This window comes from Lygodium microphyllum, chromosome 10, assembly GCF_053477565.2.
Source record: "Lygodium microphyllum isolate KBCC chromosome 10, Lygodium_microphyllum_v1.1.10, whole genome shotgun sequence".
NCBI classification, from domain to species: domain Eukaryota; kingdom Viridiplantae; phylum Streptophyta; class Polypodiopsida; order Schizaeales; family Lygodiaceae; genus Lygodium; species Lygodium microphyllum.
In genome coordinates this window covers 112473291-112545379 of record NC_141144.1, presented here as the reverse complement: position 1 = coordinate 112545379, position 72089 = coordinate 112473291, and the positions used below count along the sequence as shown (strand labels likewise).

At 40.6% G+C, this 72089-nt stretch overlaps 1 protein-coding gene across 1 annotated transcript; it reads right to left on the bottom strand.

Annotated features, from left to right (window-relative positions):
- Positions 1–26105: 26105 nt before the first annotated feature.
- LOC148030447 (photosynthetic NDH subunit of subcomplex B 3, chloroplastic-like) lies at positions 26106–61634 on the bottom strand. The gene is made up of 6 exons (XM_087686758.1): positions 61254–61634; positions 60064–60186; positions 59909–59962; positions 59709–59771; positions 26767–26829; positions 26106–26595 (listed from the first exon to the last, which is right to left on the bottom strand). The coding sequence occupies exons 1-6, from the start codon at positions 61548–61550 to the stop codon at positions 26551–26553; spliced, it is 645 nt and encodes a 214-aa protein (XP_087542884.1). The 5' UTR covers positions 61551–61634; the 3' UTR covers positions 26106–26550.
- Between the last annotated feature and the right edge of the window lie 10455 nt (positions 61635–72089).

Below are 72089 nucleotides of genomic sequence, written 5' to 3'. Positions count from 1 at the left end.
TTATATGATGATGATGATAATCATGATCATGAATTATTTTATTGTGATTAAGATATAAGATTTAGAATTTAGTTTTAGATAATTTAATTATATTTAATTTAATTAATACTTAATAATTATAGTTTAAGTTTATTTATTAGTAATTTTAGTAATTATGATTATGATTACTTTATTATTATTGTTTTTTATTTAGATATTATTTTTTAGTTTATTATTGTTTAGAGAGATATTATTAGTTTATATATATCTAAATCTAAATAATAATAATAATAATAATAATAATAATAATGTCTAATTAGTTTATATGATGAATGATGATGATGATGATGATGTTTAGATTAAGATAAGATTTAGAAATTGTGGTATTAGTTTATTATTATTAGTTAGTTTATTATTATTTAGATAGATATTATTATTTTATATATATCTGAATCTAAATAATAATATCTAAATCTAAATAATAATAATAATAATGTCTAATTAGTTTATATGATGAATGAAGAAGATGATGATGATGATGATGTTTAGATTAAGATAAGATTTAGATATTGTTTTATTAGTTTATTTTTAGTTCATAGTTTATCTATTGTCTATCGTGGTATTATTTTAGTTTATTGTTGTTGTTTTTGTTTATTGTTAATTGTTAATGTTAATGATAATGATAATGATGAAATTGTTTTATTAGTTTATTGTTTTATTATTGTTATTATCTAATTAGTTTATTAGTTTATTATTATCTAACTAGCTAATTAGTTTTATTAGTTTGTTTATTGTTATCTAATCTAACTAACTAATTAGTTTTATTAGTTTATTATTATCTATCTAATTAGTTTATTAGTTTATTGTTATCTTATTAGTTTATTAGTTTTTTTAAATCTAAAATGAATATGATGATGATGATTGTTGTTGTATTGTTAATTAATAGTTAATAGTTATCGTTTAAGTTTTTTTATTAGTAATTATGATTATGATTATTTTATTATTATTGTTATTTTTTCTAACTAACTAATTAGTTTTATTAGTTTGTTTATTGTTATCTATCTAATGAGTTTATTAGTTTATTGTTATCGTATTAGTTTATTAGTTTTTTGTTATCTAAAATGATGATGATGATGATTGTTGTTGTATTGTTAATTAATAGTTAATAGTTATAGTTTAAGTTTTTTTGTTAGTAATTATGATTATGATTATTTTATTATTATTATTGTTGTTTTTTATTTAGATATTATAAGTTTATATATCAAAATAATAATATCTAATCTAAATAATAATAATAACAATATAATATAATATAATATCTAATTAGTTTATATGATGATGATGATGATGATGAATTATTTTATTGTGATTAAGATATAAGATTTAGAATTTAGATTTAGATAATTTAATTAATTAATAATTAATAGTTATAGTTTAAGTTTAGTTATTATTATTTATGATTATGAATAGTTTATTATTGTTGTTTTTTATTGTTATTATTGTTGTTTTTTATTAAGATATTATTAGTTTATTATATATATCTAAATCTAATTAATAATATCTAAATAATAATAATAATATCTAATTAGTTTATATGATGATGATGATGATGACTAATTAGTTTATTTATATGATGATGATGATGATGTTTAGATTAAGATAAGATTTAGATATTGTTTTATTAGTTTATTGTTAGTTTCTTGTGGTATCTAATTAGATATTATTGTTGTTGTTGTTGTTATTGTTGTTGTTATCTAATTAGTTTATTAGTTTACTAATTAGTTTATGATTTTATCGTTATCTTATTAGTTTATTAGTTTATTGCTATCTAAAATGATGATGATGATGATGATTGCTGCTGTATTGTCTATTAGTTTATTGTTAATTTATAATTGATTGTTGTGGTATTTTTTTATTTTATTTAGATTAGATAGGTCAATATATTAATATAAGATTTAGATAGAGAAGATTTAGATTTAGATTTAGATATTGTTTTATTTGTTTGCTGTTAGTTTATAGTTTATTGTGGTATTATTTTATTGTGATTAAGATATAATATAATATATATAATAATAATAATAGTGATAATGATAATGATGATCGTGATCATGATCATGATCATGATGATTAATGTTGTATTATTTATTAGTTTAATATTATGGTTAATTAATTAATTAATAGTTAATAGTTGTAGTTTAATTATGATGATTATTTTATTATTATTGTTGTTGTTTTTTATTTAGATATTATTAGTTTATTTTTGTTTAGATAGATATTATTAGTTTATATATATCTATCTAATTAATAATATCTAAATAATAATATCTAACTAATTGTCTTTGAGACAAGTAGGTTGATGAATTTGTTGTTGAATGATATGTGGGCATCGTTTTGGGGGCTTGGAGATGACCGCGAGCCTATGATTTGCCAGAGGGGTTGTCGACTACCGTTTTTGCAGTTCCAAATCAATGTTAATAGGTTCAATGCCTTGCTACAACAATTGAGCCATCAAATGAACGATCCCAATTGAGGAGGATTTGCTTGGCTGAGGCTTATGATCTATTATCATCTCGCTTATATCTTACTTGGAAGTGCTTGGACCAATGTTTCTTTCGTGATGATGTGTGCTTCCTTTTTGTGAAGCTTCTATTGGTTTTAATGTAACGATGTGATACCTCTTTCTTGAGGTTTGATCTGCATAAAGAATTATCATGTCTTGCAATGTGGATACAACTTTTTTTATTTTTGTAGTGTAGCGCACGCGAGAGTAATATTCTCGAATTGTAATATTCACCTCTCTCTCTCTCATTCACTCACTCTCACTCTCTCTCTCTCTCTCTCTTCAACATTTGGATGAAGGTTATGATCTATTGTTGTCTCGCTTATGAAGATATTGAAATGCTTGGGCCACTACTTTTTTTGTAATAATTTGTGCTATATTTTTTTGTAACGAGACTGGATTGAGTAAACTGTATTGGGTATCTACAGTGTGGCGTGTTGTCTCTTTCTTGACGCTTGATATTCATTTTTATGGTGTAATGCATGTGAGTAATATTTTCTAATTCTATGGTCTAATTGTAATATTCTCTCTCTCTCTCTCTCTCTCTCTCTCTCTCTCTCTCTCTCCAGTGTTTGGTTCAATTTAATGGGGGTGATGCATTCTTCTCTCTTTTAAAGAGTTTGTAAACATTGATCTATAGTTTATTTATAGATATAATTATTATGTCTTGCAATCTAGAGAGAAAAATTCATTGATTTTTGCAATGTAGTACGTATCAAAGAGTAATATTTTCTGTAAAATACGTTTCAATGTCTAGGAACTTGCTATGGATTGGAATAAGATTGTGTATTCTTTCTCTTTTCAAGAGTTTGTAAATATTAAATACATTTTTATTTTTAAGTATATTGCCTCTTTCTTGAGGTTTGATCTATAGAAATACTTATTATGTCTTGCAATCTATAGAGAATAGTTCATTGATTTAAGAATCCTAACATTTTATAGTTTATTGCGCATTCATGTTGAAGAGTGATGTTTGGGTTTGAGTTATAGGTTGGGGGATCGTGCACCGGTTGGATATAGCTTTTTTTTTGTCTTTGGGTTAGATATATCTAATTGTATAGAATATATAAAAATATATGATGATTCTAATTTTGACTACTATTGTTCCTTGCATGTAGGAGGATTGTGCTGATTTAGATTGTCGTAATATTTTGGATTATGTGATTCTAGATTGATTCTACTTTTAAGTCTTTTTGAAAATACTAATCCCAATCAAGTCTCTCCTTGCAAGATTGCATGTTTTCAATTGATATGCAGGCTTTGTGAGAATCCAAACAATATGGGATTAAATAATCAGAGAACTAGCATGGATTATGTGTTGCGTATTCATAAGGATAGACTCAACTCTACACGATATAGACGACAACAGATTGCTAGGCTTAGGGCTCAAATGGCAAGACATGACCGGAGGGGGTATAATGAGATGTGTTCTACTATAGTTGAGTGCCGGAACGTTTTGCAAGGAGGGGCTCTAAATCATGATAGCTTGATTCGTGAGGGACTACACAGCTTGATTGAGCAGCAATTTGCTAATTATTATAATTGTGATGCTGAAAATCACCAAAACTTAGGAAATGTTGTGATTAATGAGTCACGTGTCAATAATGCACCAACCTTTGGTGCTCGAAATGGAGGTTTTTGCTCCATTTTACATGCTTTGCCTGCAATGGATATTCATCCTGCAACTACAATATTGCTATTTCAAGACCCGATTGTGCATTCCATGGGGAGTCTTTCTGAGATGTGTGAGCGATGTTCGGCTAAATTATGGAGATGTGAGGCTCAAGTGCAGGGCTCAGTTTTGTTTGGTAAACATTGTTGTCAAAATGGAAAAGTAATTGTGCCACGGTAAACATTGTTTGGTAAACATTGTTGTCGTAATGGAAAAGTAATATCCACCACAACTATTGCATGATTTGTTGCATGGTATGCATCCTTAAAGTAGAGTATTTAAAAATAATATACGAGCATATAATAGTGCTCTTGCATTTGTGTCGCTTGGTGCCAATGTTGATGAGCTTTTGCCTGAAATTCTTATACCTTTAGAGTGCATGGCTCCATTTATCATCGTATAGGCTCTTTGATTCCTAGTGTGCAATGACAGGAAAGGCCAAGATTTGAACAATTTTATGTTTATGATACTGAGCATGAATTATCTAATCGGTTGGATGTTATGCCTAATTTATTGCCAAACTTGCTTGGGGAGCTTCAGTCTATGATGCATCAACACAATGCATATGCACAAGCTTTTAGATCCGTGGGTATGCAATTGCAAAACAATCCCTTGCATGATTTGAGAATGACTATTTTTGGGGTTCAACATGCTAATAGACAATACTCAGCTCCAGTGGCAAAACTGAGGTTGCGGCTATCATGCCAAGACAAGGCGATGAGAATACTCTTGATCGTCGAGACATACATGTTTATAGTCGGGATGGACGATGTATTGCTATTTCACTACATGATCATTCGATGTTACAATCAGAAATAACATTGCTACGTTGAAATGAACCACAAAGTGTAAGCATATCCAAGCATCAAATACAGATAGGTGAAGCAAAGCCCAAAACCAAATCTTGCTCCGGAGCGGAAAACTTTGTACCATAAATCCAAGTATCAACAAACCACGAAGTACCACTTCTTGATTATGCCTATGATAAATAGATATGGATACATCTACATCCAAACGCTACAAAGATGTTGAAACTTTCCATCGGGCCTAACCAAAATGAAGCTTTCTTTTCTTTGAGGAATCACTGGGAAAAATTCCATTCTCCAACACAGCATGCTCAAGAGAAGCAAGTCCCATTGCCACTCTTCGTCCCGGTGATGGTACAAGGGACGTGATAGTCTTTCCTCTCTTTCTTGTGCCTAAAATTTTAAAAGCTCACAACGTAAATATGAACACATCCAACAATTGACAAAGATCACTTAACATTGGAATAACAATACCTCGCTTAACACTTGCAAACCACTTGGCAGGCATTGTCACAGCTTGATGTAGTGTCACAAAACAACTGAGGTCCTTAAATTCATACGTCGGCCACCCCTCGATATTCTATCAGTGTGAGATCGCTGAAACCTCTTATCCTGCTCAGCTTCATCCATATGCACTCGAAAGCACTAAGTATACTCACAATGCACCACCTCAATAAAGACTAGAAGTAAAATCTCTATGTTGACATCATCATACAAACACTCAATGACCCTTGCAAGCGTTTTTCTTATAATATCATACGTTGTCACTGCGCGCAAGTTACACTGCAGTTCCTTCTGATACTCAGAAGTTGGATAATAACCCCAGCTTGGAGTAGGCATCTTCAAAAGTCAAGCAAACACTTATATACAATGTAGGGAATATATACTCAATTACCATTGAGTATATGCCAACCTAATACAACTTCGAGGCTATCTAACATACACACCAAGCAAGGACTACAAAGCCATCAAAATTCAATAGATACATCTCTAAAAAAATGCAAGCATATCTTCCACAATATAAAAAATTCATGTCTATATGCATCTTTGCAAAAAAGCAATGCATCTCATTGGAGTTCCTTGTACACAATCTTCATCATGACATTCACAGTGCTTCCATTCTCATCCAATAACACCCTCACACCGCATGAGGATTTCACCCTTGAAAATGCAACATACAACTGTCCATGTGTAAATACCGGTGTCTTTAAGTAAAGACCAACAACAGACAATGTCTGGTCTTGCGTCTTATTCATCGTCATAGCAAAGGCCAATCGAATAGGAAATTGCCTTTGCCTCATAGCAAACGGAAATTGCAAGGTGCTAGGAATAAAAGTGATCCTAGGAATAAAAACTTGTTCCCCTACATTTGTCCCTGTTATTATTTCAATATCTATCACATTTTTATTGAATGCCTTACACATCAATTGTGTACACAAACCTTTTGCTGGATTTAAGTTCCTAAGCATAATAATATGTGCATTCATCTTTAGCAACAATAGATGGGGAGGAAATCCACCTCCATGATCCAGTGTATTTAAATACTCTACAGAGTATAAAAATGAGCTATCACCCATCTCTGCAATTGAATCCGCAGTATAGTACTGTATAACTTCTCCTGGCATCGATTGCAATGCACAATGATTCAAAGAAGCCACCTCTGTATTCAGTGCTGCAAGTATAGCACTGTTAACCCCAAGTTGAGATGGCGAAAAAATGAAGGAAAAAGTAAAAGGAAGATGGAAAAAGAGCAAAGACACGCAGGCGGTCTCCAAAGATGAACCGGGGCAAAAATCGCGACTTTAAATGAAAAGGCGCCTCAAAAAACTCGAAAAACTCTTGTAAATGAGCGCCAGGCTTCCTCCTATGCCAATTGTAAAATATTAGATGGGTGTAGGCTAGAGGCACAAGGCTAGAAGAGGGAAATGGAAAAAGGACCTTGCCACAATGGCCGGTTATGTAAAAAAGAGATGGGTGCCCAGGGGATTTTAGGGCTTGTATATAAAGTTCAAAAAGTGAATGAAAGCTCATTCTTTGGTGTGTGGCTAACAAGAGCTCTCTTCTTCTTCTCTTTTTCTCCTCTTTTTGCTTGTGTGTACTCTTGAGAGAGGGAGTTTGAGTGTGTGAGAGAGTGAGTACATGAGAGTGAGGGAACAAGAGGGTGAAGCTCTTCACCATCTCCTCTTCTCTTCTTCTCTTCCCTTCTCTTCTCTTTTCTCGCATGCGCGGCTATGGAGGATGGAGCCTGGAGATGGAGGAGGCTTGAGGATGCTTGAGCTAGCATCTAGGATCATGGAGCTACCGAAGTGTGCGAGGGAGGAGGCTACTCATATCGGCATTAAGGTAAGCTCACTACACTCGTAGGATCGACGACACGTCAGCTAGGTGAGAGATAGCCATTAGAGCTCGCTTGAAACACTTGAAACAATAAGCGGTCCGTGGGTCTTGACAGTTGAGCGTGAGCTCCCACTACATTTTGGTTCCATTGCCGGGACTAACAGATTCAAGCTTGAGCACTTGCGCGCCTCATATCGAGCATCGAAGTAAGGGATTCATCCTCGAAACGGAGCTTGAGATAGGTAGGAAGTTGGGTGTTTTGATCTTGAAAACAAGTAAGTATTTTGAGGTATTTTGTTTGTATGAGGATTGGAAAACATGGAAAAATCATTTCAATTTTATGCTTTTGACTCTTGTTACATTTAGCGTAGGTTAGGATTAGGAAATCGAACCGGCAAAAGGGTAGGGTTTACCGTTGCAAAACATGGTAAAAATCGTGCAAAAATGGCAAAAAGCTCACTTGTGATGCCTAAGATCGGCAAATGAGTGATTGGGGGCACCAATATCATACCTGCGAAGGGGTATAAAAGCCAAGAGGCCAAGGGAGAGCTCATTTGTGACCATTTCAGTGAGAGAGAGAGAGAGAGAGAGAGAGAGAGAGAGAGAGAGAGAGAGAGAGAGAGCCATCCCACGATTGGATTCGATCGCACCATCGACGAGCCTACCGCTCTATTCAGGTATATGAATCCCTTCCCCTATCCCCCTAGATAGGATCTGGAGGTTATTGCTTACAATGATTGCCTAAATCGCACGAATTGACCAAAATCATCCCTTCGCTGTCGTTGCGCCAGTGCACTCGGCCCGTCCGAGTGGCCTTTTTTGGGTCGAGTCCCAGAATCGGCCCCCCTCGGCCCCTTACCATTCGGCCTGAAACCCTAATCGGCCCTTGGTCGATTATTCGGCCCAAACCATTCCGCCCGTCCGAGTTAAACCGTCCGAGCCTATTGATTCGGCCTGTCCGAGCCAATAATTCGGCCCTCGACCACGTGTCACATTCGGCCCTCGGCCCAAGTGCCTCGGCCCGTCCGAGTCTGCTCTGTCCGAGTCACCCACTCGGCCCCTCCAAGTTTGCTCTGTCCGAGTCAGGAATTCAGCCCCTGGCCTTGCGCTTCAGCCCGTCCGAGTGACCCACTCGGACCCTGCAATTTGGACCAGTTGGGCCGAGTGTAGATTTTATCAAATTTTCAAAAATTTGACCTGACCCAGCTAGAACTCAGCAGCGCAAACTATGGAAAGCCCTTAGGATGCTCAGAACTTGATTTTGGCACACGGAATAGGCAAAATTGTAGGGTGCAGCCGCTTAGCAGCTAGAAGTAGACAGTTGCGAGACCCAAAGACTTAGACGCAAACCGCTGAGTTGTAAAGCTTGATTGGACCAAAAACGAATGAGGCAACATATTAGAGAAACCATAAACCCTGCCAAGACAGCCAAAAATTTGACCAATAAGCGTATCAGGCCCGAAACAACACGAGAGTGCGTAAGATGCCTAGAAATTGGTTGTTGCACTCACCCTGAATTTCCGCACTTGAAGTATACTTAAGGAAACTGAAAGCCTGATTGAGCACGAGTGCACAGGAAAAGACACACACATTGAGTGGCCATAAATTGAGGATTGTATTCAATAACTGAAGAAACTCACCTAGATAAACCACTCAAGGAACCCACCAGTAGGAGAGGACCCAAGACATTGACAAACCATCAACGCGCAAAGTAGGACCAAGCAAGGGGTGCCAACGAAGTGGATTTGACAAGTCTACTGAACCTGATCGATAGCTTGGTGGAGCACGAGAACTCAACAATGGTAGAAGAAAGTTCAGACCATAGATCTAACGAGGAATTCGACTTAGGAGTCTTTCTAGATGCTATTCAACAGCTGGTCAGCAGTTACGATGCTCATGCTCGGTATGAGCACCGCAGCAGGACAACAGAGGCTATCATCGCAGATCTAGAAGAGGAGAGAAAGCTAGCCCGCAAAGCATAGTTGAATACAATAGGGATCAGGAGGCTAAGAGCCAAATTCAGAGCATGGAGTTGCAAGAGGTGCAACGGGTGCTGAACCTGGCTGGCAGAAATCGAACGGACCATGAGAGAGCACTAGAAGGAGACCTAACGCTAAGAGATCTTCTCATGAAGCGGCTACTCGATAACACGGCTGCAGAGAAAAGTGCCACGGCGCTAGTGACATCACTGCTCGCAGGATTAGGAGCAAACCAGGGCTTAAAGAGCCAGTCTAAAATCCCTATTGTTGCCAAGCAACTCAATAAGTACCAACCCCATGACGATCCATACAGCTTTGTTGAGCAGTTCGAGCAAGTTTGTGAAGCCAACGGCCTCAATGACCTAACTCAACGCTCTCAAGCATTCGGGCTTTGCTTGGGCGACAAGGGTAGGACGTGGTATACGAGCTTAGATACCATAGAGCGAGCCAACTTCAATGGCCTCAAGGATCTCTCCATTAAGAGATTTGCTGAGCCCGGATACTCTAATAATCTACTAGTACGCTTGATGAATGTCAAGCAGAAAGAGAAGGAGGACATTCGTGATTACGTGACCCACATAAGGAGTCTCTTCAAGAGAATCCCTACTGGAGAGCGGCCGACTAAAAGAGCAGTATTAACTGCATTCATCAGCGGGATTTGAAACGAGGAACTATATAAGGCTTTGGCAGGCAACTCGAGCTTGCAGCGAGACGCGCTAGCTAGGGTCTTTGAGGAAGCCATCCGAGTTGATGATCGGTTGAAGGAAGGAAGCTTTAGGAGCTCGAACTCTGAGCAAACCAACTCGCGAAATTCAGAGAGAGAGTCAGCCTCGAGTGAGCGATCAGTCCCATCATCCCAGGATAAGGGAAAAACCACTGAGACGAACCAAGACTTGGCTGACGTGCCCACACGTCTAATGCGTATACTGTGGCGGAAACCAGTTGCCAGCCGAGTGTCAAGACCCTAGGTTAAGACCTTGCGCTAACTGCAGTAGGTTTGGTCATGACGTGGCGCATTGTAGATTGCCAAGAAGACTTCGATACTCACAGTCATACGGCCAGCCTTACCTAGCGAATAGGCCGCAGCCATTTTTCGGAAGGGAAGCCTCATTGGCCCTCCCTGCGCCTAATGACATTAAGCCGACTGTTCCTAGGATAGAAATAAATCCTACAGGCATTCCTAGACCGCCTGGTCCTTACGTAACCCATCCACCAAGTGACGCTCCTGTCCACTACGTGGAAGAACCAACTGATGAAGAGACCTACGTATACCTTTACGTCTCGCATGACGACGAGGGCAACACAATCCTTATGGATTATCAACCAGTGCCGGTGATGGCGTTGAGAAGAGGGCGAGGTAGAGGCCTAGGAGAGTAGACGCAGGATCCAATCATTTGTTGGACTTGTGGTCACCCAGGACATGTCTCGTCACGCTGCCCTGAAAGGGAGCAACAAAACAAAGACAAGGCTAACCAAAGATGTGCAGAGTGCGGAATCATTCATCTCTTCGTTGATTGCCCAAAGCGAAAGCCATCTTCTAGTTGAGCCAACATGCCATCTATCCCATTGGGGCTGTTTGGTGTCGAGAACCTCGATGGGGAGGCCACGCCTATCCCATTGCAGGTCATGACCCTTGCCGCAACGAAGCAGGCCGGTATCTCTCTGCCAGGACCTAGCAATCTCGATGCATCCTTGATAGGAAAGAAGAGCCGTAGACGGAGGAGGAAGAGGTCGGAAGCTAAAATCGCACTAAAAACGGAGAGTGCTACAACTTTGCCTGCTGGAAAGAAAGTCTCTGACGCAAAGGTAGAGACTTCAGCCCCTGAGACAGCCGCAAAGGGAAGTGCTAAGGTAGGGGAATACTCGCATCCAAAGCAACAGTTAGAGGCCATAAAAAAGGTGAAGGAATGGGTGAAGGAAGCTCAAGAGCATCTAAAAGATGCCAAGCCCATCATAGAGGACAAGATCGATGATCTCTCTAGCATAAGCACGCCGGTCTCACCTGCTCAACCAAAGTCAGGAGAAGCAACTGCACAACAAGCAGTGCCGCTAAGGCCAAGCCTTGATGCTACAGGCCTGCAGACCAGTCACAGCCATTGGCCACGACAATCCAGGTTAGGAGAGAGACGAGCACCCAACGATCTCTTGACCACATTGGTGACTACCCCTATAACACTTAGCCTGGGAGATCTGCTTAGGCAGCATCCCACTTTATGGCAAGATCTTAAGCATTGGGTTGAAGTGTCACGAGAGCAGGTCACAGCAAACTCTCGTGACCATGACACAGAGACGCAAATACCGAGTTTAACGATGCACTCTATGCCTAAATCCTTACACATCACTGCCTTCTGGGAAGGTTCCAAGATGCATGCAATCTTACCAGTTGTAGCCCTAGGTGACACAACAAGAAAGGGAATCGTAGCACGGGAACTAGGGTTAGTGTGCTTAGCCATGCAGTGCTTCAGACTTGGGGAAACCCACCTGTTGAGACTGCTACGCTTAATGTCACACTAGCAAACAGTCAAGCCATTCAGGGTGCTTAAGAATTGGCCAGTGAAGATCGCAGGTGTCCAGTTCTCCGTTGACTTTATAGTCATGAAGAGAGTGGACTAAGACATCCTATTAGGCCAACCCTGGATGCACAATGCTAGAGTCATCGAAGATTGGGGTAGTAGTCTAATCTTCCTTGGCAATAGGACGGACGCCGTGAGAGTAGAGATGGACACTGGAAGGCCTAACCAGTCGACTTAGATGCCATCTCCACTATGCTCAAGGGTAATGCTCAGGTCAATAAGTCCTATGTGCCCTTGACCAAGTATATCCCATGACCAGAGGATGAGCGGGATTGGATGCACGTCCTTGCTACAATTGACCTACCATTCTCAGATCATGAGACGTATGAGCAAGCCATCAAAACAATCGACAAGGCTAACGACACACCCTCCGTACGAATCTGCATGATGGTAGGAAGCCTTCGTGGGAAACCGAAGCTCGTCAACTTCCAAGTCCCAACCAACAAAAGGGAACTCCACGAGATACTGGAATACCTAATGGACAAGCTAGCTGGCAATCCAGCTGCAAATTTCAAACCACTCCAGGATCTCTTAGATGAGTCCAAGTGGCAATGGACCAAAGTGCATGACTTAAACCTCGTGTATAACTGGGCCCTAGTTCCTGACCAACGACAAGAGATATACCAAGCCCTAGGAGACGATGAGCAGCCTGATGAAGAGGATTCTAATGAGGAATACAAAGACTGTCAATCCTTCAGTGTGATGAAAGTGAGGGTGAGGTAGATACCATGGAATACGACACTGAAGGACAAGAAATAGAGCAAATACGAGCAGACTCCAAGCCACAGAAAAATAATAACTTCAGGATGGAGCGAGGAGTCATGCGCATGGAATGTGATCACACCTGGTTGGAACACGTAGGAGCCATAGACCTTGAGCAAGCAAATGCTACATGGGAATTGGTACCTTTGCCTAAAGGTAAGAATGCAATTGGCTGTAAGTGGGTTTATAAGGTGAAGCACAATGCAGATGGTTATGTGAACAGGTACAAGGCAAGATTAGTAGTCAAGGGGTATGCACAAACATATGGCATTGACTATGAAGAAACATTCAGTCCGGTTGCAAGGATGGCAACCGTAAGAGCAGTCATTGCTATGGCTGCATCAAAGGGATGGTCTTTACATCAGATGGATGTAAAGAATGCCTTCTTGCATGGTGATTTGCAAGAAGAGGTCTATATGGAGCAGCCACCAGGTTATGTGCATGCTGTTCATCCTGAGTTTGTTTGCAGGTTGAAGAAAGCTTTGTATGGCTTGAAGCAAGCACCTAGAGCATGGTCTGACAAGATAGGACAGTATCTTGTCACTATTGGCTTTCAGATTTCCAAGGCAGATTTCTCACTTTATGTGAGAAAAACAGAGAAAGGTATTATGCTACTTGTCATTTATGTTGATGATTTGATTATGACAGGTGACAGTGATGAAGATATCCTTCATGTGAAAATGCTATTGAAGCAGAAGTTTGAGATGAAGGATTTGGGAGAGCTGCGTTATTTCTTGGGCATTGAGGTGATTAGATCACCAAGTGGGATACAGCTCTTGCAGAGGCAGCATGGATTGGACATGCTGTCCAAATATGGGATGACAGGCTGTAAGCCTATTTCAGTTCCTTTGGAGCAGAATGTGAAGCTGAGCGCAGATGCAGGTGAGCTTCTGGAAGACCCTACTATGTACAGACGCATAGTAGGAATGACTATTACCAGGCCAGATTTGAGCTATGTTGTTGGATTGGTAAGTCAGTTTATGCAGGCTCCAAGGAAACCACATTTGGATGCGGCTAGACACATACTCAGGTATGTGAAGTCCACATTGCAGTATGGACTATTTTATGAGACTGGGGTTCAGATACAGTTGCATGGATACACTGATGCTGATTGGGCTGGTAGTATTTCTGATAGACGATCTACCAGTGGATATGTGTTCTCTTTTGGGAGTGCTGCAGTCACTTGGAGCAGCAAGAAACAGCCTACAGTTGCCTTGTCGAGCACAGAGGCTGAGTACAGGGGTGCAGCAATGGCTGCATGTGAGGTAGCTTGGTTGCATAAGCTACTTTATGATATGCATCAGTCTACAGATGGGCCAGTTGTCATTTATTGTGACAATATGAGTAGTATACACTTGGCAAATAACCCAGTCTATCATGCTAGAACAAAGCACATTGAGGTGCATTATCACTATGTGCGGGAGAGGGTTTTACTAGGTCTTTTTGATCTAGTTTATGTCAGCACAGAGGATCAGGTAGCTGACATATTTACGAAGGCATTGGGCGCAGAGAAGCTGCGCAAGTTCAGAGACCTGCTTGGTGTGCAGGAATTGGGATTGAGCTCAAGGGGGAGTGTTGAGATATCGAGCTCCACTCATGATACGCCAGGGTGACCGTTGTGTATTTATGTCACCGACTTGTCAGTTGCAGATGCGGTTGGTACACCGCCCCTGAATAATAGCTACATGATAGCTATCCTTATCTACTCTAGTTCGTGGCTCAGTTAGTATGCCACCTTAGTTAGTTGAATTTGGTTTTGAGACCCATATCTAGGGTTCTTCTATTTCTTTGTACTTGAGTTCTTTTGGCTTATACAACTAAGAAGAGAAACACTTTTTTCAGCCTCCACCCTTGTGTGTATTCCCCCATTGTGCAAGCAAGAAAGCTACAAGTGAGACTCCTTCCTTCTCTCCCACAATCTTGACAACTAGTTGTGGAGTGGAAAGAGAACCTAGTGGAAAGTGGACGAGGACAATGGTGATGACATAGAAGATGGCCAAGATGGAGAAGGAACACATGGTGATTATGGCGGAGAATATGATGGAAATTATGAAGATCATGGAGATAATTTTCTTTTTTTGGAGTGTGGAGGAGAATAAAACAAGTGGAGGTGCTAATTTTTGACTATCATGTAGAGGAGGGGAGGCAAGAGACTCACATAAGCATGTAGGAGAATTCTCTACCAATTGCGAGAGAGAAGGGGACTTTGGGAGGGGTGCAACTATAAGATTACCCCTCCCATCACCATAGCTTTCACCTACCTCATTTAATGTACCATATATATATACATCTGCAAGCAATGAAATCAACAATTGTAGTTTGTTCTACTTTTCATACTCTCTCTATCTCTCTTTCCATTCATCTTATTTTCTTATCCTCTAATCTATCACTTTCAGTACATGGTATGAGAGTACCAGTTCTAGTTGTCTAGTCCATCATATCTTCTGAGTTATTTCCAAAATCACAAACCACTTATCTACTTTTATTCTCATTACTCTAATGGCTCTTGTCAATGCCACTACCTCTTACAACTACCACATCAAGATCGACAAACTCAATGGCAATAACTATCAAGTTTGGAAGTTGAGGATGGAACTCTACATATCTCAAGCTAACCTCTGGAACCTCATCAATGGCAAAGAAGAATGCCCAAACAAGAAGGGCCAGACAAAGAAGATTGAATGCAAAGAGATGCAACTACAAGGATGGAGATTCTGATCCATTGTGGAGATCGACAAGTGCAACTAGTAAGAACAACACCCACAGCAAAAGGTATTTGGGATTTTTTTCAACAATACATACGAACACACAGATATTGTATATCAAATGACCATGTTCAAAAAGTTGGCCATTGTCACTATGCATGAAGATCGATGTGTCACTAAGTTCTTAGAGGAGTGGGAGTCCCTGTTGGATGAAACCATAATATCTAGTTTAGTCATTTCAAAAAACTACGAGGTATGTTTCTTCTCTTCTCCTTGCCTCTATCTCTTAGAGAGCTTTTATCACCACTCAAATATCCACTAATAAACTCAATCTTTAGCCTCTCATCAACAAATCAAGCAAGAACAAGTTATGAGGGATAATCTTTCCACTTCCTCTACTCAAGAGACCAAAGCTCTAGCTAGAATTGCCTATAATCCAAAACATCTTCCAAAGCTCTAGCTATGACTGCCTATAATCCAAAACATCTTCACAACAAATCTTACACCTTTCACACAAAGCCTAATATCTCTCCTTGGTCTAACTTCAAATGAATACTTGGCAATCCTCATCACAAACCCAATTTTCATTAATCATCTCAATCCTCATTCATTTCTAGAAATCATCACTACCATCTCATATGCAATGCTTGTAAAAGACAAGGTCGTATAGAAAAAGATTGTCAACAAAGAGACAAATTTAACAAAAATCACTTTGTTAGCATTAGAAACTATGACACAGAAGATCAATTATACACCATCATCAACCTAGCTACAAGTGTCTGAATACCTCATCAAGACTACAAAGAAGAATACACCTAGTTCTTAGACTCTAGAGCTACTCATCATATGACCTTCCGCAAAGAATGGTTGGTGAATTTCAAGGAGATGTCTTTTGCACTCATTGTAGCCATGGGGGACAAAAATATCTAGCAAGCTAAAGGCTATGGTACCATTCAAATGGAGCTTCCATCATCCAACCATATCATTAAGGTACACAAAGTTTATTATGTTCCAAATCTCTGGAAGAATCTTCTCAGTATCAATGAGCTCACTTCTCAAGCCTCTCTCACTGCTCATTTCTTTAAGACCCATTGTGTTCTCCAACTACTTTCACCTTCTCTCAAACTCACTTGCCCAAAACTAGGTAGGCTTTACACTCTTGGTTACTCAATTCTTAAACCTTGTGCTAATGCTTCTGCTAATTCCACCTCACTCTCAAGATCATCACAAGACTCTCTTCTATGGAACTTTTGACTTGGTCATGCCTCTCAATATGTCATCCAACAACTTGTCCATTGTCATGGGCATTCCATCATCTCTCTGTCAACGTCCCTTTTGTCAAGCTTATGCTCTAAGCAAAGCCACACACCTTTCTTACACTAAATCTCACTTGGTTACATCTCAACCCCTTCAACTAGTACATTCTAACATTTGTGGTCCTATCAATCCTACATCACTCACCAAAGAAAAATATTTCATGCTACTAATTAATGATTATTCTAGAGATACTATTGTATATTTTCTCACAAGGAAGTCACAAGTATTTTCAAAGTTTCAAGAGTACAAAGAAGTGATGGAGAATAAGCACGAGTTACGAATTAAGGCTATACAAAAGACGGATAATGGAGGAGAGTACACCTCCAATGAGTTTCAAGATTATTGCAAAGCCTTTGGAATTCATCAGTTATATCATCCACAACAAAATGGAGCTGTTGAACGAAAGAACTGCACTTTGTGAAATGCAGCAAGAGCTATGCTATTAGTGGCACATCTTCACAAAGAATATTGGGAAGAAGCAATTGCCATTGCAACTTACCTCCAAAATAGGTTGTATTATACTTCTCTTCACAATCACACTCCCTATGAATTATGGTTTGGCCACCCTCGTGATGTATCACATCTCAAGATATTTGTGAGCCTTATGGATTTGTCATCCAACTGACCACCACACTTCAAATATCGGGTCCCATGTATCCTCTTCTAATTTCAATATTCCATCATCTCTCAATACACTTATTGCATAAGACAAACCTCTTACACATGTCCAAGAAACCTTAATGCCTCCTCATAATACACCTCACGACCTACAAATTAGTGTGGCATGGCGGGTAGATCTCAACACCTTCTTCTCCTTTTCATTCTCCTAACAATCCTCCTCACCCTTCTTAGGCTGAAGTAAGCCATCATCATCATTATCCTAAGCTTGCACGGAGCTTAAACCATCCCCCAACCAAGCACCATTAATGGCACTAGGACAGCAACATGAATAGGCCATGTTTTTACTTCCCTCCATGGCTATTGCTCCTGTTCAATGTTCAACTCCTTCCCTACCTCAGTTTCACTCTCCTAAACACTATTATGGAAGCTCACAAGTTGAATAGTCATGCATCTTTCCATTCTAGCTCAACAATAACCCATAGAAGGCGTCTATATTAGTTGGCCAAACTGTTGAGAAGTAAGCATGGGAACTCTCCTTACACTGGAGAGGATAAGGGTAGCTAGGTGTAAATGGATTGGAGGACAAGGGAGCAAGGGGAAACCCTAACCTTAACTTCTCCAGAGGCTATATAAGTAACCTAAAGTACACACTCACACTTGAGGAGAGTGTACTAGTTGCACCTTGAACAACTAACTAAGCAAGATCTTATTCTTGTACTTGAGCTCTCTCTCTCCCTCTTGTGCACACTCTCTCATGCTTGCAACTCTGATTTGCAACATGGTATCAGAGCCAACTGTGATCCTTCAACCTCCTTCAGCTTCCCTACATCATTAAGTGCACATGAGCCTTCATTTTCTACCTCTTACCTCTTGACCACCATATCCACAGGCAGACCCACCTTTGATGGAGGACTTGGGAAGAATAAAGGAGGTTTGAGCTCATGGGTTCATCTAAGGAACTCTTCCCCAACTCAAGGCGCAGTAGCCCAATGCCACAAACCCCCACATTGGCCATGTAGGAGCACGACATTGCTGAAAACACAAAAATCGATGCAAATTTGCAGGCGGACTAACCATGACCAGTAGAGGGCATGATTGAGGCGGCCACCATAGGGCTTTCAAAGCCCCCCCAGTGGGCCATCTCCCTCTAAGAGGGTTTGGAGAAATTCCTCTTGTGTTGGTTGCTATGAGCTAAATCCTAACTGTGGGTTTCTGGCAGCCATAGCCAAGGAGCTTCAAGCTCACTCATTTTCATTTTTCTCAACCTTGGCATTATCAACAATGATTTTAATCACTGAAAAACACTTGTCAAGATTTGTTACTGACCTGTGGAGCTTAAATGCAGAGTGCTTCTTATTCCATGGGCAATATTAATCTTGTAAAGAACAACCTACATTATGAGTACTAGAATGGATGTTGGTAAGAGTGCTTCTTAGCACTATTAATGCATTCAACTGATGCTCCTTACTGTTTGCTAGTGGTAAATCAGATAAATGAGTGTTATTGTACTCTCATTTGATTCATCCCATAGCATAGAGCTGATTGATAAGCCGTGCTCCACCAAGAACTCCTCTAATAGGCCACATTATCAAGAGGAGCCTGAAGTCCAATCAAAGCTCACCTCATTGAAACCTAGGAAAATAGTAAAACTTAAATCAAGGGTTGTTCAAAGAACACGACCTCCAAAATCCTATCTTGAGATATTACATATGTATGATTTCCAAACTTTTTCATCTCTACATCTCTAAAGTTGGTTATCATTTGTAGGGCTATCAGTTCTGCTATTTGGTTTGTACTTGGAAACCTGTAAAGGACTAGACACTATCATTGCTTAAGGAAATAGGTAAGACCTTCCTATAATGGCCATGGCCTATGTAGATGTTAAGGCCTCAAATTCGCAAGTTCAATGGAAAAGATTTACATCCCTAGCAAGTCATGGTAAAATATAAAATGATGGAACAAGGCTACTGGCCCTTCATAAAAGGGACCAAAGTTATTGCAATACCCATCCAATCCCCTTGATGTATTAGATCTTGAAAGAGCTCAGGCCATCATCATGCTTCATTTAGATGAATCTTTAATTCATCATATTGACCAACTCTCCACTGCCAAGGAAAAGTGGGATGAACTTGAAAGGCTCTACGGCACTACAGGGAAGAAATCCAAGATCTTTCTAAAGATTGAGTTTTTTAGCTTGGAGTATAAACAGGGAGAAGATCTAAGCAAGTTTATTTCACATATAAAGGGGCTTATGGCACAGTTGGCCTACGTTCAAGCACCAATTCATGATGAAGATGCCATTGCCATCCTTCTAAAGTTTGTGAAGAAGGTTTTTCCAACCCTTATGACTACCCTAACTAATATCCTGAACCCAACCTTGGCAAGTACCATCCAGTCATGCCTGGATGAAGAGAAGAGAAACCATACTGAAGGGACTTTGGCATTTACTTCTCGTGAGCAAGTGTTAGTCCTTCCATACAGCTTCTACTAGCATGGGAACTCTCCTTATACCAGAAAGGATAAGTGTAGCTAGGTGTAAATGGACTGGAGGACAGGGGAGCGAGGGGAAACCCTAGCCCTAACTTCTCCAGAGGCTATATAAACAGCCTAAAGTACACACTCACAATTGAGGAGAGTGTATTAGTTGTACCTTGAACAACTGACTAAGCAATATCTTATTCTTGTACTTGAGATCTCTCTCTCCCTCTTGTGCACACTCTCTCATGCTTCCAACTTTGATTTGCAACACAAACATGACATGATACACCCAGAACTTCCTCTGGTGATCCATCTTTACTATGTCCACCTCCAAAGAGGTTATCTTCATTGCCTTCAGCTCCTAGGAACCCCCATTTATCAACTTCATCTCGTGATTTACTCATTTCAGGACCAGCAAGTAATCTAGGAAGCAAAGAGACTTTCTACTTTACAAGAAATCTTCAAGGATCGTCATGCCTTGCTACAATGTCTTCCACAAATAGCATCACGCCCCGTGATGCCCTCATTATGACCGAGCATCCATCCTCCTTCACTCATTTCCTCTTCCAAACCCATTACTATTTTCAATTCATCTAACTCCAATGAAGATGAAGTGCTGTCACTACCCACTCCATGTTTCAAGAGCTTAGATGATCTTTCATTCCAAGCTAATATTACAATTAGCCAAGCAAGAGATCCACCCCATGATAGCATTCCTAAGCAACTAATATGTCATTCCGTCATTCAAGCACTTCGAAGTAATGAAGCTCATTTTATTAGCAAGCTACCATGTGACTAAAGAATACAAGGCTCTCCTCCAAAATCACACTTGGACAATGCTCCATCTTCCTCTTGGACAGTCAACAATCAATTGCAAATGGATTCTTTACAAGAAGCTTAAACCAGATGGTACAATTGACAAGCACAAAGCTTGTCTGGTAGCTCAAGGTTTTGAAGAGGTAGAAGGCATGTATTATGGAAGTACCTTCTCTCCAATGTTATCCATGACATCTCTATGAGTACTACTTTCCATGGCTGCTCAATTTCAATTGCTTTTGCATCATGTAGATGTTAAGACTACATCTCTCCATGGTCATTTAAAAGAAAAAATTTACATGTCCTAATCTTCTCACTTTGTAGATCTGAAATATACTAACCATGTTTGTCTTCTCTCAATAAAGCTCTATATGGTTTAAAACCAACACCCAAGCAATGATATACTCAAATTCATTCTCATTTAGTACATCATGGTTTTTTAAGGCTAAACACAAATCATAACATTTATGTCCTTATGCAACATAACACCATCATTATCCTAGGGCTTTATGTTGATTATATTCCTATCCTAGCTAACTCATCTAATGCAATGTTAAAAGCTAAAACCAATTATGGTCCTATGCAATACTATCTTGGCATTGAAATAGATCAATCGCATACATCCACTAAAATGCATCAACATATATATATCTAGAATATTCTATCCTGCTACTCCATGAATAGTTGTAATTCAATGGTAACCCCTCTTGCTCAAAATATCCAACTCAATACCTCTACATCTCATTCTCTCTCCACTGGAGCAAGCTAAAGAAATGTAGGCTATACCCTATATGGAAGCACTTGAACATTAAAGGTATTTAATCACTTGTACACAACCATATTTGTGTTATACAAGACATATTCTTTCAAAGGATATACATCAACCCACTTATGAGCGTTGGAAGCAACTCAAAAGAGTCTTGAGATATCTCAAGGCCACATCTCATGTGGGACTATGCTTTACCAAACCACACAATGAGTTTATCTTAAAGGCTTATTTGGAAACAGATTGGATGGAGACCTTGATACTAGGTCTCTTATAGGATTTATTCTCACTCTAGCACATGGGTCCATCTCTTGGAATACCAAGCAACAACAAGCAATAGCTCTTTCTACAAATATTGAAGCAGAATATGTGGCATGCAATATGGCAACACGAGGTAATCTACATCAAGAAACTCCTAGAAGACATCAATTTTGGGTACCACCCTTAGCCAATTTTCATCTTCACCGATAACAAAGTATGCATTTTTGTGGTTCAAGGACCAAAATTAAGCCTTAAGCTCCATCATATTGACATGAGATATCATTTTCTATGAGAGTTAGTGGAAAACTCTCATATTACACTTGATTATGTTCCCTCTTGTGACAATACTGCTAACTTCTTTACCAAATCAGTTCCTCACCTAAAGCATAAAATTGCAATGCAAATCCTTTACATACTCTGGGAAGGGGAACATGATATGGATTTGTGGATGGATGCAAAATCAAATCATCATTAGTGTTCTTTTTTTTCCTTTAGTTCCGTTATTTTTCATTTTTTTCATGGAATCCATTTGAGGGGGATGTTAGGATAAAGTATGGTAGGATAAGTTATTTGTTGTAAAGAGATAAGGATATGTAACATGTGGACAAAAGGATCCCATAATGATCCTCATTGTGAATATCTCAAATATTTAAAATGCGAGCTCATCTACCTCATTTAATGTACCATGTACATATATAGCTACAAGCAATGAAATCAACAACTGTAGTTCCTTCTACTTTTCATACTCTATCTCTCTTTCCATACATTGTGCACAATGTCATCTTATTCTCTTACCCTCTAGTCTACAATTTTCAGTACATGTGGAACTAGAATTACCTTCGATTGTCCCACAAGAGTAGCTCCTGAAACCTTGCCAAACTGGAAAATAATTTTTTACCCTCCCCAAGTAACAAAGAAATTATTGTAATTTGAATCTTTAGCATGACCAACACCTACCTTTTTTAAATACATATTAGCTTCATACACATAAAGGCAACCAAAGTCCACTACACTTTTCAACATGCAATCCACCCTAAACACCACTCAACTTCAAACAACTTGATGTACATTGCTAAGCCTTGTCTTGCTCTCAATCCTTGGCACCTTCTTTTGAGCTTACAAAATGGTGTGGTCATTGGAAAACAAACTCCATTGCAATTTCCAACTACAATTTGAACTTTCTCTTTATTTTCATACTTTCACTTGGACTAGCATTTGACGATTCTCTTGCATTTAGCTAAATATGTGAAGCTCACATTGCATAGACCAAAACTTTTCTAATAAAGATAATCTTGGAACATATTCAAATGAAGATTGCAGACATTGTCTCACACTTGTTCTTACTTCTTAACTTTTGTAAACCAACTATATCCCTAGATTTGCAATACTCTAGCTATTGTGGGTCACATTTGCTTTTATCAAAGTCTAGCCTTAATCATCATTTCTTTGTAGAGGATTTTTTGGCAACATTAAGTAATGAGTTGTTCCTATTTTTTAGGGGCATCAAGATTCCATAAACTAAATTAGTACTTTTACAAGGGGCTTACAAGTTGCGTAATGATACTTTGTCACCTTTCTCTTTCATATCCCATACCTTATTAATAATAATGAAAACATGTTTCTCATCTTCCTTATCACACACACACACACCCCACCTTAATGGTACCCTACAAGGTACTTTAGCACATCCTATGAATGTAATTTTCTAAGAAATGAGAAATTGTCCAAACGTATGCCTTACACATCTTGGAAACTATCTTCACAAGAGTTGAAACTCTAAGGTTCTTTGTCAATAACCTCAACTCATGTATCTTGACATGTGTGGTCTAACCCTACATGAGATTATGAGAGAAATTTTATACTTTTCAATTGTACACACTGCACATTTCTAAGATGTGATCAAATTTTATTTTTTGATGTTGATCTTCATAAAATTGTTTAAAGAATAAAAGTTGTAATCAAAATGAAGGTGTTGATAGAAAATTCTTAGGCTAAAGACCTAACTGGAAAGCCAACTAGCTTGTCCCTCAAATTATAGCACCTTTCCCTCTTCTGCATGGTAGAATAAGAAGGGGTTTGTGTGTGGGAATTAGCAAATAGGTAAAGATAGAAATAGCTTGCTCCATCTATCCCTAACCTATTGCTCTATTCTCTAATTCTACTTTTGAGGAGATGCAATCTATATCTCTATATGAATGTGATGCCATCATCTTCCACTTTGTGGTACAACTCACATAAAAGTGTTTTCTTCTAACCCATTGCATTTACTGTCCCTCTACATAAGGTCCTCAAAGTCCCTAGAATCCATAAAACTTCAACAATTCACCATATTCTTACAGCAAACTTGTATTCCACATGCATGATCATATGAAAGTGCGACTTTCTTTTCTCCACGAAACTTCTGCCAAACCAAGCGATTGGTTTTTCATACAAACTTACCATTATTATGTTTTTTATAACCTTATCGTATATTGGGGCACAACCATAAGATTTCTATTCATGTTACTCTTTGAGATAGAGTTCTTTGCACCATCCATCATCCTCCCCTAAACTTTCTAGAACACTTTTGCAAATGCGCTCAAGGGATTTTTCTAGCTACAATGTCCTTGTAACATGTGAATGAGTGCATTAATCATGAGTACATCTAATTTTGTTGACCTCTTTAATGACACTGACAATTACTCTAATCCTACATTGAAGTGTACAATGCATTGGTAAGAAGGTTCTCACCTTGTGCCCTCGTATGAATGCATGTGAAGAAGGCAATTGGATCAAGAACTTGAAACCTAATTGTTCTAAGGGCAAATTTTAACCAATTATTTTTCCACCAAGCAAAAATATGAAGTGCCTTCAAGAATAGAACCTTTTCTTGTATATTAAAAGTATAGCTCATTATAATAAAATCCATGTATTTAGATATACAACATAGCACTTTCAATGCCTAGGAACTAATTTGCCCTTCTATTTTAGATTTGTAGTCTCTTTGAATTACAAGTATAGGCAAATCCAAACCCTTTAAAATCCCCCAAATTTGTTGCCATACTAATGTTTGAGCTTAGCCCCTTGCAAATAGGGGACATTCTAACATGCTACATGGGAACTCCAATTTCCTAGAGCTCGTGGGCTACAAGAGATTTGCTAGAAATTATAAACATCAACATTCCCCTATGTTTGAGAGCTGGAGAAGGGTGGCACTCCATTAAATAAAGAGAAAATAGAAGAATCTTGGTACAATTCATCTACATCAAGTATGCACCTTCTTATGTAATTTACAAAATCTCACTTGGCGATAAAATCAATTGTACTAATACAATCATTTATGCTAGCTACCATAAGAAGTGATCTATCATTCACTAGACCACATGCATAAGAAACAAGTGCAAACTTGGAGAAAATTGAAACATGCATAAGAACCAAATTTGCCAAGCCAATACCAACACAATCAACCCATTACATAGTATTGTTTAAACATTTTTAATACATGGTGTTGGTTCTGGTGCTCTACCATTTGTAGCTGTATCCTCAGACATTGAATTCCCTGTTGTAGACTTCTTCAACCCAAAGATTAAGTTTAAACATGAATCACCATAATTGAACCTAGATGAGTTCATATATGCAAGTGCATGCAAGCCCAAAAAGAAAACCAAAATGCTTCAGCTCATGAATGTGAAAGTATGCAATTCAAGAGAATTCAACTGCAGCACGTAAGCCTATGAGAACAGGGAGAGATTGTTGGGACACCAATCTGCACATGTAATCTAAGCATAAAGCTGTGCAAGCATTTATTGGGACTAACAAAGATATTGTAGTTGAAAGGACACTGAATCCTACCATCACAATGCAGTCAAATCAGATCTCCACGAACCTTCCAATAAATGCCAGGCAGTACTACTTAGAAAACAGTTGTTCAACACAATAAAGATAAAGTTGAGCACAAGTACTTCCCAAGTCCTTAGTTGCCAGGGGTGTCTAGATTGGGAGGTATAAAATGGGTTTCACAGGTTTCATACGAGCTACATATTTTTCATGGTAGGGCTATTTTGAAAGTTTAAAATAGGTGGTTCATATGTTTATGAAATGCTGGAGTATGAAATGACTTTCTAGCCTTATGAAACCAGTTTCCTGGCAACTACGCCCAAGCCCACATCAATACAGAATTTTTTCAAGCAGGTTAAAATTGTGCAGACCCACTGATGCCATTTACTAGGAAGAGCATATAGGGCCTTGCATGCAAAATACCACTAAAAAGTATACAGCATCTCAATTCAATATGACATAAACAACAAAAACCGAAACTCCCAAAGTGTTTCTTGCTGCAAGGCAAAGAGAATTGAGTATGAGTAGAGCAGCCTTTCCAGCAAAACCAGTATGATTAAGGTCCTAGGTCCTAGCTTTTTCTCATTGCATGCAAAATACCACTAAAAAGTATACAGCATCTCAATTCAATATGACATAAACAACAAAAACCGAAACTCCCAAAGTGTTTCTTGCTGCAAGGCAAAGAGAATTGAGTATGAGTAGAGCAGCCTTTCCAGCAAAACCAGTATGATTAAGGTCCTAGGTCCTAGCTTTTTCTCAAGCTGTGTTCACAAGTTCCAATGACAATCTGCCCAATGCTTCTAGGGATCAGTCCACAAATGAATGTTTCAATGTGTAGAGATTACAAATACGAGGACACTCTGCAAGACTAGCTAGCCACACTTGAAGATCTCAACACTTCAGAAGGCCCATCTTAGTAGCAAAATGTCATCTTAGTAGCAACTGCCAGATTCATGTAATGGAAGCATCACAAAAAATCAAAGACAGAAGTTAGTTACGATCCCTATCAAAATTTACAAAGCTGTGCACCTACAAATGCCAAGAATTCGATGGTACTGATAGATTGTCCTCCAAATATCACATAGTATATCTCCAGGCTTTACATTAATGGATTACCCTTTTGAGGCCTTCGTTTTACCTTGATCTGCACCCATACAAAGGATTCAGGAAATCATAACCAAACAGAAGCTATACATGAACGAAGAGAAAATGGTGGGGAAAACAGATGCACAAAAGCAATAAGCTTGTAACTTCTCACAGTGCCCTTCTTTTTTTTCTTTTTTTGCATTAGCTTTTTGGAATTGAACATGCATACCTTGCCACCATTTGTTCCATCTCCTACAGTAGCTTGACAAGCAAGCCTCCAGCTATCAGGTCTCTGAATCAGACAATTTACACAAACCTTTGTCAAGACTAAGATCTAAGCTCAAATATTCTACTACATCCTTTTTAAAAAATTTTAGATTAGTGAAAATATACGTACATCTACAAACAAGGACTAAAGAAGAATAGGTATGCAGCTTACATCTCCTATACTAGGAAGAAGCACAAAATGGAAAGGATAGTACATTACAAGCCTGTCATAGATAAATATTCACCTTCAACTCATTTGAATGCAATAGCTAAGTATGACATTTTGCAAAGAATAAAGTCATATCTAATCTATATCCCTTGCTAGTTATCATGCCACCATCTTCACGACTGTCTACAATTACTTATCTAGCACTTGTGTCATCACTTTTATCTCCTTTTATGTATTAACTTCAAGTCGATCTTCTGCTTTCACCCTTCCAAGTGAGTCGTATTTAATATCACAATGAGTGGTGAACTAGAGCCATGAATTTACCTGCATCATCCTTGTGTATCAGCAAAAAAATGAGTTTCTATTCCCAATAGAGGCACACTACGCCAGACAGGACTGCTAAGTGACCTAGATGAGTTTCTGGAACTTGGGTGACAACTAGCTCAAGAGACTCCAAAAGGGAATCACACTCATTGCCACTTTCATTCCTATATCCCCACATCAGTGCCCACTCGCCTAACAGAGCCTGCTGGCAGCTGCCATTCTCATGGTGGCCATCATCAGCTCTCTCCAATCATCATCCCCATCATCTTCTGGCCGCTGCCCTACTGCTGCTCCGCCTCCAGCTGTTGCCATCATGCAGGACTCTGCTTTCATATCAGCCTGCTGCCGGCCATCTCTGACACCATCCAGCTGCTGCGTTTTTGTTTCTTCTGCCTGTTCCTCTGCTGGTCATTGCCACTTTCATTCCTATATCCCCACATCAGTGCCCACTCGCCTAACAGAGCCTGCTGGCAGCTGCCATTCTCATGGTGGCCATCATCAGCTCTCTCCAATCATCATCCCCATCATCTTCTGGCCACTGCCCTACTGCTGCTCCACCTCCAGCTGTTGCCATCATGCAGGAGTCTGCTTTCATATCAGCCTGCTGCCGGTCATCTCTGACGCCATCCAGCTGCTGCGTTTTTGTTTCTTCTGCCTGTTCCTCTGCTGGTCATCATATTTGGTGGTGGCACTGCTGTTCTAGACTGCTCATCTTCAAGGATCTGCTGCATTTGCTGCTGTCCAGCATCTCCTAAATCCTGGCATCCCTGAGCCCTCTCCACGTCAGAAACTGTTGCATGTTGGGTCTGTTACTGCCCAGAATGCTACCTAACAGTTTCTCCTCCTCATCCCACATTGAGCATTGCTGGTTTGCTGCACTTGAAATACATTCCCAAGGATGACACTCTAACTCATCCCCCACTCCCAAAAGAAACAATGGCTATTGGACAGCCCTTTTCTCCTTGACCATCCATTGTATCACACCTCGCATTCTTGTTTTGTTCGTTGATTTTTCATTCAGCAAACATTCATTCCATTTTGTAATGTTTTTACACACCGTATTTTCTCTGCAAAACCTAGTGTTTCCTCACATGGTATCAGAGAAAAAATAACTTGAGCTATTGTGAGAGCTAACCTATAATGTCTCAGCAACCTTCATCCTGGGAGCTTCCCACCCAGATTACTTCTCTAGAAAGAACTCAGAAGACTGGAAGTCAAGTCTTGAAAAAGGCAACTCCCCTTACTGAAATGGAAACTATCTTCTAAACCATCTTGGCAAAATGTTCCCAAAAGGAATAGATATCGCACTCAACACCAATGTCTGAATCATGTGGACAAGGAGTGTCATTCCAAGGCCCAAAATCCCCTTAGAGCTCCCACCAATTCCATTCAAACCTCAAGCACACCCATGGGTGGACAAGCTAGTATCCCTAAGCAATCGAGAGGTGGTCTTTCTCCAACATCTTCTCCCATCCTAGCTACTCCTCTTGGTGCCCATGGAGACCCCCTAGTATTACAGCCTATGAACAACCCACCCCCCCCCCCCCCGGGGCCCCCCACCGCTGAAAAAAAAAATTCAAGCACCTTAACACTTGAAGGCATGCCTGACTAGTCTATCTGACCTTGTATGGCCTTAGGATCCCAAGGCCATTTGGTCACCCTTACAGGGACTCATGATGTGTGCACAATCCATATTGCATCACCCACTCAACACAACTTTCTTTGGTAGAGACCTACCAAAGGATGTGGAAAGGTCCTCTAGGGCAAATTAGGATAGTACGTACCTATTACTTTGACCAGACTAGCCTAGTCTTCTCTTAGCTCCTTAGGCTAATCAAGTCAAACCCATAGGATAATTGTTCATATGCTACACAACTTCTTAAGACTCTCCTCTTTTCTCTTCTCTTGCACAACTCTTTAGAAGATCTCTCCTTCAACTGTACCTTTAGCTTAACACCAAAGCATCTCAACGTAAAGCACTTTTCTGCACCTTCTAGTCCTGTATTGGCACTTTCATGTTGGGCTTATGAAGCACAAATCCATTGATCCTAAATGGGTTGGATGCACTCTTTTCTCACCTTCATATTTAAACTGTCACGAGTTACACGGTATTTCTGACTCACTTAACATGTGGATTGATTTTTAGTCGCATAGTTAAGTAAATGTTGCACATGTGAGGTGTAACTGGAATTAGAGTAAATGTACGACCCCGGGACCTGAGGAAATCACGGAATATCAAAGGTAAAAGTTGCTATAAGTTATGCACACAAGTAGTTGGTGGTATCTAGTGCCAATTGTTGGCCTAGGTCATTCATTTGGCCAAAGTGTCAATTGGTGACACTAGAGAAGTGGCGTTTAATGGTACCTAATGCCAATCTGATAGTCAAAGATGGCGCAAAGACACTCGGGAATGGAACTTGAATAGCCAATTTAATTATTGGCTAGTCAAATTATTCTTCAAAGCATCGAAATAATTATTAGATTAATTTTTAATATTTAAAGACTAAAAATAATATTTAATTATGTAGAATACTGGAAAAACCATTTGGAAAGGCTACCACTTGTCAAAAATGCCCATGCAAGACTGAAAAACGTCTTTAAAGACTAGAGAGAGGCATTTTAGTGTATTCAACATGCAAGAGGAAGGGAGGAGATGCTATTGGTCTTATTTACAGCCATTGAAGGACCTCTTGAGGCAGACAAGGGCAAGAGAAGACCAATCAACAACAACTGACAGCATCTACAGGCTATTGAGACAACAGCAGTAAATGACTGATTTTCTTCAATTATTTGCATCTACAAGCTCTTGAGACAGGGCAGCAGTAATAAATGACAGATTTTCTGTAGAGGTGAAGCGGAATCAGATAGAGAAAGATAGCTAAGAACAGACACAGTAATTGAGGAGTTTGATAACTCAGAGCTGAAGAGTGTTTGACAGTGATCGTGTGAGAGTGAGTCATCGAATGGGTGTGTACCAATGTGGTACACACAAAGAATGAAAGAATGTATTTATACTTAGGGCACGGTATACTTACACCTGTTAGGGTAGATTCACATGTGTGAAGTAATATAAACATGAGAGAGTGCGTAGATGTAAAGGGCCTTTACATCCACCAACCTCCCACTTAAAGGTCCTAAGTGAACCTTTAACCAACTCCCACAAGTCTAATGCAATGCTCATGTGGAGCCTTTCCACTTGTGATTTGATCTTAGTCAAGGTGACTAGACCATCATTCAGAACCTGTCTGATAAAATGATATTGAACATCAATATGTTTGGTATATGCATGAAACATTTGGTATGTGCATGAAACATGAGAGAGTGCGTAGATGTAAAGGGCCTTTACATCCACCAACCTCCCACTTAAAGGTCCTAAGTGAACCTTTAACCAACTCCCACAAGTCTAATGCAATGCTCATGTGGAGCCTTTCCACTTGTGATTTGATCTTAGTCAAGGTGACTAGACCATCATTTAGAACCTGTCTGATAAAATGATATTGAACATTAATATGTTTGGTATGTGCATGAAACATGGCATTCTTATCCAGGTATACAACGCTCTGGCTATCACATCTAAGTACAAGTGTTTTGGTTGGCAACCCAAAATCCTTGACCAAATGACCAAGCCAAGCTACTTCTTTTGAAGCCTTAGTGACTGAAATATATTCAGCTTCAGTAGTAGAGAGTGCTACTATTTTTTGCAATCTAGAGCACCAAGAAACCGCCCCACCCATCAAGGTAAAGATATACCCGTTAGTAGATTTGCAAGTATCCAAGTCACCTGCTATGTCTGCATCACAATACCTTTATAGATCCAACGTACCCTCGCCATAGCAAATACATTTTCTTTGTGTGCCCTTAAGATACCGTAAGATACATTTCATTGCTTCCCAATGTGCTTTGCCAAGATTTGACATGAACCTGCTTACAACTCCTAGTGCATAAGCAGTGTCAGGTCTAGTAGCAACCATAGCATACATGAGTGAACCACAAGCTGAAGCATACGCAATACCCTTCATGGTATTGGTTGCCTTGTCAGCTTTTGGGCAATCTGCTTTGCTAAGCTTAAGATAGGGTGGAAAAGGTACACCAAGAGGCTTAGCATCAAACATAGAAAAACGATCAAGTACTTTGCTAATGTACTTTTCTTGTGAGAAAAATAAGAGTTGTTGCTCTCTATCTCGTGTGACACGCATGCCCAAAATATGATCAACTACACCCAAATCCTTTATAGAAAAGGCTGAATTCAGCTGCCTTTTCAATGCATTAATCTGGCTTTTATGCTTACCAACAATAAGCATATCATCCACATAAAGCACAAGTATAATAAGGCTTCCATCATCAACCTTCTTGATATATAAGCAAGGATCTGCACTACTTTTAAAACCATGTGTGGGTATGAAGGCATCAAACTTTTTATACCATTGTCTAGGAGCCTGTTTCAAACCATACAAGCTTTTCTTAAGCTTGTATACCAAATGCTCCTTTCCATGTATAACAAAGCCTTCGGGCTGTTTCATGTACAACTCTTCTTTCAGATCACCATGCAGAAATGCAGTTTTAACATTCATCCGATCAAGTTCAAGATCCATAGATGCTACAATGGCAAATAACACTCGAAGAGTGGTCATTTTGACAACAAGAGAAAACACTTCCTAAAAATCAATGTCCTCCTTTTGTGTATAGCCCTTAGCCACAAGTCTAGCTTTGTATTCAGGTTTGCCATCCACACATTTGATTTTATAGAACCATTTGTTAGGAATGGCTTTTCTATCCTTGGGCTATGTAACCAAATCCTAAGTATCATTCTGATACAATAACTTCATTTCTTCCTGCATAGCTAGCTTCCACTTTTTCTTTAACTCACATGATAGGGCCTCTTTATACGTAAGAGGCTCACCTTCATCTGTGAGCAAAATGCAATCCAAAGAAGGGTCAAATCTTTCTAAAGGTCTTCTAACACGTGTAGACCTTCTTACCCAATGATCTGTGTTATCATATAGTGAATCCACATCCAAGGGAATGTCAATGACCTCATTGTTTGGCTGCTGAACTGCATGTTCAAGTTGCTGTAATACAATTTCAAGCTGTTGTAATTCATTTTCAGCATGCAGATTTTTGTGCTCAACAACCTCCCCTTGCTGCCCATTTTCATCTGGCTCAATGATGATATGCTGATTGTCATAATCAGCATCAAAAGGAGCTGAATTTTCAGTGTGCTGATGGCTACTCGAGTAACTAATCATACTGAAATTTAACTTTCTTTTTATGAGTCATTAGATGTGACATTTTTCAGCAGCTTTGACTCATTGAATATCACATCTGAGCTGCATAGCACCTTTTTTATGCTTGGAACCCAAACTCGATAGCACATTTCACCTTCATCTCCATAACCCATGAAGATGTCTCTATGAGATTTCATGTCAAGTTTGGTTCTGCTATCAACAGGTACATGTACATAGCATTCGCAGCCAAAGACTCTTAAGTGGTCATATGAAGCACGTTTGCCACACCAAACCTCTTCAAGAATGCCACTGTCAAGTGCACGATGTGGAGATCGGTTGCAAATATACACTGCAGTTTTAAGTGCCTCTCCCAAAACAATTGCGAGAGATTAGCTGTGGACACCATGCACCGAATCTTCTCACATAACATGCAATTCATTCGCTCAGCCACATCATTAGAAGATAGATTGTAAGGAGTTGTAAGCTCTCATTTAATCTCATTATCATCACAAAACTTATTGAATTCTTTAGATACATACTCTCCCCCATTATCTGTTCTTATGCATTTTAACTTTAGGCCTTTTTAAGTATTAACCAATGCATAAAACCTTTTCAAAGCATCCAATGCCTCACTCTTCTGCTTAAGCAAGTAGACCCATAGCTTCCTAGAGTGGTCATCAATAAAAGACACAAAATAACGAAAACCACTATGAGTTTTTATTGGCATGGTGCAAACATCAAAATGGACTAAATCCAAGATACATGTCTTCCTAAAGGCTCCATAAGAGTAGGGACTCTTTACATATTTACCAAAAATACAATCATCACAAAAGTCAAGTTTTGAGCTTTTCACATCAACTCTTCCAAGTGAAGAGAGTGCCTGCAAACCCTTTTGGCTCATATGTCCAAGATGCTTGTGCTATAACTCCATGTGTGACTGTACTTCAACAACTGCAACAAACTTTCCAGGAAGTGCCTTGCAGTAGAGATAATACATCGTCCCCTTTTTACCACCTCTAGTGACTAGCATAGATCCTTTCTGTATTTTCCACATACCACCACCAAAAGTAGTGAAATAGCCTTTGTTGTCTAGCTGCCCAACAGAAAGCAAGCTCTTCTTGATGCCAGGAACATACCTAGCATCATGAAGAATCAATTCCTGACCATTTTCTAGAGCCAGGTGTATGGTGCCCATTCCTTCAATATCACATGCATGATTGTTGCCAAGGTAAACTTTTCCAAGTTTACCTTCTGCATAAGTAGAAAAACACTCTAGAGATGGAGTTACATGAAAAGAAGCACCGTTGTCAACAATCCACGATTGTGACAAACCATCATGAGCTGACAACAAACCATCTATCACATCTATTTTAGTGATATACATGTCCTCCATTGTCATAGCAAGTGGATTTGAAAATGCAACTAGCAAATCAACATCTTTTATCTCCTCAATAACAACACTAGATACCACATTTGCTTTTTCTATCTCCTTAGGGGTAGAACTATCATCCTTGTCATTCTTTTTGTCTTTTGCACTGCTTCTTACGTTCTTATTCCTTTTTAAAGTACCTGCAATCAGGCTTTTTATGCCCTTTGCGACCACATTGATAGCAAGTTACATCTTGCTACTTTTGCTACGATTTTGTTTTTATTTGCAGTATTATACCTTTTTTCAAGTCTTCCCCTTACATTGTAGGCTGATCCACTGTTTTCCCCACTTGCCTTGCACCTAATCTCTTCATTCAAAATAGAACCACGCACACCATCAAATGTCATATTGGGGTTAATGCTCAATGACACAACCAATGCTTCCCATGAATCAGGCAAGGTCATGAGCAAGAAGATAGCCCTCAATTTAGGATCAAAAGCTGACAAACCTGCATCCTATAACTGACTCAAAATACCAATGAAAGCATTTAAATGCTCTGAGGTAGGTTTGGACTCATCAAGCTTCAAGTTGATCAACTTCCACATGAGATATACCTGATTGACAGGAGTTGTTTCTCATAAGTAGCCTTAAACTTTTCCCAAACTACATAGGCAATATCAAGGCCCTTTATATCAACCAAGATATCATCTGTGACAGCCATTTGAATGTAAGTAATGGCCTTTTTATTCATTTTAGCCCAATCCTCATCTGACAAAGCAACCAGCTTATGTTCTTCTAAAGCATCATCACAATCCTTTAGAAAGAGTATACCCTGCATACAATCTTTCCAAATATCAAAACCATTTCCGTCAAATTTACGAATCCCAAAGAGATTCTTTGTGTTAGATGTAGATGCACTGCCAGCCATCTTCAACAATACACAATTGCAATAAAGGGCAGAATACTTTTAGCCAATAGTAAGGTTTCTGAATTGTAACAGCAAGTACACACTTTTGTACTTTCAAAGTGTCCAAGAAGCAGATGTTTAGCTGCAAATTTCAGTCTCAAGTACTGATTACAGCATGTGCACTAATCAAATCTGATACATTTGCATTAAGGATAGCTCCCACTTCAGTAGTACATCACCAAAATTCCCAAATGCTGTATTTAACACTGTTTCACTGCATAATGAGTATTCAGCAATGCATGTACCAAGAGAAGCTGCCCTTTTCCAACATTTAAAGCATCCAAAACTCTGAAGACTCCCACTCAACAGTGAATCTGCTGCAAATTTCACTGTCCAATCTCAAAACTACTCAAAAATACATCAGCAATATGAAAAGCCCCAAAATTTCTGCAATGAATCTGCTCCAATTGCATAAATACATTATTCTGAGCATCAAGTGCGGGCTAATGTTGCAGAAATATCACGATTTCTGCAAAAGCCCCAAATTTTGGGGTCCAACAGTGCACAATTTCCAAGAAATTGGCTCATCCAAGCAAAAATTTCACTTGCATTTAAGAATCCCCAAAAAATTCTGAGGCATGTGCACTCAATGTCTGCAATTTATGGTCCAGAGATCACTGCAATATGTGTCAGGCACCAAATTTGGGAAAAGCCCCAAATTTTAAGACACAGATTTACACACTACTTGTATGTGTGAACACCCGATATAAAGGGGAAAATAAGATGAAGTAAATCAAAAAAATAGGCTGTTGACCTTCTGCCTTTGTCCATCACGTGGAAGCCTTCATGTCCCGTCCACAGAGATCATCATGCAGCCCCTATCAGTCGTCGTGCAGCCCGTCTGACATCGCATTCAAGTCGCCTCGTCACCTATCACACAGTCCATCTGACATATCGTCAATCTGCCATCAACTACACCTGACCAGCAGACGCCTGCCCGTCAGTCGTTCTTTGCATACCTCTACATCTACTCCCCACGTGTCACCTGCTCCTCAATAGTCCACGAGACTGTTACGCCTGTTGGTCTACCCCTCAACAGCTTGTGTGAGCCATTGGCTCTGATACCAGTTTGCAGAGGCGATGGGTAGGAGATTAAATGGATTGGTTAATACAATTGTTGAAAAATATTTTGGTTCCTTTTGTCCATAAAATGCGTTGAATAAAAATAAAGGTGGTTAGCCTACTTCATAATGACCTTGAGAAGGAAAAACTTAAGGAAAAGAAAGAAAGAGAACTTACAGTTGTTGAGTTAATCCTTTGTACTCATTACCTTTCTTTATGTTCCAAAACAAAAATCTATCTTTTTCAAGACTTATGAACCAACGACGTGTTTGCATAGTCCCTTCTTCATGAGAATTACCTACATCTTGCTGAAAAGAGAAAGTAAACTCAAAAGATGGAGAAGCTTAGTTTTATGTACATGATATAGGAGTGAATTAAGGTGGAGATGTAAATGGAATAGATAAAAGAGGTAGAGATGGAGATGAAAGTGGTAAAGAGATAAAGGATTTGTACTCCATGCCAATTTCCACGCCAAGATGGCTAGCGCTTTTTGAAGCTTCCATCCTTCCTACAAATCATTAGACTAATGCATTGAATCTAAAGGGTAAAACTCAAATTTACCTTCAGTCTGTTGTTGAGTCCAATACATTAGGATGAGGTCACATTTAACTCTTGACGTTTCGTGTGGTCATTGGACTCCATGGTAGTTTGATGTTTCTCCAACCATGTAAAAAGATGGCAAAACAAGTTGTATACCCCACTCATCCTTATTTCTCGATAGATTTGGCTCAGGAGAATGAAGCAGTGATGTTGTGTGCAAAGTCATCTTGCCCTCTTATTGTTCCAGCTTCTTGCAAAGGGCTTTTAGATTCAAAGGCCTAGGTTTCTTCAAAGAGATCCTAGTTCTAATACCATGTAAAGAAATACCCTAATGCAAAAACATAAATACAAGCATACAACAAAGCATAAACTGAACATAATACAATTAGGGTTAGAATAACACAATGAACATCATAAATGAATGAATCTATATAATACAATGCTCATGCAACAAACACACTATGCAATGAAGGAACATTATACCCTAAACACTCATGTCTTGAGGACTTTCTTAGGAATGTGTCATACTTCAACGAATCCCGAAATGCAGCAAGGCAGCCTCCAAAGTCATATGGCAGCAATCAACACAACAATGTGGATGTCGAAACAGTAACAAACAAGCAAAGGGGAGAGAAAACCTTCAACACAACACGTTGGTGATAACATGACAAGCTGATGGCAGGAAAGACGTAAATTTGATGACACAGCAGTCGATACAGCAGCAACAGATCAAAAACACAGCCCCAAAACTGGTCACCAGCTATAGACAATGCAGCGGATGCAACAGACACAACCCAAAACAAGCCGTGAGGCTGTAAACACAGCCTTCTAGAGGAGGTGACAGCTAGCACCAACAATGGAAGATGCAAAGTCCGAACAATGAGTGAAAGGTTGGAAACTGGCACCAAATGGATGTAGACAATGTTGGGTAGCTTCAACTAAGATGTCCTCTGCAAACAGGGTGTAGGTGGGCTAGAGTGCATGAAACCTGCAAAAAAAAGATTGGCTAAATGGAAGGGCAAGCTGTCTATTTATAGAAGTTTGGGGCTTCCCAAATTAGGGTTTACATGTGGGGCACTAAAACTCTCTCGATCGACTCCTAGATTTAAAAAATGGTTAAAGTTCATTAGTTAACTCGAGTTTTGGAACTCTTTAATTAAAGCTAATGGTAATTTAGCTCAACACTAACTATCTCAAAAAAAGTCGTATCATGAAAACATGGTTCGTGCAAAAGCGATTATGATATATGGTTTTAGGAGCTCTTGAGTGGCCCTTGTAAAGAAAAATGCCCTAACACAAAAACATAAACAAAAACTGTACGACAAAGCACAGACTGATTAAAAAAACACAATTAGGGTTAGGATTAGAGTGACTCAGAGACAATGAACACAGTGAATAAATGAAATGATATGACTACTAATAATATGATGCTCATGCAGCAAACACACTGTGCAGTGAATGAATATTGAACCTCGAACTCCTGTATCTCTAGGATCAGGGCAGGGGTAATGAGCTGGAGAGTGTGTCGTACTCCGAACGGATCTTGAATCGCAGCAAGGCAACCTCCGGATGTCGAATACCAACAAACGCAGCAGTGAGAAGCTAGATCTCATGCGAATAGCAATGAGGAGAGAGAAACACTAAAAACGGACCCTACAGGAGAGAAAATACTAAAAACGCAAGCACGACTGCCTGCAGGAGAGAGAAAGACTAAAAACGGAGCTTGCAGGAGAGAGAAAGACTGAAAACGCAAGCAGAACAGCCTGCAGGAGAGAAAAAGATTGAAAACGCAAGCAGGGCAGCCTGCAGGAGAGAGAAAGATTGTAGCGACTGCAAACAAGAGAGAAAACTGTCAGGGCGACAGCTGGAGCCTGCAAACACAACAGTTTGCTGGCGTGGCAGGTTGTATGACAGCAGTGCAGATGAACAGCAATCAGTCGCCAAGCAGAAATAGCAACAATCAGCGTATGGAGGGCTGGAAACAGGAGCCAGACTGTAAGGAACAGTGATGGACAGCAAGGGCTAAGATGTCCTCCGTGACCCGAGTGTGGGCAGCAAGCTGATAACACCTGAAAACTGCAAAAACGAGATTCTGAAAGAGTGGAGAACTAACTGTCAATTTATAGAAAATTAGGGTTCTAGATCCTCTCCAACTTAACTTTCTCGATATACTCTCCGTTTTAGAGTTTTGGCTAAAATAAGCCTAAAATAAGCATGTTTTGGGACTGTTTAAGTGGCTAAGTGCATTTCTTAGCACAACACTCCCTCTCAGGCCCAAAATAGAGCGAGAAAAGAAGGCCAACCTAAATTTTGATTTACCCCAAGGTGTCCCATCCCAAAGCAGTCAGGGCATCGGACAAAAGGTGCACGTCAATGTCCTACCAAGACTACAAAGGCAATGGATATCTTACCAAGGGAGCCCAAGTGATCACCCCAGAGAGGTCAGGGCATCGAACCAAGGGTGCTCGTCGGCTGCCCAAGGACCTACCAAGGCCTACAAAGGCGGAGGGAATCAACAATGGACTTGTTTATTTTGTTTTCTTTCTTTTTTTTTATAGTGTTTTGAAAATACATAAGTAATATAGGGGCAGCGGTCGATTAAGTGACAGATAGGAAAAGATAAAGAGAGTTTTAAACCCAAGTTATTCACAAAACTAGCAAGCCAATCCCTCGCACTGACGAGGATAAGTGTCTAAGGATGATAAAAGTGAGTGTATGTGCCAATCATGTGTTGAATATGTGAGAGGCAAAAAAACGGTGGGCTTAGCAAGACAAGCAAAGCAAGCAAGCAAGGGTAGGAAAACTGCCTTTAGGAGAACTGCCATGTGTTATGCTACGAATATGATGGATCCTAGAGTCGACCACTCCAAAAGACCGAAAAGGGATAAATGCACACAGATGCATGTTGACATGAACAGAATGCCAATGCATAGGGTAATGCAAAGGGAGATGCAAGATGTCATGCTTATGCGATATGCTCTGCAACGGTGCCACTGGGACAGTACCCTCGCTGGGGAAGTGTTCACTTGTCCAAGTGCCCTTTTACAATCAGGTCATCCTGATAGTGCGGATGAAGTTACAAATGCCCATAATACAATATAAAAGAATAAGTGAATGTAATGTCTAAAAAACTGTAAGCATCATCACTGTCACGATCAAGAGTAGAAGCCGCCCCCTCTCAAACTGAAAGGGAAAGCAAGAGGGAAGCACCCTCTCCCCGTCAAACTGAAGAAGTAGGGGAGAGTGTACCCAAGCCGATCCTGGGTAGCAGGTACTGAAGAACCGGCCGGTTGACCGCTTTGGTCAAGATATCTACAAAATTATCCGATGAAGGCACAAACTCTAAGCGAATGGTGCCTAGCTCAACCTGCTCTCTGGAAAAGTGAAAGTGGACTCCCACATGCCGTGTCCGTGGTATGATGATCGAATTGCCCGCAAGTGGTTGTCACAGTAGACAACTGTGGGAGACACCGAAGTATTAACAACCTCGATCCAAAGGCACTCAGGAAGCTCTGTTGCGAACAGCATAGAGCGTGCCATTTCCATGACTGTGCGGTTCCTACGCTCTACGACTTCATTCTGAGAGGGGGAGTTAGTAGAGATGAGCGGACGAGAAATGCCATGCTTCTGTAGAAACTCGGAAAACTCGTGGGAGATAAACTCACCACCGCTATCACTCTTCATGCACCCAACACGACGACCAGTCTGGTTATGAACCAGCAGCACCCAAGCAAAAAAATATGTGAAAGCATCTGACTTATGCTTGAGGAAGTACACCCACATGTATCGAGAATGATCATCCACTATTAAAAAGAAGTACAACGCGCCATTCAAAGCAGCAGTGGATGTCGGCCCACAAAAGATCAACGTGAATCAGTCTAAGAGAATCCTCAGCCCTATGTGTAGACTGCTGAGGAAATGGAGTACAGTGATGCTTGCCGAGCTAACAAGCTTTACAGACATCTCGAGCTAGCTTCAGGCATGGAAGGCCCTCAACCAGCTCACGGCATGACAACTCAAAAAGTGAGTCATAACCAAGATGAACTAAGAGAAAATGCCAAAGATACTCATTGTGAGTAGGCTCCCAAGATATAGCTAAGGCTTGGAAGCTATGGAGCACGGAGCCTTCGGTGGTTAGTTCGATCAGAAAATGTGTCATGTGGTATAGGCCATTAGGCTGTGCCTCACTGCGAGCAATCACTAAACCAGTCACAGAGTCAAGGACCTCGACCGTGGTCCCTGTAAAGAAAACTGCTCGCTCCAACCGGCAAAGCTGGTGAACAGGTAAGAAGTTCACCCCAACCTGAGGGACATGATATACATTGTCCAACAAAGCTAGATCCAGACCCTTGTCCGTGGCAAAACTAACGCAACCTTGAGCCTGAATCTTGATCGAGGAGTTGTTTCCTACATGGAACCGCCCGACTGCAAGGGCTTCGGTACGAAAAATGTCCTCTATAGGAGACATGTGATGTGTAGCTCCATTGTCCACAATCCAAACTGGAGCTGAAGTGCTCAGTTGTGACGAGTGGACCTCTGCAGTAGCCTCGTCGAGAGGCAACTCACAGATGTGGATGAGACTCGCATCTGATATCTCTATGGAGACGATATGGGCCTCTATAGACCAGTCAAACAAGCCCTCTGGAGTTGAGAACGTTGTCGATTGAGATGATTGTGCGGTGACAGTGTGAGTCTGACCTTTAAACTGCCCCTTGCTATCACCCTATCTCCCTTGCTTGGGTTGACCGATTGAGGGGCGGGAGTCTAAGACTTAGGTTTTGGTGCTGTGCCTTGTGACTTTGATCGACACTCGTCGTCAAAATGGCCAGCCTTTTGACAATGTTGACAATACCTATTCTTTTTAGGTACATCCTGCCACCCAGGTTTGAGTTGTGACTGGGAGTTTCCTTGAGTATCCCTAGATTGATTTAGCTTTTGAGTTTCATTTTGATTTTGAGTGGAGGTTTGGTTTGGTTTGCCCTCCTTTGTTGCCCTTTCTGAGAATGAGTAAGAAGAGCCTCCTCTGAAGAGGAATTCATATGAAACTGATCAAACAACCGTGCGTAAGGCGACAGCTGACACTCAAATTCATAGAATGTAGGTATAATAGGCTTTAAAACTATTCCTTCCACAAAATTGAAATATTTCTTGGGAAGTTTATTTAGGAGCAATGTGACCTGATCGTTAGAGGACTTGGGAGTTCCCGTAGTGGAGAATTCAGCGAGGAGACACCGATACTCAGCCAACTTGACTTTCAAGTCATCCTGGTCAGTGATTTTGAAAAGTTTAAGCTCATCGTCAAGATTAATACGACGGGTCCTATCTCGAGCCGTATAGCGGTCAGTCAAGTGTGCCCATCGCTCTGACGCTAAGTCAAAATGCTGAAGCTAAGAATGAAACTCTGGCAATAAGCCCTGCATCAGCTCAACAATAGCGGAGGCATTTCTAGCCTTCCATAAGCGGACGACCTCGTATGGAACAAATACGGAATCGGGTTGGGGTTCCAACCCCTGCACTAGATCCCATAGGTTCTGTGAATTAAGGACATGTCTCATCAAATTCGACCAAGTAGTAAAGTTTGACCCATTAAAACGAGTCTTGTCATTAAATGCATTCTTGGCAGAAGATCAGCTAGAGCCATGAGGTGTCGGGTGGGTGGAGTAAGATGATGGTGGGAAAGATGATGGTGATAAGAGTAAGAAGGAGGGGGAAGAGGTGGATAGACAGAAGTAGACTGTGAGTGTCCTTTGAGTGCCGATTGATACAGAGGCACTGGAACATGAATGTTTCCATAAGGTGCCAGTGTAGGTGGAGGCACTGGGACATAGTAGCCTTGTCCAAAGTAAGGCTGAGACACAGCATTATGACCAAAAGATTCACTAGGCAATGCCATGGAGGCAAACTGTGGAGGCAACTGATCCACACTCGGGAGAGACTGAGTGGAATACCCAGACTGCAATGATCCCGAAAGTGTGTATGAGATAGGTGAAACACCACCCGGCCGAGGAAAGGATGAGGTCCTAAAGGATGTGCCTAGGTTTTCATAACCCCCCCGGAGTGATGTGCGGTGAGACATGAGGTGTCTGAAATGGAAATGTAAATGGTGTAAATGGAAGTGGTGAAGCAGGGAAGAATGTGGTAGGATGGGTGGGTTTTGAAAGTGAGGTGTATGAGGTGCAAATCCTTTTTTTTCATTTTTATCATTTAAAGACTGAAAATGAAACTGTGAAGATGATGATACACAATATAATGAAGTGAAAGGAACACCAAATTCATTCTGATTATGTGGAGTAGACGGAAAAGAAGGAAGGACAAAAGAAGAGTTACCTGGCTTTTTCTTATAATCCCCGCGACGTATGTTAACATACAAGAATTCATCCTCTAGAGGACCTTTTCCGTAGTCAACAGACTGGACTCTTTCTTCCACATGATCTCTACCAATATATTGCAAAACAGAAAAGATAAAAGAAGAAGGCACAAAAGACGAATCAATAGTACCTTGCACTGAAGAGGACGGAAGAGTCTGAAAAAATGGAACACTCCGGATCTTGCTCTCCAAGAGGAGAGCCCATCCCTGATGGAGGTCTCGACGGCCCTGCAACATCATCAGACTTACGCATAACATCTGAAGAGTGAAATCCATGCATACCTTCATTTAGAAGCTTTTCTTGAAGGGCAATCCTTCGGTCGAGCTCCTTAATCTTCTTTTGTCGATAGGCTATGATCAATTTATATTCCTCAGTGGTCAGCTTGCCTATCTTTTCTTCCATGTACTTTGATGTTTCTCCCACCATGTCAGAACTTTGTGGAGCAAGCTGATTGGTACCCTCTCGCTCGGTTCTTGGCATAGGCTGATCTGGAGAACTGAATCGGTGTTAATGTGTTCGAATCATTTGAACCTACTGTTGTTATTGCTTCTTGTGAAGAGCTTCCAATCCAAAGGCCTAGGTTTCTCAAAGAGTACCAGGCTCTGATACCATGCAAAGAAAAATATCCTAACACATAAACATAAACAAGAACCATACGACAAAGCACAGACTGATAAAAAAAACACAGTTAGGGTTAGGATTAGAGTAACTCAAAGACAATGAACACAGTGAATAAATGAAATGATATGACTACTAATAATATGATGCTCATGCAACAAACACACTATGCAGTGAATGAATACTGAACCTCGAACTCCTGTATCTCTAGGATCAAGGCAAGGATAATGAGCTGGAGAGTGTGTCGTACTCTGAACGGATCCCGAATCGCAACAAGGCAACCTCCGGATGTCGAACACTAGCAAACGCAGCAGTGAGAAGCTGGATCTGATGCAGACAGCATTGAGGAGAGAGAAAGACTAAAAACAGAGCTTGAAAAAGAGAGAAAGACTAAAAACGCAGGCAGGACAGTCTGCAGAAAAGAGAAAGACTAAAAACGGAGCCTGTAGAAGAGAGAAAGACTGAAAACGCAGCCAGGACAGCCTACAAGAGAGAGAAAGACTAAAAACGGAGCCTGCAGGAGAGAGAAAAACTGAAAACGCAGACAGGACAGCTTGCAAGAGAGAGAGAGACTGAAAACGCAGGCAAGACAGCCTGCAGGAAAGAGAAAAATTGCAGCGACTGCAGATAGGAGAGAGAAAACTATCAAGACGGCAGCTGAAGCTTGCAAACGCAGCAGCTTGCTGGCATGGCAGGCTATACGACAACAATGCAGATGAACAGCAGTCAGTCGCCAGGCAGAAATAGCAACAATCAGCGTGTGGAGGGCTGGAAACAAGCGCCAAACTATAGGAAACAATGATGGACAGCGAGGGTTGAGATGTCCTCCATGACCGGGGCGTGGGCAGCAAGCTGGTAACACCTGAAACCTACAAAAACGAGATTGTGAAAGAGTGGAGGGCTGGCTGCCAATTTATAGAAAATTAGGGTTCTAGATCCTCTCCCACTTAACTTTCTCGATCTGCTCTCCGTTTTAGGGTTTTGGCTAAAATAAGCCTAAAATAAACATGTTTTGGGGCTGTTTAAGTGGCTAAGTGCATTTCTTAGCACAATAGCCCTGACCTTCCACCACTCTTCCAACTAATTACAACCCTAACAACCATGATGAAGTTGTGCTTACATGGGATTTCGATAATGCTTGTGCATATTCAACTCTTCTCTAATCCCTTTCTAAAGAGATTCTACCAATGGTCACCTCTGATAGAACAACTTCAACAATATGGGAGAAGCTTCAAATGTTGTACAAGGCTTGTTTAGTCTTTCTTGCTTCATGTTACATAGGTACAAGATCAGCTTTGGCACATGTAGTCTCGACTTCCATAGGCTCATCCTGTAGGGATTATACTCTATAAGCTCCCTCTGGAGTTTGATGGAGTAGTCAATGCTTTGAGGCCCTAGATATCATCGATGTCATATTCAATTTCACGCATGTCCTGAAAGCTACTTGAGCATGAGGCATCATTGAGATTGCGAGGCAAGTTTTCATCTCAATATGGTGGCCGGGGTGAGAAATTTGTAGCTTCATAGAGGGGTGGCAAAAAGAAGCAGCATTTGCAGAAAGACTATATGGAGTTGGAAACATCACGGAAGAGGACAAAAAGAAGAAGGATATGGACTCTTTGAATGAGTCATCACCATCCTTCTCTGACTCCAACTTGCATCCTCTAACCAAGGAAAATGCTGAGGTGTGGAAAGGGTCATATTCTTCAAAGAAGGAAATGTAAAGAAATACCTTAACACAAAAACACAAACAGAAACCGTACGACAAAGCACAGACAGATAAAAGAACACAATTAGGGTTAGGGTAACTCAGAGACAATGAACATAGAAAATAAATGAAATGATATGACTGCTGAATATACAATGCTCATGCAGCAGACACACTATGCAGTGAATGAATATTGAACCTCGAACTCCTGTATCTCAAGGATTAGGGCAAGGATAATGAGCTGGAGAGTGTATCGTACTCTCAACGGATCCCGAATCGCAGCAAGGCGGCCTCCGGATGTTAAACACTAATAAACGCAGCCAAGAAAGACAGGATCTTATGCAGGCAACAATGCAGGAGAGAGAAAGACTAAAAACGCAGGTGAGGAAAGAGACTTAAAACACAAGCAGCATGAGAGAGAATATAGCAAACACAGGCAATGGAGAGAGAAAATCTGTTGAGACGGGCTAAGGAGAGAGAAAAACAGCAACGACAATAGTGAGGAGAGAGAAAACTGAAAAGCGGCAATTGGAGATTGATCAGCAACAGTCGCTCTGTTGTAAACTACGGGTGGAAGGCTAGAAATAGACACCAGACTATAGATGACAGCAAGGGACAGCTGAGATTGTCATGCCCTCTGCGAAAGGCGTCTGGACAGCAAGCTAAAAACACCTGAAACTTGCAAAAATGAGATCTATCACTAAATGGAGGGCAGCATACCTATTTATAGAAAGTTTGGGCCCTCCCAAGTGGGTTTGTGCTTATGGGACATAGACACTCTCTAGGACTGCATTTCTTTTAAATAAACAACATTACTTCATTAATTAAGCATGTTTTGGGACTGTTTAAGTGAAGCTAATGCATTTTTAGCTCAACAAGGAAAGGGGCCGACTATCCCTCTCTCTGCTACTTTCTAGTACTCGTGATACAGACATCCCTTGGGCCTCTCTAATGCTAGGATACACCTCAGGTCTAAGTATTTATTTAGCATTTGCTAATACTAATTTTCACCTTCAATCACATTGTGTGTGTGTGTGTGTGTGTGTGTGTGTGTGTGTGTGTGTGTGTGTTCTTTTATTCAAATATCGGTCAATGGTCAAACAATGCACCATCTTGTGGATGCATACACGAATTTAGCATTTGCTAATAGTGATTTTCACCTTCAATCACATTGTGTGTGTGTGTGTGTGTGTGTTCTTTTATTCAAATATCGGTCAATGGTCAAACAATGCACCATCTTGTGGATGCATACATGAAATGTCACACAATACCTACCATGTTACACCATCCCTTGAATAAGTTAGGAATTTGTTGAGCACAGTACTGGCTATTGTCATCGATGTTATTTTATTTTATAAGTAGCAATCAATGGCACAATTCTATCTTCTTGTTCTCTATAGCCATGTTTCTCCATGAGATTTGTTTGAGCTTTGGAGTGAATCTAGAAAATTTAGCTTGCCAATAAATCAATCCTCACACCTCTGTCTAGAGGCAACACTTGCAGCTCTTGAAGCCTTTTGTTGGCCAATTTATAAGAAGCACATAAAGTAGATGCCCGAAGCGATAAATAATTTACTACAAGTTTTGGGGGGGAATTTAATGTGCTGTAGCAACACCTTTCACAATGTAAAGCCCACGTTGATGTTAGAAGTGGTGCAGCAATGGAAGCATAAACATGTGCTGAAATAAACTGTTGAACACAAGATAAAAGAAAAGAAAGAGAGAACACAATACACATGAGAACTCAAATGTATGCTCGAGAAATGGAATCCATATACCAAGACATGAGACAGTACAGGTACAATGTGAGTCACCAACTGTGGAGGCACTGGCACCTGCTCCCTCTCTCCAAGAACTATCACGTGATGAATGAATGTGGAGGAGGGAGCCTGACAATATATAGGCCAAATAAATGCCTGAAATATGACAGGTCGGCCAGCATTAAATGATGGCTGACTGGCTGCAAATAATGCCAAATCACAATAAATAATGGCAAATAAAAAGCTTGAATAATCTCTCATGCCAGCCTACTGAACCACAAGTCCAGACTCAACCATGAACTGACTAATCTGCTAACACCCTCTCTCAGATCATGGGGAATCTAATACAATACAATACAATACACAATTATAATGTCGCATCATAGTACATACAACAATGTCCACCAAAGTAGAACCATAGATACCCAAGTAGTAGGTGCGCAAGCCACCACCAAGGTGCCTCGGAGAGAACTTGATGTCAACGTCGATCGTACCAGCTCCTGAAGATAGAGAAGATCATAGCAACTCTCAATGTCTATCAACAATGCCTCTGAAGTAGCACACGTGCCCATCCTGTCACCAATGCCGCAGCACATAAATGATCATGGATTCCTTGTCTTTGGCCAAACCGCCAAAGTGTCCCCTTATATGAGCTCCAGAAAAAAGCCACCTACTCTTTGTCAAAGAACCAGCCCATCATGAACCTGGATGTCAATCCCAGCTCCAGGATTTGTACCTGCCAGACTTCAATCAATGCGTCAAGGATGTCTCTCTCTGGATCCTGTGCATCTGTATAGAAATATAGATGAGACACGGCTGCCCCATCTCACCACCCTCTCACACTCCCTCCTGGCACTGGAGAGTCGTGAGGGATGACCTTATCACCACCACTAGAAAGCAGCTGAGGAAGGGACCACCAAGCCCTTTCCATGATCCAAAGAAAAGAATCCCTTCCACGCCTTGGACTTCACCTTGGCCAAAGGATCGAAATCAGAATCTGAGGCAAATGATGACTCATCGGAGGAGTCCACATCTCGCTTCGTCTTCTACTCCTTTTTCTTCCTGGAAGCCGCTAACTCTTCACAATCCTTCCTTAAATGACCCTTCTTGCCACAGTGGTAACATTGGGCCTTCAACTTCTTTGTCTTCAAAACCCTATCTCAAGCTGCAAGAGCCTCACCTGAACCTCCATATGATGTATCATCAATGGATGTGCATGGAGGAGCCATTTGTAGTGGATTTAGAAAAGAAATAGAGAAGAGAAGGTATTTGGACAGGGAACACAGCCAAAACGCAAGCATAGACTGCAAAAAGCAAGAGTTCACATACAGTATAACCCAAAATCTGATCAAAAGAAGCCAAAATCTACTGCACAAAGTCAAAAAATCAATTCAAAACTGCCAAAAACAACAAAAACGGCCTGTTTTGCCAATCGCCCAGCCCAAAATAGTGCTAAAAACAACAAAACGCAGGCTGCACCTGTATATACAAGTGTAAGGAACTGTCACCAGCAGCCTGATGATGAAAACACAAGTAGCAGGAGGTGTTGGACAGCAGGCGATGGCAAATCTACGGAAAACGCAAGCCAAAAAGGTCACCTGTATGGAGCAGCAGCTGCCTGATCAACAAGGGTGAAAATAGTCTTGAAATCAGCAAGAAAACATAGCAGGAGCACAAATCTTGAAATTTGATACCATGTCAGAAGTGGCACAGCAATGGAAGCATAAACATGTGATGAAATAAACTGCTCAACACAAGACAAAAAAAAAGAAAGAGATAACACAATACAGATGAGATAACACAATACAGATGAGAACTTAGATGTATGCTCGAGAAATATCCATATACCAAGACATAAGATAATACAGATACAATGTGAGTCACCAACTGTGGAGGCATTGGCACCTGCTCCCTCTCTCCAAGAGCTGTCAAGTAATGAATGAATGTGGAGGAGGGAGCCTGACAATATATAGGCCAAATAAATGCCTAAAATATGACAAGTCGGCTAGCATTTAAATGCTGGCCAACTAGCTACAAATAACGCCAAACCACAATAAATAATGGCAAATAAAATGCCTAAATAATCTCTTATGCCAACCTACTGAACCACAAGTCCAAACTCAACCATGAACTGACTAATCTGCTAACAGTTGAAACTACCTTATGGATAAACTACAGCTCCATTCAAGGCCATTTGCTAAGGAGAAGTTTAGTTCTATGCTGGATACACAAAACATTAGTATTTTTTTCCTTTTACCTGAATTTTCATATTGCGAAAGTCTCCATCAATAAGCAGCGTGTATAAAGTGTTACATAGATTTCAGCTAACAAATTGCATTGCTTGTTACTAACACTATTCATTCTAGGCTTTTACCTGAATTTTCATATTGTGATAGTCTCCATCAATGCAGCATGTATAAAGTGTTACATAGATTTCAACTAACAAATTGCAATGCTTGCAACCAACACTTACCCATTTTAGGCAAGATGGATTCGTTCAAAGTCATAATGTACTAAACAGCATCCTTGATCTCAAAATTGTAAAGACATCACATCACCAAGTGGTGATGGCACAGGGAAAAGATCTTGTTGGCTTGTCATTTCTATTGCAGCTAGTGCAAGCCATCTGTTTGCAAAAGTCTAGTATTGTTCATGCAATTAGCAATGATGAGGCAGCATCAATTATACTAAGTGATGGTGGAATGCAATGCCTTCACACAAAAAAGTAACAAGGATGTCGCCTAGCCATCTTACATTGGCCTATGAGTCTCATCCTACGCTTTATTTTTTGGAACCAATGGTGCCAATCGGCAAATAATGGACACCATGCCAACTTGACTCAACCATGTTTTGCTTGAAATGTAACAAGTTACATCATCTACAAACCATGTAGCCATATTATTGATACTTAAATTCATGAAGCATCTTGCTTATTTCTGCTATCTTTTATCTCAACCCTGCAAGTCCTCATTTTCTCCTTGGCCAGTTCAGTTTTTGAATCTCATCCATTTGTCACAGTGCAGCGATGCGGAAGCGTAGGACAAAGATTGAGAGAGCGTAAACACAAAGAGAAGAGAGAGAGAGAGAGAGAGAGAGAGAGAAAAGGAGACAATGTAATGCAGAAAATCTGTAGTGTAGTATGCTATATAGGAGTGCAGAAATATACACGGGTGCAGCGAAAATATCTACATGTGTCTCCGCCTTGAGAACCTCGATCTTCGTCAGCCCGCGCACTGTCAGTCTCAACAGATCAACTCTAACAGATGACAGATCAGAATATGTCCAAGTGCTGGACTAGTCTACTATAAATAGCAGAAAATATCACAAAAAAGAGGCAAAAAACAGGTCGGCTGCAATTAATGCAGCCGACTGTCCAAAAACCTGTCTGTCTGCTGCTGTGTCACATGGCACCTGTCCGACTGTGCTGATGTGGCACCTGCACCTGCTGACGTGGCTCCTCTGCACTGTCCATACTACTAATGTGACCAGGGAATGACTCTCTAACACCCCCTCTCGGATCCTGGACAAGGCAAAAGACTAAGGGATCTGGCATGTTGCCAGAGAAGAGCCTAGGCCCTAGGGAAGTGCCTTCATGAACAAATCTGCAAGATTATCCTCCGTCTGGTAGTACTCTGCATCAATGGTCCCATCCAAAAGCCAACAATCTCCGAAGCCACACAACCTCACATGTGGGGGAAGACGCGGCCTGATACTCCGTCTCAGTAAAAGAAAGGGCTACCGTGGGCTGCATCTTGCTACTCCATGAGATAACACCTATACCCAAGGTAAAACAGTAACTTATAGTAGACCTCCGTTGGTCCACATCGCCAGCCTAGTCCGAGTCGCTCCAACCTACAAGAACAAGATCAGAAGCATCTGTACCTGCTAGATAAAAAATCCCTAAGTCAGAGGTCCCTCCCAAATACCAGAGAATCCTCAGGGCAGCCTGCCAATGCACCTATTTGGGTTCACTCATGAACCCTGCCAAAACACCCATAGCAAAACAAAGATCAACACGAGTGTTGAGTAGCCAAATCAATGATCCAATCAACTGATGGTAGCGGAAAGCATCCGTCTAGGGAGAATCGGAGTGAATTGGCCTTCCAGTTCGGATCCTAGGAGTAGAAATGGTCCGACAAGCTCCATCTCAAAAGTCACCAAGAGCTCCTGAATGTATCTCTGCTGAGAGATAAAAATCCACCTCTAAGACTGATAAATCTCATGACCCAAGAAGAAATGAAGCAGCCCCAAATCCCTCATCTCGAACGTTTGATGTAAAGCTATCTTGGTCTCTTGCACCTACTGTGCATGATCCCCTATCAGAATCAAATCACCAACCTAATTAAAAAAAAAAAAAAAAAAAAAACCAACCTCGAAAGTGTGCACATAAAGCTGCGGATCGGCCTTGGAGCGCCGATAGTCCAACTTCGACTGAAGAAACGAGTTAATATTCTCGTTCCATGCACATGGAGCCTACTTGAGGCCATACAAGGCCTTCTTCAACTCTAAGGACGGGGTGCTCCTCACCCCCCTCTGTAGCCGGAACTTCTACGAACCGCACATCTCGGCTCATATAGAGTTCCCGCTTGGCGGGATCAAACAGACGATAACCTTGGGACTGGGAGTTGTAGCCAACAAAAACCTATCGTCGGGAAGCTGCCTCAAACTTGTCACGCTACGTCTTCAAGATGTGCACATAGGCATCACACCCAAAGATCCGGAAATAAGAGACATTAGGCTTAGTCCCAAAGTAGGCCTCAAAAAGGTGTCATCCTGTCAATGGCTGAAGTGGGAGATCAATTGAGGATGTGAATTGCAGTAGCTACGGCCTTGGCCCACAAAAACCGAGGTGTCTGTCAGTGCTCCATCATGGTGCGCACCATCTCGATCACACTTCGGTTCTTCTGCTCCAAAATGCCATTCTCTTGAGGAGTGTTGGAGTTAGCAAACTCCTGGTGAATGCCCTTATCTACACAAAAACGAGCAAACTCATTAGAGATAAATACACTGACCTTGTCTGAACGCAAGGTCTTTAGTCGCTAGCCAGATCAGTTCTCCTCAAAGAGAGGCCAATCCTTGAAGTGAGAGAAAGCCTCTGACTTCAATGTCAAGAAATAGCCCCATGTCATCCTGTTGTAGTCATATACAATCAACATGAAGTACAAGCTCCCCTTCAGGGACTCGGTCCTCATCGGGCCACAAAGATCCGTAGATACAAGCTCCATAGGGAAAGTAGACCACCGTGAAGCTTTGTTGGGAATCGCATCCCGATGCAGTTTCCTATGAATGCAGGAGCCACATGTCTGATGGCTCACCACTATGTCTGGTAAACCTTGGACAAATGATCCTCGCGACGCCTTCCGAAGGTACTCATAGTTCAAGTGGCCAAACCGTGCATGCCATAGCTCGGAGGAGAGGGGAGAAAAAGAGGGGTAAGAGCTATAGAAGACTTCAATTTGTAGATGTCATTCTCCTCATACCCTTACCATGCAGAGAGAACCTTCCTCGATCCACGATCAAGGACTCGAACAGCATCACTGTCAAACTCCACCAAGAGACCAAGAGAACAAATCTTATGGACCGAAAGTAAATGATACCCCAAGCTTGGCACATGCAACACCTTGGAAATGTGGATACCACCACGTCCATCTAGAATCAACTGCATCTCTCCCTGCGCAGAAATAGACACAGAAGAGCAATCTCCAATGAGAATTTACCCACGCAAGGGTCGCAAATGGGCAACACCAAACGCAAGGAGTCATGCGCCATGAGGCACCACGGTCCACGGTCCACGATCCACTCTCAAGCCTGGGGAGCTGTTATTGCAGCATTAGAAGTCTTCAATGTAGAGTCCTCAATGACTGCTAAGTGTAGAAAAGCAGCTAATGAAGATGCAGCCACTGCTCCAAAATCCTTCATATCCTTCTTCTCGATGTTCTTCTTGTCTTTGTCGGGGCAATCCTACTTCCAATGACCGGTCTTACCACAAATATGGCAAGTCAATTCCTTCTCCTTATCCTTCTTGGATTTATTGTCCTCCTCCTTCTTCTTTTGGTCCTTCCCCTTCTTCTGAGAGGCTTGACCAACCAATGCCTCCGATTTGGAGCATTGTTTCCCTTCAACTGTTCCTCTTGGTCCAAGACCATAGGAACCAACTCTTCCCATTGAAGAGTCCACTCCCGCCCTGATGCAAGAAGAGCAGAATAAAAGGTACCGAATCGTGGTGGCAACTGGGACAATAAAGTGATCGCCATATCTTCGGAGGAAATAGGCTTCCCCGCATTATGAACCTGCATCTGAAGCTACCGAAGCTTGTTGATGTGTTCCCAAAGCGAAGAAGACTTATTCACGGATAAGGTCCATATCTACACCTCCAAAGAAACCCTCTTCATCAGGGTCATCCGGTTATAATTGAGCTCTAGCCATATCTCTCGAGCCATTGTCTAGTGCTCGATGTGAGCTATCACGGCTGTGGTGCAAGACAAAAAAAGAAAAGAACGAATCCTAGCATTCAATTTGTCCCAATGAGATTGGGCCTTGGTCAATTCCGCACGAGCATTGAAAAAGAGTTTGAACTCATCTCTTACCGAGGACTTGTTAATCTCCTCCATCACAAGCTCCGTCAAATCATAAGACTCCAAAATGGCCAACATCATTACCCGCCAAATGTGGTAATTGTCACCATCAAGCTTCTGATCTGATGGAAGAGCCGGTAGGACAGGCACCTTCCTATCCATGATCGCCTGGAACTCCAAATCAGTCTCTGTGGACATGTTAACCTGCAATGCCTGCACAAACGCAAAATCAGCCCCCTCTGACTATGTAAACGCAGCTTGTTAGGGCTGTTTCCTCCTCTTTCCGAACCTTCTTTAACCACCGGAGGCGATGAAAAGGTGAAATCTATAGTAGAAGGCCTAAAACACAGCATTCCTCCCCTTCAAACAACAATAACCTGTAGCAAATTCACCAGCTGGACTCCTTTCCCGCACACCCACACTCGCTTCAGTCTTGTTCCGATGCGCAGCCCTCCACCTCGCCCTCGAATGCTGAAAACGCAACCTCCTCTTCATGTAGGTTCTTCAATCAGTCCGTCCGATTTCACCGCTCTAATACCATGTTAGAGTGCAGCGATGTGGAAGCGGTGGACAAAGACTGAGAGAGTGAACACAGAGAGAAGAGAGAGAGAGAGAGAGAGAGAGAGAGAGAGAGAGAGAAAAGAAGACTGTGTAACGCAGAAAATCTGCAGTGTAGCATGTTGTATAGAAGTGTAGAAATATACACGAGTGCAAAGAATATTCGCGTGTGTCTCCGCCTTGAGAACCTCGATCTTCATCAGCCCGCGCACTGTCAGTCTTAGCAGACCAACTCTATCATATGTCAAATCAGAATATGTCCCAGTGCTGGACCAATCTGCAATAAATAGCAGAAAATATCACAAAAAATAGGTAGAAAACAGGTCAGCTGCAATTAATGCAACCGACTGCCCAGAAACCTATCCGACTGTCACGAGGATGTGAAAATTTGATGCTTTGCTTATGTTTAATTGACATTTGATTAAAGGATTAATCAAATGTGCAATTAAAAGATGCACATGTGAGATGCAAGCTACTTTCTCACAGTTGAAGACCAAAGGACCCTATGAAAAAGATGGGTGTCAAAGGCAAAAGTTGTAACAAGTTACACTTGCTAGATTCTAGGTGAATTTTGGTGTCAATTTGCCCCTAGGACCCTTAATTGGCCATTAAGTGTCAGTGGTGACACTAGGGACTAGGCATTAATTAATGGATTAATGCTTGTCCAAGGGTCAATTAATGCATGGGACCACTTTGGGTTGCAAATGGCCTAGTCAATTAATTTTTGGATGGGCAAGCTCAATTTTCTGGGCATGGATTAAGGGCTGAATTAATTTTTAGAATTAATTAATTTTGAAAAAAAAAAGAAAATTGCTGAAAATGGATTAAGAAAGCTGCCACTTGGCAAAACTTTCCCATGCAAGTGGGGAAAAGGCTAAATAGGGCTGAAGGGAGAGTAAAATCTCGTTTTTTCATTTTGGAGCTCTTGGAAAGAGGTGTTGGACAGTTGCTGCCAGCTTTTGGGGCCATTTCCCAGCCATTGGAGACCATTTTGGTGATGGAGATTGCATATTCTTGACCTTGGGAAGCTGACAATTGCTGCTGATGCACTTTCTCTTAAAGATCACAGTCTCTGATACTCCTATTGTTGTTGGTGCATCCGTTTGGCGCTGGTACAGGAGGGCAACAGCTGATTTTGATCAGTTCTTCGCGGCAAATCTCAAATTTTTTCTCTCTCTACAGCATTCTCTCATCTCCTTCAGCCTATGCTCAGCCATTCTCAGCAATTCTCAGCCATTCGGAGGAGATCTCAGCCATTTTTGGTGGGCTGATCTGTAATTTTTGCAGTAAACCCTAATTCACAACACAAATTAGGGTTTAGCAGCCACCTTGGGATCCATGCCAGAGATTGAAGGCTCAAGGGACTGAAATCAGCAGCTGATAATTGAAGATTATCAAGGGATTTCAGGAGCCAGCCCATGCCCAATTGATTTGGGGCAGCATGTGGCCAACCAAGGGTCAAATTGGAGAAGAAGTCCTGGGTGAAACAAGGGGCAAATGACCCAAAAGGTTTACTGGACATTTATGACAGCAAGAGCGATTGGTTAGCAAGAGGAGATTGAAGAATCTCAAGTTGTACTCCTTCCAATTGAATGAAAGCTAAAGAAATACCGCAAGGGGTGTCAATTTTGGGCCAACAGGGTGTCTATTGTCCAAGAATGTTATGGTAAAGTGTGTATTTCATTTTATGTGCATTTATTTATTGCTGTAATTAACTCTTAAATCAGGTTATCACCACCCATTCCAAGAAGGAAGGCTGGTTACACCGACTGCTGCTGTGCCACATGGCACCTGTCTGACTGTGCTGACGTGGCTCCTCTGCGCTGTCTGTATTGCTGATGTGGCCAGGGAATGACTCTCTAACACCATTAACTTCTATGTTTCGAAACCTAGTTTGTTGTTGTAGCAAAGAGGAGCCTTGCCTATTGTTTTCCAACTGGACCAAGCCCCCTTGTAATTGTGAGAGTGCGCTATGGAAGAGGAAATACGAACATGGAGGGGGAGAGAGAGAGAAAGCAGAAAATAAGGAAGAGAAATCTGCACTGACTGAAATGAATGCTGAGTACAAACGGGAAGGCGGAAGGAGACGGATGAGTCCCTGCACGCAACCCACAGCGTCAGTGATGGCACCAGATCAGGCTGATGATGATGGCAGCACCACCACGGGAAAGGAGTGTCGGAATTTGCAAGAAGACAAGTGATCAAGTGGGGAGGGGGGCTGTGTATAAATAGGCAAAAGGACAAACCCTAAAAATGCCCTAAAATGGGCGCCCCACATCAGTGACCAAAAAAGTGGCCGGGCAGCCAGTGGCGGGGCAGCTAGTGGCTGCCCACTAAAAAAGGCCAAAAAGAAATGCACATCCTAAGACAGCCAGTCGAGAGTGACTAGCCTCCCCCATCATAACACATGACAAACATGCAGAGCTCCTAATGTCCTCGTCTGACTCAGACTGAGTCTCACAGGCAGGAGATGACAAGGCATGACAAACATGACTGCTAACACCCCCTCTTAGATCCTGGATGTGGCTGAAGGCCGAAGAAGAAATAGATCCCGGGGTGGCAAGAGAAATGCCAATGTCGATGAAGTCCGTCGATGTAGACTGCCGCTAAAGGAGCTCCTCACGATCCTGGGAATCCCCCTCTAAAACACTAGGGGCCAGGGAATCCACAGCCGCATCACCGAGATCATCCCCCGCTAAAAGGGATGGGGGGTACGAGGGAACCACCGGAGGAGAAGGTGGAGGATGGGAAGGAACCTGTGGAATAGAAGGTGCACAAGCGGAAACGGGTGTAGCAATAGACTGCCGCGGAGAACCCTGCATCAAAGAAGGGGAATGGAGCCTGTAAAGCCTGCTCTTCTGTCAACCTGTAGATAAGACAACTCCTGTAAAAGAATCCTCAATAACAACAGCATACTCGGTGAAGATCACTCGTGTGCCAAGCCTCGTAAGGCCATAAACTGGGAGGAGAAGAAGGCCCAAATCCAGAACATGTAGGGCCTGTGAAAAGGAGCTCGAAGGTCGGTCGGTAAACAAAGGCAATGTGCCAACACCACTAATAGGCACCGAGAAAATGTCACCAACGGTGACTGAACCCTCTGATGGATGGAGATCCTGTAACAAATCACCTCGGGGAGTCATATGACTCGAAGCACCACTGTCCACTAACCAAGGCTGCGCAAAAGACACTGCACCCACGGAAGAAGGATCCTCCTCCAAAGCATGGATATGAAGGAACACTGACTCATGGGTAACAGCTGGTGTAGAGGTAGAAGAAGGCTCCGATGTAGATCCACCCTTCGCTCCCGGACGAAGGTGAGGGTACTTCTTCCAACATTTCTCCTCGGGATGTGTCCCTTTTCCACAGTGTGGGCACTTCGGTCTCTCTGAATCTGAGTCAGAGCCTGAAGAACTATCCTTCTTCTTAGCCTTTGACGTCTTCTTCTTCTTCTGTCCTCCCGAACCTGCAACAAAGGCTCTAGTGGATTCGGATCCACTAGCACTGACCTCTCTGAGTTGCTCGTCATGCTCCAAGACAAGCAGCGATAGCTCCTCCCATAGAAGCTTCTCACGGGTCCTCGATGTAAGAAGGCTGGTGTAGAAGACATCAAATTGAGGCGATGGCAGCTGAGTCAAGAGAATCATAGCCATGTCTTCAGAAGATAACGTCCGACCGAGGGATACAAGCTCATCCCTCATATCCTGTAATCTGTTGATGTGGTCCTTCATGGAAGGACTATCATCAATAGCGAGCATCCACAACTTCTTTTCGAGAGATATCCGATGGACAGACGTCTTCTGTTGATAGAGAGACACGAGCTTTCTCCACACGTCTGCTGCAGTCTTCAAACTGTGAACATGAACAAGGACAGAATCCTGCAAACTCAGAAAGAGGAAAGATCTGGCTCTAGAATTGAGTCGATCCCATAAGGCTACACGATCCATAGAAGTCCCATCTACGGGATCCACCTTAGGCCGGGGAATAGAAACAGAAACAAGCTCCCAAAGATCGAAGGAGTCCAAGATACACTCCACCTTGCAGGACCATAGAGAAAAGTTGGAGCCATCCAACCGGTCCTCTTTGGGCAGCTGAGGAAGTACAGGTACCTGTACAGGGGGTACCAAAGGCTGCATCTTCGGCCCACTGGAAGAGGCTCGCCAAGATACATGAATAGAAGGGGGATGGGAAAGAGAAATAGACTCCAGACAACGGTCCTCATGATAGAAATCACGCCTCCGTTCAGATGAGTGTCGAGACAAAAGCTCGTCATCTAAGTCAACAAAGCCCGTAAACTGATGAGAAGACATCTTCCAATCTGCAAAACACCAAACACCAACGAAAACTTTGCCGATGCCGAATAATGACCAGCAGTATGGTCACCAATCACCAAAACGCAGGCAGGGGAGGCCTACAAACACCTGGAGTTGCAAAACGCAAGGTTGTCTGATGAATAGCACCAAGACAGAAGCCGTCAGCACCAAAACGCAGCCTGGGAGTAGGTCGCCAGCAGGGGAAGAGCCGCCTGGAGATAAAACAACAGCCAGATCAGCAAAGCGCAGCCTGGAGGAGTGTCGCCCAACTATAGGAGTGGCCGCCCTGATGAAAACGATCCCAAAAAGAGGTTGTTGATGACGTGGCAGCCTCTGGAGGGGGCGCCTGCAGCAAACACAAGGATGGTGACCTCCTGGAAGGGCCGCCTTGGCTGTTGGGGAAGAGACCAACAGCAAACGCAAAGATTTGGGTGATCTCCTGCGTAAATCTCAGCTCCGTGTACTCTCCTTCGGCTCTGATACCATGTGAGAGTGCGCTGCAGAAGAGAAAATTCGAACACGGAGGGAGAGAGAGAGAGAGAGAAAGCAAAAAATAAGGAAGAGAAATCTGCACTGACTGAAATGAATGCTGAGTACAAAAGGGAAGGCGGAAGGAGACTGATCAATCCCTGCACACAGCCCACAATGTCAGTAAGGGCACCAGATCAGGCTGATGATGATGGCAGCACCACCACGGGGGAGAAGGAGTGTCGGAATCTGCAAGAAGACAAGTGATCAAGTGGGGAGGGGGGCTGCCTATAAATAGGCAAAAGGACAAACCCTAAAAATGCCCTAAAATGGGCACAAACCCTAAAAATGCCCTAAAATGGGCGCCCCACATCAGTGACCAAAAAAGTGGCCGGGCAGCCAGTGGCTGCCCACTAAAAGAGGCTAAAAAGAAATGCACATCCTAAGACAGCCATTCGAGAGTGACTAGCCTCTCCCATCATAACACATGACAGACATGTCAGAGCTCCTAATGTCCTCGTCTGACTCAGACTGAGGCTCACAGGCAGGAGATGACAAGGCATGACAAACATGACTGCTAACAGTAATAAACCAACTTGACTACTAGGGTTTGCCTTGGATCAAGATACACTCATCAGCCAAGTATCAAATGATGCTACTTATAGCAGTGTTGATGATTTCAAAACCAGAATCCACATTTGCAATTTAGTGCACACTGTAGTGTATGTCAGCCTACAGTATTTTCTTTGTTGGTTAGACTTGGTAAGATATATTTTCACAATAATTTATGGACTTCTTTCCTGCCAAAGCATGAAATGTAGTGTGGCTTGGTATACAGAAAAGGCAATTCTATGTATATAAAAACAAATCGAAGATGACTTACCAGTTTCAAATAGTAAGGCTCTGCTGAAGTTCGTTTGTTCATCAATTCTGCACCTTCCAGAATCTGGGAATTGTTTTAAGTGACATTAGAGATCCTTACTTTCAGCAAACCTAACAAAATCATCCACAAATTTTATATAGATAGGAAGGAAGCAGAAGAAAGGGGAGATGAGGGTGGGAGGGAAAAGCAAAGTTGCTTACATCAACAAGGCACGTCCCACACATGCCACGTCCCTCACAATTCATCATTTTGCCCTACAATCATCAACATCACACAAATCATGTCACAAAGTTTACTACAACATCATGTTCATAATAACTAGGACATAATCAAGGAAAGAGAGTTCAAGTCTCACAAAAGGTCCATATAGCTCAATTTGATTCTCCAGCATAACATCTCGTAGCAGTTTCTCCCCACTTACAGCAGTGCAATATTGTGGTCCTGGAATCGGTTCATTTTCTCCTGGGCGATTATCAGGCTGCTCAGAATAACAGACATGAGCAAGGGAAAGGAAGTCGGGAAAATGAAAAACGGAGAAAATAGTTCAAACAATGTCTACAAAGAAGAAACTGGTACTCTAAAGTGCACAAGGCCCAGTGAGCATTTCAGATCCACTGAATCTAATTTCAATTAGGTTGTAGTTGACTAGCGCATAATTTCAAGCCAAAGAAAAGAACCACTGGGTATGCATGCATGGCATATTACAAAGCTGCTGAAAGTGCCCTGGATCAGAATATAGCAGATCAACTGAAAATCAGTGCTAGCATGGCAAGCACAAGTTCCCAAACAGTGAGCTTATCCAATGCTGTGAAATTGTTAAGATACTATTAGGATTCTTGTGAGGGACTGACAATCATGCTATGTAAACTCGGAGCCACCACAGACTCCATGCCCATCTGCAAAGCCTTTCTAAAATCTAGTGAGCATCATGTCAGGAACGCACACTCAGAAACATCTACAACTGGCTACCTGTTCTGGACTGCCAATTCACAATTCACTTGCTCAAACTATTCACAATATCATGTGTAGATGCATATGAGAGACTGGTGGACAGATGATCTACTAGGCCCATTGGTGACACTAAGATTCCCCTGACTAGTTTGATCCCCAGAGCATAATTTACATGTAAGAGGACAAATACAAGCACTCAGAAACACAATCATGTCATTGCATTACACGTTGCACATCCTCAACCACTCAGAAACACGGTCATGTCATTGCACTATAAATTGCACATCCTCAACCACTCAGAAACACAGTCACACCATTGCACTATAAATTGCACATTCTCAACCACTCGGAAACATGCACTATATATTGCACTGTCTCATGTGAGAATCTTTGCCAGTACAGTGACACAATACGGTGACGTTCCTAGTGTAGTCCGTTGAAGGGTAATAAATGCGTACACCCATGGAAGCAGCCCTAGTATAGAGGCAATCCCAATGCCATGAAAGTTTCTCTGCGGTGGCTCAGAGTCCAGACTAACGATTTACAAGTAAAAGATATAAGACATGCTTAGGATTTGAAAAAAATGAAGCTTACAGCGATGAACTCGAGATGGATAAGGGGTGCCTGACGAGGCGGCGTCGGCACCGGGATGGCAGCTGAAGAGGAGGAGGCTGCTTCCTGTGAGTACGACAATGAAGAAGACGAAGAAGGAGCAGGAGAAGACGAGGACAGCGAAGCCTGTACTCTAGAAATGCATCTGCAGCTGTTATTCGGCACCTTGAGAGAAGCAAGCCGCGGTGAAGACGAGGATGTGGATGTCTGCTGACCTTCGGAGACGCGAAGTGCTACGGCCGCACTGATCGCAACGGTAGTAGCAGCAGCAGTCGCCATGGCTGCGATTTTTGGCTCTCGAGGACACTTCTCTGGGATATTTTCTCTGAGTGATAAATCTTATTTCATGTAATATCTATCTAATCTGTATCTACTTATCATTTTGGGTGGAGGTTCGGTATTTCCATCTACTTATCATTTTGGCTTTGGCTGGAGATTCGGTATCTTCCGAACCTCCATTTCTTTTCCCGAGCTTACTTTTGAATCCCAAGTCTGTTTTTGAATTTTGAATTGCATGTATGCAAGGTTGTGGGAGGTTAACGTGGCTTTAATACCCCACGATCTCTTTCTCTCATGATTAGTGAGAGACATCTATATCACATATTTTTTATCTCTCTTTTCGATTGCTTGGTTGCAAGGTGGAATTCTCTGAAGTAGAGCACGCTTCACGCTTGGAATTGCAAAATTCTCTGGAGTAGAGAAGCACGCTTCACGCTTGGAATTGCAGAATTCTCTGGAGTAGAGGAGCACGCTTCACGCTTGGAATTGCCTGCAGGGGAGCCAGCTCGCTCAGGTGCAAGAGTCTCTCTCTCTCTCTCTCTCTCTCTCTCTCTCTCTCTCATTATTATTAGTTGATTATTATTGTTATATCTAATTATTATGTTATGTTGATGTTAATGTCATGTTATTATTGTTAATGTTATGTTATGTTAATATTAATAGTTATCAATAGTTAATGTTATTTAATTAAGTTTAAGTTTATAAGTTTTATTAGTTTTTAGTTTATTGTTATCTATCTAATTAGTTTGCTTATATTGTTATCTAATTAGTTTATTAGTTTACTAACTATCTAATTAGTTTTTTATTGTTATCTATCTAATTAGTTTATTTATTAGATTAGATTATTAGATTAGATAACATGACTATTTTATTAGATAACATGAAATTGTTTTATTAGTTTATCTAATCTAAATAATTAATAATTATGAATTATGATTATGATATGATATGATATGATGATTATAATTATGATATGATGATTATGATTATGACTATTTTATTAGATAACATGAAATTGTTTTATTAGTTTATCTAATCTAAATAATTAATAATTATGAATTATGATTATGATATGATATGATGATTATAATTATGATATGATGATTATGATTATGACTATTTTATTATGTTTATTGTTATCTAACTAACTAATTAGTATTATTAGTTTATCTAATTAGTTTATTTTTTATATATTAGATTGGATTATTAGATTAGATAACATGACTATTTTATTATTATTGTTTTTGTTTTTGTTTATTGTTAATAATCATGTTAATTAATAATTAATGATTAATGATAATGATGAAATTGTTTTACTGGTTTATTAGTTTACTAATTTATTGTTAATGTTAATGTTAATTAATAATTAATGATCAATGATAATGATGAAATTGTTTTATTAGTTTATTAGTTTTATTAGTTTATTGTTATCTAATTATCTAATTATGATTATGATTATTTTATTATTGTTGTTGTTTATTGTTATTATTGTTGTTTTTTATTTAGATATTATTAGTTTATATATATGTATATATATATAATGTAAATAATAAAATAGTAAAAATAACATCTAATTAGTTTATATGATGAATGATGATGATGATGATGTTTAGATTAAGATAAGATTTAGATATTGTTTTATTAGTTTATTATTATTAGTTACTTTATTATTGTTTAGATAAATATTATTAGTTTATATGTATCTAAATCTAAATAATAATAATAATAATAATGTCTAATTAGTTTATATGATGAATGATGATGATGTTTAGATTAAGATAAGATTTAGATATTGTTTTATTAGTTTATTTTTAGTTTATAGTTTATAGTTTATCTATTGTCTATCGTGGTATTATTTTAGTTTACTGTTGTTGTTTTTGTTAATTGTTAATTGTTAATGTTAATGATAATGATGAAATTGTTTTATTATTGTTATTATCTAATTAGTTTATTGTTATCTAACTAGCTAATTAGTATCTAATCTAACTAACTAATTAGTTTATTAGTTTATTGTTATCTATTATCGTCTCGCTTATATCTTACTTGGAAGTGCTTGGACCAATGTTTTTTTTGTGATGATGTATGCTTCCTTTTTGTGAAGCTTATATTGGTTTTAATGTAACGATGCGATACCTCTTTCTTGAGGTTCGATCTGCATAAAGAATTATCATGTCTTGCAATGTGGATACAACGTTTTTTATTTTTGTAGTGTAGCGCACGCGAGAGTAATATTCTCTAATTGTAATATTCACCTCTCTCTCTCTCTCTCTCTCTCTCTCTCTCTCTCTCTCTCTCTCTCTCTCTCTCTCTCTCTCTCTCTCTCTCACTCACTCTCTCTCTCTGTCTCTCTCTTCAACATTTGGATGAAGGTTATGATCTATTGTTGTCTCGCTTATGAAGATATTGAAATGCTTGGGCCACTGCTTTTTTTGTGATAATGTGCGCTATCTTTTTTTGTAACGAGACTGGATTGAGTAAATTGTATTGGGTATCTACAGTGTGGTGTGATGTCTCTTTCTTGACGCTTGATATTCATTTTTATGGTGTAATGCATGTGAGTAATATTCTCTCTCTCTCTCTCTCTCTCTCTCTCTCTCTCTCTCTCTCTCTCTCTCTCTCTCTCTCTCTCTCTCTCTCTCTCTCTCTCTCCAGTGTTTGGTTCAATTTATTGGGGATGATGCATTCTTCTCTCTTTTAAAGAGTTTGTAAACATTGATCTATAGTTTATTTATACATATAATTATTATGTTTTGCAATCTAGAAAGAAAACTTCATTCATTTTTGCAATGTAGTACGTATCAAAGAGTAATATTTTTGCAATGTAGTACGTATCAAAGAATAATATTTTCTGTAAAATACGTTTCAATGTCTAGGAACTTGCTATGGATTGGAATAAGTTTGTGTATTCTTTCTCTTTTCAAGAGTTTGTAAATATTAAATACATTTTTATTTTTAAGTATATTGCCTCTTTATTGAGGTTTGATCTATAGAAATACTTATTAGATCTTGCAATCTATAGAGAATAGTTCATTGATTTAAGAATCCTAACGTTTTTTAGTTTATTGCGCATTCATGTTGAAGAGTGATGTTTGGGTTTGAGTTATAGGTTGGGGGATCACGCCCCGGTTGGGTATAGCCTTTTTTTTTGTCTTTGGGTTAGATATATCTAATTGTATAGAATATATAAAAATATATGATGATTCTAATTTTGACTACTATTGTTCCTTGCACATAGGAGGATTGTGTTGATTTAAATTGTCGTAGTATTTTGGATTATGTGATTCTAGATTGATTCTACTTTTAAGTCTTTTTGAGAATACTAATCCCAATCAAGTCTCTCCTTGCAAGAATGCATGTTTTCTCTTGATGTGTAGGCTTTGTGAGAATCCAAACAATATGGGATTAAATAATCAGAGAACTAGCAGCAGGGATTATGTGTTGCGTATTCATAGGCATAGACTCAACTCTACACGATATAGACGATGACAGATTGCAAGGCTTAGGGCTCAAATGGCAAGACATGACCGGAGGGGGTATAAAGAGATGTGTTCTACTATAGTTGAGTGCCGGAACGTTTTGCAAGGAGGGGCCCTAAATCATGATAGCTTGATTCGTGAGGGACTTCACAGCTTCATTGAGCTGCAATTTGCTAATGATTATAATTGTGATGCTGAAAATCACCAAAACTTAGGAAATGTTGTGATTAATGAGTCATGTGTCAATAATGCACCAATCTTTGGTGCTCGAAATGGAGGTTTTTGCTCCATTTTACATGCTTTGCCTGCAATGGATATTCATCCTGCAACTATAATATTGCTATTTCAAGACTCGATTGTGCATTCCATGGGGAGTCTTTCTGAGATGTGTGAGCGATGTTCGGCTAAATTGTGGAGATGTGAGGCTCAAGTTCAGGGGTCAGTTTTGTTTGGTAAACATTGTTGTCGAAATGGAAAAGTAATAATGCCACAGTTGCAATATCCACCACAACTATTGCATGATTTGTTGCATGGTATGCATCCTTAAAGCAGAGTATTTAAAAATAATATACGAGCATATAATAGTGCTCTTGCATTTGTGTCGCTTGGTGTCAATGTTGATGAGCTTTTGCTTGTTGTGGGAAATTCTTATACCTTTAGATTGCATGGCTCCATTTATCATCATATAGGCTCTTTGATTCCTAATGTGCAACGACAGGAAAGGCCAAGATTTGCACAACTTTATGTTTATGATATTGAGCACGAGTTATCTAATCGGTTGGATGTTATGCCTAATTTATTGCCAAACTTGCTTGGGGAGCTTCAGTCTATGATGCATCAACACAATGCATATGCACAAGCTTTTAGATCCGTGGGTATGCAATTGCAAAACAATCCTTTGCATGATTTGAGAAGGACTATTTTTGGGGTTCAACATGCTAATAGACAATACTCAACTCCAGTGGCAAACTAAGGTTGCGGCTATCATGCGAGGACAAGGCGATGAGAATACTCTTGATCATCGAGACATACATGTTTATAGTCGGGATGGACGATGTATTGCTATTTCAAACTTGTATAGGGCATATATGCCAATGCTATACGTCCTTCTTTTTCCTATGGGTGATGATGGTTGGCATGTAAAGGTACCTTATACTGGTGTTAATGTCCCAATTAATATACATGCATTGTCTAATAAGGACTGTGTTACTCAGATGCACTTTTATGCATTTCGACTACAAGTGCGTGAGGACACTGAGGTGTGCATGTTGCGGGGTGGCTGATTGTTGCAACAATTTATTATTGATGCTTATTGTAGTATAGAGCAATGTAGGTTAGCTTGGTGTCATCAAAATCAATCACTTTTACACGTGTGTATTTTCGTGAGCACTGTGTATATGTGTGCTCATGCATGATTATTTACACGTGTTCGTGCATGACTGTTCTTTTGTCTTTGAGTCCAAGACACTTTCGATTTAGGGTTTTCAGTTGGAAATGTGTTTGTCTTCAATGGCTTTGAGATTTCTTTATTGGGACTCTTATACTCTATTGAAAGTTTCGTGTAGTCATCATGGAACAAAGCGAAGCTATGGACGATGTTCCAGACATAGTGCATTCGACTCCATTGAATGCAATTGATTTGGTTGAATCAAAGAAAACAGTGACAACATCATCTCTTCGACGCTTGCCTACTTGGAGCCATTCGCATGGGTATGGGAGATAGTTATTATAATAATTGTATTTTCACCAAGGTATTTTGTTCTTTTTGGGGAGATAGTCATTTGTGTATTTTGTTGTAGCCAAAATGTGGAGTTTAATAGAGTGAATAAAGTTAATGTGCGAAAGATGAAAGAAGTGGCGAGGCAACAAGGAGGGCATGTTAGTAAATCCACAAGGACATCAACGATCCGAAGAAACACAAAGGCTGCTTCAAGTTCTTTGGAGTTAAAACACCTCGAGACCAAGATGAATGAGTTGATGGAATTGGAGACGGGTTTATCTACACGTGTCAATCATGCACTTGCTATTTACTCTACAGAGTTGCATGAATAAGCTAAGGGTTTGTATGGTGTTGTGTGCGAGACAAAGCACACCCAGAGTGTTCTTCAACAAGTCTCGAGTGGTTTGGGTGGTGCAATGAGGGAACTTTTAGCAATTTTCTTTGAGACAAGTAGGTTGATGAATTTGTTGTTGAATGATATGTGGGCATTGTTTTGGGCGCTTGGAGATGACCGCGAGTCTATGATTTGCCAGAGGGGTTGTCGACTACCATTTTTGCAGTTCCAAATGAATGTTAATAGGTTCAATGCCTTGCTACAACAATTGAGTCGTCAAATGAACGGTCCCAATTGAGGAGGATTTGATTGGCTAAGGCTTCTAATTTATTATCGTCTCGCTTATATCTTACTTGGAAGTGCTTGGACCAATGTTTTTTTTGTGATGATGTATGCTTCCTTTTTGTGAAGCTTATATTGGTTTTAATGTAACGATGTGATACCTCTTTCTTGAGGTTTGATCTGCATAAAGAATTATCATGTCTTGCAATGTGGATAAAACTTTTTTTATTTTTGTAGTGTAGCGCACGCGAGAGTAATATTCTCTAATTGTAATATTCACCTCTCTCTCTCTCTCTCTCTCTCTCTCTCTCTCTGTGTGTCTCTCTCTTCAACATTTGGATGAAGGTTATGATCTATTGTTGTCTCGCTTATGAAGATATTGAAATGCTTGGGCCACTGCTTTTTTTGTGATAATGTGCGCTATCTTTTTTTGTAACGAGACTGGATTGAGTAAACTGTATTGGGTATCTACAGTGTGGTGTGATGTCTCTTTCTTGACGCTTGATATTCATTTTTATGGTGTAATGCATCTGAGTAATATTTTCTACTTCTATGGTCTAATTGTAATATTCTCTCTCTCTCTCTCTCTCTCTCTCTCTCTCTCTCTCTCTCTCTCCAGTGTTTGGTTCAATTTATTGGGGGTGATGCATTCTTCTCTCTTTTAAAGAGTTTGTAAACATTGATCTATAGTTTATTTATAGATATAATTATTATGTCTTGCAATCTAGAGAGAAAACTTCATTGAATTTTTGCAATGTAGTACGTATCAAAGAGTAATATTTTTGCAATGTAGTACCTATCAAAGAGTAATATTTTCTGTAAAATACATTTCAATGTCTAGGAACTTGCTATGGATTGGAATAAGATTGTGTATTCTTTCTCTTTTCAAGAGTTTATAAATATTAAATACATTTTTATTTTTAAGTATATTGCCTCTTTCTTGAGGTTTGATCTATAGAAATACTTATTATGTATTGCAATCTATAGAGAATAGTTTATTGATTTAAGAATCCTAACGTTTTATAGTTTATTGCGCATTCATGTTGAAGAGTGATGTTTGGGTTTGCGTTATAGGTTGGGGGATCGCTCGCCGGTTGGATATAGCTTTTTTTTTTGTCTTTGGGTTAGATATATCTAATTGTATAGAATATATAAAAATATATGATGATTCTAATTTTGACTACTATTGTTCCTTGCACGTAGGAGGATTGTGCTGATTTAAATTGTCGTAGTATTTTGGATTATGTGATTCTAGATTGATTCTACTTTTAAGTCTTTTTGAAAATACTAATCCCAATCAGGTCTCTTCTTGAAAGAATGCATGTTTTCTCTTGATGTGCAGGCTTTGTGAGAATCCAAACAATATGGGATTAAATAATCAGAGAACTAGCAGGGATTATGTGTTGTGTATTCATAGGCATAGACTCAACTCTACACAATATAGACGGCGACAGATTGCTAGGCTTAGGGCTCAAATGGCAAGACATGACCGGAGGGGGTATAAAGAGATGTGTTCCACTATAGTTGAGTGCCAGAATGTTTTACAAGGAGGGGCTCTAAATCATGATAGCTTGATTCGTGAGGGACTTCACAGTTTGATTGAGCAGCAATTTGCTAATGAGTAATAATTGTGATGCTGAAAATCACCAAAACTTAGGAAATGTTGTGATTAATGAGTCACGTGTCAATAATGCACCAACCTTTGGTGCTCGAAATGGAGGTTTTTACTCCATTTTACATGCTTTGCCTGCAATGGATATTCATCTTGCAACTACAATATTGCTATTTCAAGACCCGATTGTGCATTCCATGGGGAGTCTTTCTGAGATGTGTGAGCGATGTTCGGCTAAATTGTGGAGATGTGAGGCTCAAGTGCAGGGGTCAGTTTTGTTTGGTAAACATTATGCATCCTCAAAGCAAAGTATTTACAAAATAATATACGAGCATATAATAGTGCTCTTGCATTTGTGTCGCTTGGTGCCAATGTTGACAAGCTTTTGCCTATTGTGGGAAATTCTTATACCTTTAGAGTGCATGGCTCCATTTATCATCATATAGGCTCTTTGATTCCTAATGTGCAATGACAGGAAAGGCCAAGATTTGCACAACTTTATGTTTATGATACTGAGCATAAGTTATCTAATCGGTTGGATGTTATGCCTAATTTATTGCCAAACTTGCTTGGGGAGCTTCAGTCTATGATGCATCAACACAATGCATATGCACAAGCTTTTAGATCCGTGGGTATGCAATTGCAAAACAATCCCTCGCATGATTTGAGAATGACTATTTTTGGGGTTCAACATGCTAATAGACAATACTCAGCTCCAGTGGCAACTGACGTTGCGAATGTCATGCCAAGACAAGGCGATGAGAATACTCTTGATCGTTGAGACATACATGTTTATAGTCAGGATGGACGATGTATTGCTATTTCAAACTTGCATAGGGCATATATGCCAATGCTATATGTCCTTCTTTTTCCTATGGGTGATGATGGTTGGCATGTAAAGGTACCTTATAGTGGTGTTAATGTCCCAATTAATATACATGGATTGTCTAATAAGGACTGTGTTACTCAGATGCAATTTTATGCATTTCGACTACAAGTGCGTGAGGACACTAAGGTGTGGATGTTGTGGGGTGGCCGATTGTTGCAACAATTTATTGTTGATGCTTATTGTAGTATAGAGCAATGTAGGTTAGCTTGGTGTCGTCAAAATCAATTAGTTTTACGCTCGGAAGTTTATAAGGGCTGAGCAGATATGGTGGGAGTGATGTTGGGATGTAAAGGTCCTTTATTCACCTCCATGTATTTTACACGTGTATTGTTATGTTGTACATGTGAATGCACCCTTACGGGCCCTAAGTATAAATACATTTTATTCTTTGTGTACCAACACATTGTTGGTACACCCAAAAATCTGTTCATCACTCTTACTCTCACTCACTCACCTGTTCACTTTCTCTGCTGCAAATCTTCACGCTTCCGCTACCCGCGCGCTCCAACAACTGGTATCAGAGCCTTGGTTCAGGTGCTCGCGCTCCTCGAAGTCCGCGTGAGACATCACCAGCTCTTTGCTCACGAGAAATCAGTAAGTCGTCACTCATACAGGTCAGGTCGTCACTGTTTCCAGGCACGTGTATGTGCTGGACATTCAGGCGACAGTGTTGCAGGTCACGTTTTGTGCAAGCGACAGCCTGATAGACATGCGACAGGTCAATTTTGACCAGGCAGGCAGTCAAATAGGTTAACGCAGATCACGAGCAGCCAGGCGCAGACTGCATAGGTCACGAAACTGCAGCGACAGGCTGCGTGGCATCAGGCGGCAGGTCATGAAACTGCAGCGACAGGCTGCGTGGCATCAGGCGGCAGGTCACGAAACTGCAGCGACAGGCTGCGTGGCATCAGGCGCATGTCAACGACTGCAGGCAATAGCTCACGCAAGGCTGCGTGGCATCTGACGGGCAGCGCAGGTCAACGGCTGCAGATTCGACACATTTTTCTTTCAGAAATTTTTAAAAATTTTCTAAGGTTTACTGTAAGCAATCCCTTTGCCACTGACGGGAGTTCGTGCACGCATGCACAGTTCTCAGATTTGGTCAAATTTGAACCTGGAAATTTGGGGCTTTTCCCAGTTTTGATGCTGTTTATGCTTGACAGTGACATCTGTGTTAGAAATTGCAGAAATTGTGCGCATTGACCTCAATTAATTTGGGGATTTTTCAAAATTTGTCAAAATTTTGCTCATCCGAGTAAAATTTCTTGGGAGTAGTGAACCAAGGAAAATTGGGGCTTTTCATGTATTGATGTAATTTTGCTCAGTTGAGTCAGCTTGGCTGACATTTGCGCACATTTGGACCTGGAAATTTGGAATTTTGTGCAGAATTTGATAAATTTCTGCATTATTTGCCTGTGCAATGGGCTGGTTTATGTCAAAACAGCAGAGGATTATTGCTGGTTATGCAAGAACAGCAGTGTATTTGCTGATTTAGCTTGTGCTCTTGCAGTTCAGTGCTTTTACACTTGTACTTGTGATAAAATGGCTGCAACTTCTTCCAGCTCTGACATTAAAAGTTTGATGGAAATCAAGCGATTTGACGGTCAGGGTTTTGATCTTTGGAAAGATCGTATGCAGGGCATACTGTTCTTAAAGGATTGTGAGGATGCTTTGCAAATGGATAAACCTGCACAAATGTCTGAGGCGGATTGGGCCAAAGTCAATAAAAGGGTTGTGGCTTATATAAAGATGGGTGTCACTGATGACATTTTGACAGACATTAAGGGTTTAGACACTCGTCATGCAATATGGGAGAAGTTGGAAACTACCTATGAGATCACCACACCTGTTAATCAGGTGCATTTAATGCGCAAGTTGGTGAATATGCGGCTGGATGAGTCCAAGCCTGGAGCTGAGCACTTGAGTGCATTTACTGGCATTTTAAATCAGCTCAAGGATGCAAGTTTGGATTTTGATGATAAGTTGAGGGTGATCTTTTTTATCATGACATTGTCTGACTCTTGGGAGACTTTGGTTGTTTCTCTCAGCAATAACCCCAATCTCACATATGATGGTGTGAGGGGTTCGATCTTAAATGAAGAAATTAGACGTAAGTCTAGTGGAGAAGGTAGCAACTCAGCTTATAATGTTAGAGGCAGGGCTGAAAAGAAAAATGCAAATGCTGGACAAAGAAGCAGGAGCAAGAGCAAAGGAAAATAAAAGAGT

Coding starts and splice junctions, on each gene's coding strand:
- LOC148030447 (XM_087686758.1), bottom strand. CDS start 61,550: ATGGCGACTGCTGCTGCTACTACCGTTGCGATCAGTGCGGCCGTAGCA. Junction 59,963..60,063: donor TTGAGCTATATGGACCTTTT/GTGAGACTTGAA, acceptor TGATGATTGTAG/GGCAAAATGATGAATTGTGA. Junction 59,772..59,908: donor GTGGGACGTGCCTTGTTGAT/GTAAGCAACTTT, acceptor AACAATTCCCAG/ATTCTGGAAGGTGCAGAATT.